General features: G+C 46.1%; 3 protein-coding genes, 2 long non-coding RNA genes and 1 pseudogene across 13 annotated transcripts; 3 read left to right on the top strand and 3 right to left on the bottom strand.

The window, feature by feature from the left end:
- The first annotated feature begins 4,835 nt into the window (after positions 1 to 4,835).
- On the top strand, positions 4,836 to 6,783 carry LOC120658082. Its single transcript, XR_005668507.1, has 2 exons — positions 4,836 to 6,252; positions 6,363 to 6,783. It is a non-coding gene; the product is annotated as an uncharacterized LOC120658082 (long non-coding RNA).
- A 968-nt stretch (positions 6,784 to 7,751) lies between these two features.
- LOC120658081 lies at positions 7,752 to 7,991 on the bottom strand (annotated as a pseudogene).
- A 16,477-nt stretch (positions 7,992 to 24,468) lies between these two features.
- LOC120658080 (formin-like protein 11) lies at positions 24,469 to 25,861 on the top strand. The gene is made up of 2 exons (XM_039936291.1): positions 24,469 to 25,190; positions 25,543 to 25,861. The coding sequence occupies exons 1-2, from the start codon at positions 24,469 to 24,471 to the stop codon at positions 25,859 to 25,861; spliced, it is 1,041 nt and encodes a 346-aa protein (XP_039792225.1).
- Positions 25,862 to 27,217: 1,356 nt separating this feature from the next.
- LOC120658079 lies at positions 27,218 to 30,280 on the bottom strand. Of its 4 annotated transcripts, none has more exons than XR_005668505.1 (5): positions 30,128 to 30,280; positions 29,776 to 30,018; positions 28,067 to 28,476; positions 27,766 to 27,844; positions 27,218 to 27,532 (listed from the first exon to the last, which is right to left on the bottom strand). It is a non-coding gene; the product is annotated as an uncharacterized LOC120658079 (long non-coding RNA). The 4 variants fall into 4 exon arrangements; XR_005668504.1 differs by having other exon boundaries at positions 30,088 to 30,271; XR_005668503.1 differs by having other exon boundaries at positions 28,067 to 28,147; positions 28,317 to 28,476; positions 29,776 to 30,267.
- A 1,367-nt stretch (positions 30,281 to 31,647) lies between these two features.
- Positions 31,648 to 58,268, top strand: LOC120658078 (endoplasmic reticulum metallopeptidase 1-like). Of its 2 annotated transcripts, none has more exons than XM_039936289.1 (21): positions 31,648 to 32,065; positions 32,145 to 32,230; positions 34,148 to 34,249; positions 35,096 to 35,202; positions 35,282 to 35,382; positions 35,881 to 35,968; positions 36,682 to 36,770; positions 37,494 to 37,633; positions 37,719 to 37,878; positions 38,051 to 38,186; positions 38,843 to 38,939; positions 39,573 to 39,651; positions 51,804 to 51,863; positions 52,694 to 52,812; positions 53,733 to 53,872; positions 54,582 to 54,803; positions 55,302 to 55,462; positions 55,624 to 55,781; positions 55,917 to 55,999; positions 56,084 to 56,169; positions 57,911 to 58,268. In XM_039936289.1, exons 1-21 carry the CDS (start codon positions 31,817 to 31,819, stop codon positions 58,052 to 58,054), a joined length of 2,607 nt encoding a protein of 868 aa, XP_039792223.1. In that variant the 5' UTR covers positions 31,648 to 31,816; the 3' UTR covers positions 58,055 to 58,268. The 2 variants fall into 2 exon arrangements, with proteins under 2 accessions (XP_039792223.1, XP_039792224.1); XM_039936290.1 differs by having other exon boundaries at positions 31,817 to 32,065; positions 53,748 to 53,872.
- Positions 58,269 to 60,523: 2,255 nt separating this feature from the next.
- LOC120658076 (probable S-adenosylmethionine carrier 2, chloroplastic) lies at positions 60,524 to 62,798 on the bottom strand. Of its 5 annotated transcripts, none has more exons than XM_039936288.1 (5): positions 62,390 to 62,794; positions 61,647 to 61,708; positions 61,197 to 61,237; positions 60,959 to 61,039; positions 60,524 to 60,785 (listed from the first exon to the last, which is right to left on the bottom strand). In XM_039936288.1, exons 1-5 carry the CDS (start codon positions 62,449 to 62,451, stop codon positions 60,663 to 60,665), a joined length of 369 nt encoding a protein of 122 aa, XP_039792222.1. In that variant the 5' UTR covers positions 62,452 to 62,794; the 3' UTR covers positions 60,524 to 60,662. The 5 variants fall into 5 exon arrangements, 4 of the variants coding, with proteins under 4 accessions (XP_039792222.1, XP_039792221.1, XP_039792220.1 ...); XM_039936287.1 differs by having other exon boundaries at positions 61,158 to 61,237; positions 62,390 to 62,731; XM_039936286.1 differs by lacking the exon at positions 62,390 to 62,794 and adding an exon at positions 61,862 to 62,383.
- Between the last annotated feature and the right edge of the window lie 7,524 nt (positions 62,799 to 70,322).

Raw genomic sequence — 70,322 nt, 5'->3', positions numbered from 1 at the left:
GCCTTCGACTACTACTCTAGAGTCGCGCAGGGTTATCCCGTATTTATCAGGGGCCCTCTTCTAGAGTGTCCGCTACGAGAACGGATGATGAACCCGCAAACGAATGAGAACAAAAGAATAACTTTACTAGAACTCACCAAATAGAATAACCCGGATATGTACTCCAAATGTACCATATTCGTAGAGGTACAAGGCCGAAGAGACGCCGACAAGTCTGGCTCTTCTCCGAACTCCTTCCTCACACACTCCCTAGGCTAAGGATAGAAAGAGGTGGAGCCTCTCTACTCTTCTCCTTCACATATGAAATGGTGTGTCTGAGAGGTGGAGGGAGCCCCCTTTTATAGTCTTTAGGGTCGGTTCCCGCCAAAAGCATATATGGAAGGTGATCAGGAGGAGTAGGGGGCACGCCACGTCAAAGTGTGCTTGGACTGGAGGCCAGCCAGGTTCAGCCGACCCAGGGGGTCGGCCGGTCCCATCTGGCCGCCCCTCGTCCTTATCCTCCTCGGGGAGTCTGATCTGTGGGCCCATGTTAAGATCTCGTGGTCCATTTGCCTTGGTTCCCCCGTTTTCTCTGACATGTGGGCCCTCCTTGTAAGTGACACGTCTTAGTGTTGATCTTTTTGTGCATTCTTCCTCGTGTTCACTCGCGTTTTCTCCCTTTTACAAATGTCGGTGCCTGCAGATAACAATTCATCAAAACTCGTGGAAATGATTAGTTATAAGCCATATATCTAAGTTTGGTGATTATTTTTGGTGAAAAGCTGCAAGATTTGATGGTCGAAAATGACAGTTAAGGACTGTCAACAGGGAGGAGGCGAGCGCCGAGGAGGAGGCGGACGCGGCGGCGAGGAGGAGGCGGGCGCGGCGGGGAGGATGAGGCGGTCAACGGGGAGGTGGCAGGGAGGAGGCAGGAGGCGGCGGGGGCGGCGTGGGCCGCGGAGGGGGCGGCGGGGGAGGGAGAACCGCGTGGGAGGGAGGAGGGGGCGACAGGAGGAGGAGGGTGGGCGCCGGCGGCCGCCCGGATCTAAGCTAGGGTGCGGCGGGGCCGGCGGGAGGACGAAGGCAGGCATCGGAGGGGGCGGTGGCAGGGGAGCATCCGGGAGCGGTGGCGGAGGAAGGACCGAGCCAGAGGAGGCGGGCGGGCGCTGGCGGGGGCCGAATCTGAGCTAGGGCGCGGAAGAGGATGCGACGGAGGGGGGCGGCGGCGCGCGGGAGGGGTGGTGGCGGTGGCGGAGCCGGGGGTGTGGCGCGGAGGGGGTGGCGGGGAGGAGGCGGAGGGGGCGGCGGTGGGGGGAGCACAAAAAATTCTGGCAGCATTCCGGCCAGGGGATTTTGAAAAATTTTCTAAGTCCTTAGATATTTATAGGAGCTCGATTTGTAGGGGCGGGTGGGGGCATCACCCACCCCTAAAAATCAATTTCTAGGGGCATGCTTGGCGCCGACCGCCCCTAGAAATGATTTGCCCGCCCCTACCCTACAAATCTATTTCAAGGGGCGGGTGAAGCCCCCACCCGCCCCTACAAATAGATTTCCATGTTTAATCCGAATATTCGTTTCAATAAGAAAATAGAGTAAACAATATAAAAAAATGCTAAAATTTTTGCCATACACGTATTTTGATGTATAAAACAAAGAAAAAATAGCAAAACTATATTGCAGTGTATGTAATACGAAAATATGTTCAAACTTTAACCACTACGATGTCACACTACTCTCTCATACAACTTACGACTAACTTTATATTTTGAACACACTTAAGCAATGAACATGTTGAATTGCATTTTTTTTAAAAAAAATTCACGTGTTTCATATGTCATTATATGGTTATGGTAAAAATTTCACAATTTTTTGACATCATTTACAAATTTTTATGAGTTTAGCACATTTTCAGAAAAGGTTGGAAAATTATTTATAGGGGCGGGTGGGGACCACACCCGCCCCTACAAAGTGATTTTTAGGGGCGGACGGGTTCCGGCCCGCCCCTACAAATCGATTTGTAGGGGCGGGTGAGGTCCCCACCCGCCCCTATAAATTGGTGCATATATTAGGACTTAGAGTTTTTTTGCGTTTCCAGAGACAACGAGGGGATAAGACCGCGCCCGACCCTCGACCCTGCGCCAGATCTACGCCGCCGCCGCCCGCCCTCGAGCCTCGGCTCCAGCCCTCCTCTCTGCGCGCCTCCACCCCCGAGCCCGACCCCCTACTCCGCTCGGCTCCTCACCGCTCCGGCCCTCCTCTCCGCGCGCCTCCTCCCCACCGGCTGACCCACGCCGCCGCCGCCTCCTCCGCCTCTCCCATCGACCAAGTAGGTATCTTGTTTTTTCTTTCATTCTTTGTTTTCCATTCCAATGCAAATATCATGAACAGTTAATGAGTTTGTATTTTGGGAGTGATTAGTTTAATTTTTGTTGCATTTTCACTTCGAAAATGTGAGTTACTAATACAAAAATTTGAGTTAGCAAATGTAGTGCATTTTTGTTGCTTTCTTAATAAATGAACACATACAATTTGAGAATTGGAAAATTTAGTGAATTTTGTCGCAATTTTCAATTTTCAATTTAGTGAACACATGTATATATTCATGTATATGTAATTTTGTACATATTGGAGACACTATAATGATGTAGTGAAACCCTATTTTCTTCTTTTTATGTATTTTTAACTCTAAGGATGTATATATTTATATATTTTCAGTAAATGAACACATGTTATTTTCTGTATGAAATATGCATAATGTTTCTATGAAGTCATATGGCAAGTGGTGGTTTTGGTGGTGGTGTGCCGCATCAGGATTACCCTTTGCCCTTGGCTCGCACTCCTAGCATCAATTTCAGCAGACTCAACAGGGCTAGACCGAGGCGATGTTCTTAACAAAACATTACAGCTCCAACCATAGTAAGACCCATCTTTTGTCTAGGATCCTTTCACTACTACAAAAATGATTTGTAGGAACACCTCAATTTTTTTTAGGGCGGACCAAAATTTCACTCGTTGCTACAAATGGAGCGGGGTTACTGTAACATCCGACCCGCCCCTAGAAAAGTATTTTTAGGGGCGGGTCACCCCCTCACCCGCCCCTAAAAATGGTGGCATTTGTAGGGGCGGGTCATAGCCTCACCCGTTCCTACAAATCTATTTTTAGAGGCGGGTGATGGCATGGCCCGCCCCTATAAATGGTTCCACACAAAAAAAATTCATAACTTTTTTGTATGATCTCGGATGAATTCAAACTTTATACCAAAATTGTAGAGAATGACGAGATCTAAAACTTTGTAGTTGACAACTTTTTCATTCAAGGTCATATATAAGTCCAAAAAAATATTATAATTTCTCTAATAGCTATAATTATATAGTATCTCATATAACTCAAATTATACTTTGAAGTTTCCACAATCATAACCTTTGTATATACTGAAATATACTTGACATATTTTTTTATGTTTTTATAGTTCACAATAACCATAGTGTAGAAGTTTCACATTTTTTAATTTGTTTTGCTACATGTAAACAATTAAAAGAATTTTCACATAAAATAGAAAAATAATTTTAGGGGCGGGTAATGGCATCACCCGCCCCTAAAAATGCATTTGTAGGGGCGGGTGATGCCATCACCCGCCCGTACAAATATTTTTCTAATTTATTCGAAAAATAATTTAATGCAAAATAAATAGCAAATAATCTTGAAAAATTATGATATTTGTACAATAAGATTATTCTGACCTACAAAACTGGGCAAAAATATGATAAGTTTGTTTCATTGTACCTAATAATTAGATGTTTGAAAAACATAAAGTTAGTCTTAATTTGTATGAGGTAAGTTAGTGTGGGAGCTATTCAATGTGCAACACCTTGAACAAATATGGACACTTAAATTAGATTTTAATTTTTTTTCTAAATTATAAAAGTCGCAATAAGCTTCTATAAAAATTTCATATTTTTTTGAAGTGTTTTGCTATTTTTAATGAATTAAATTATTTTTCAAATTAAATTAGAAAATTATTTATAGTGGCGGGTGGGAGCCTCACCCGCTCCTAAGACCAGTCTCAGTGTGAGTTTCATGGGCACAGTTACCTAGACTGAGAACTAGGTAACTGTGCCAGATGGATTTTATGGTGATGAAACTCTCCTCACATCACATGAAACTACATTCTTCTCTCTTTGCCATGTCAGCAAAAATAAAAATATTTAATATTATAAAACCCCTATGAAACTCTTATTGAAACTGTCCTAAAAATGTAAGCCCTAAAAATATAAGCGATCAGAGTGAGGTGGTGGCGATCCGTGTGCTTTGCAATGCTGTGTGGTAATTGGCTGAAAGCAAGATCGTGTGGCCCACCCCCGCCGCGTCATGAATGCCTTATCGTCTCCCGAGCTTCTCTCTCCCTCATCCCTCCCTCCTACAACCTTAGGCGTTCTCCAACGGGGCACCGTATAAGGCCCCCACCCTACGTGGGGGGGCTTTGGGGGGAGCGAGCCGTCCAACGGCTCCCCCCATAGCTCCCCCTGTATACGGGGGGAGTTGAAACTCCCTCCATATATAGAGTGAGTTTCAACTCCCCCTATATCTCTAATCACACTGTTTCTTCATGATATTAATCTCGTTTGAGCTCCGTAATATGATGATAATGCGTATTATGACAGTACAAATATTGTATGATTTTTTTAAAATTCAAAAACGATAAATAAATAGTTAGTTAATGAGTGATAGTATATAGAGGGAATGGTTGGAGAGAAGGAGTTATAGGGGGAGGAATCTTTTGGAGGGAGATAGTAAAATATAGTAAATAGTATGTTTGGGGGGAGTTGGATGGGGGAATGGTTGAAGAAAGCCTTATCCTCTCCCGTGCTTGTGTTTGTGCTTCCCTCTTCCTCGTCTCTCCCTCGCAGTGCACAAGTCGGCGCCGACAGGGACAGCGGCGGCGGCCAGCAGCACCACGACGACAACTCGAGCAGCCCGGAAGCCGGCTTCAACTCCTCCGCGGCGACCGCGGGCGTGGGGAGCGTCGGCAGCAGGCTTGACAGCAGCATCGTCGCGCCGCCGCCGGATTGGTGCATATTAAACTGATTGGTTGCTACGTCAATCGAGACCTTGCTTCGTTGTTCGAGTGTTCATCATCATCTGACCAAAGTTTGAATCCTCAGGGACCCCATCGAATACATCTTGCAGATGCATCAGCTACTCGAGTACATCCCACGCATGCAGCAGCTCGAGTGCCAGCTACTCACCGAGATAGCCGACCTGCGGCTTGGGGCGGCCTCGCAGGTGGCCGGTGGGGCGCGCGTGCCTGCGTGGGCGTGGTGGCCGGCGGGCCCGGCCTCCCGCGGCTTGCTGGGTCGACGGCGCAGGTGGCCTCCTTGTCGAGCTCGTCGAGGAGGAGTTCAAGCTCGTCATCCTCGACTTCGGGGAAGCACTCGAGCATTCGAGGAAGAGCCGAAGAGGTCGAGCGCGTCATCCTCGGCGGGCGCGGGCGGACGCGCAGGCGGCGGGCGCGCGCGGCCACCGGCGGCGGCGCGCGGCGGCATGCGGGCCGACTTTTCTTTTAGTTTTTTATTCGGTTTGTAGGGGCGGGTGGTCCCCCACCCTTACAAATCCATTTCTAGAAACGGACAGCAGTGTTACCCCCTCCTGAAAATAAATTTATAGAAGCCTCTCCTAAAAATAGATTTATAGAAGCGGGTGAGGGGGTGACCCGTCCCTATAAATATATTTTTAGGAGCAGATAGCGTACTCGTTCTTGCAAACAACTATTTTTAGCTGTGAAAAACAGAGGTGGATGAGACATCCGCCCCTAAAAATGCCTTTTTAACTGCTCCTACAAATTGTTTATGTAGTAGTGTTTTTTTGCCTGATTAATAAGAATGTATGATATTTATTAATGTTATGTTACCTCTAATATAATGTAGGTGATCGATTATTTTAAATGGCTTACTGAGGTACTACAATGCCTAGATGATATACATCTTCTGGTGGTAACCACAGAACGCCTACAATTCAAAAAATGACAATCTCTTTTGAGGTATCATTAAGATAAGATCCAGGTATCATGATGCCAATAGTGGCTAGTGGGAAAGAATAACTAAGTTCAGATGACTTATGAAAGAACTGTCATAAAAATATGTCTTTTGGAACTTGAGAGCTATGGTTATCTGATTTCAGATTTGTCATGATTTAAAATTCAAGCACTTCGACGGAATCAACATGATATTGTTAGTCTCTGTGAGAGCCTTTCATGAGAAAATCTACATGATATAGTATGTGAATTTTGTTAATTTAAAGAATTATGATAGTTTCTACATGATATAGTATGTGAATTTTGTTAATCAAAGCATTTTGTAATATTTATATTCCATCTCCGTTGCAGGATATATTTGGTAATACCTTTGCGGCGATGAGTTTAGAAGAAATTTTATGTCAAGTCGTGAAGTAGTTGGGTTATTATTCGACTGAGGAGAGACCAGTATATACAAATGAAGGTCTTTACCAGGGTTCTTTTCAATTTCGAACCACGCCAGATCCTACCGCAGAACCAATGTTCACCATCTACGGCAAAACACTTCCTCGTAGAAGTGAAGCAAAGGACAGCACATTTATCCTTGCATTGATTTTCATTGTCGATGCCCTCGGATACAAAATTGGCGATGTTAAGTATGTTGACTACCTCTTGTTTCGAAATAATATTTGTTAGATGATGTAACGTAGGCATGCAATTGAACATTTGTTAAATCTTCTATATCTAAGTGTAGTTTGTGAGTTGTGACTATATATTGCACACTATTCATGTAGCTGTGAACTTATGTTAAATCTTCAGATGATGAGCCGATGCGTCTCCCAAAACCAATGGTTGGTTTTAATTTGTCGAACGGGTTAAGGTCAGTGAACAACAAATTGCTACATGAATCGTCTATTGGGCCACCATACTTCTATTATGTGCCCCAAAAGGTGTTTGAGGTAAAATATCAAGATTCCTCTTTGATATTGATCCAAAATTTGTAGACTCAAAGTACTTCTGTGCCGCTGCCAGAAAGAGAGGCTACATACATAACCTGCCACTCGTGAATGGGTCACCTCTACTTGCCATACCTCCAAAGACAATATTTGATGTCTTCCCTCTTACCAAAAAGTGGTGGCCCTCGTGGGATCCAAGACGGCAATTTAACTGCCTTCAGACTTGTGTAGCTAGTGCTAAGTTGTTAGAGAGGATTCGCCTAACCCTAACAAATTGTGAAGATCCGCCTCCTGTAAGAGTTCAAAAGTATGTGCTCTCCACAGGCTTGGTATTCGCATGAACTATGGCTAATCCATACCATCAAAATCTAAATCAAACGAGGGGCAAAGAGAGCTCAATTTGAACAAAAAAACTTACATATATTTGTAGGGGCGGGTCGGGGTGTGAACCATCCCTGCAAATTATGTTTATAGGGGAGGCTCAATCCCCCGGCCGCCCCTACAAATAAAGTCATTTGTAGGGGTGGTAAGGGGGTGAGCCGCCTCTAAAAACACAATTTGTAGGGGTGAGCCATTTCTAGGGGCGGCTCAACCTCCCAGACCGCCCCTAAAAATGGATGCTATTTTTAGGGGCGGCCGGGGGGGAGCAGCCCCCTACAAATGGTGTTTCTAAGGGCGGGTGAGTTGCTACAGTACCGAGGTCCATTTGTAGCAACATGTTAAATTTAGGTCCGTCCCTAAAAAAAATTGAGCCGTTGCTACAAATCATTTTTGTAGTAGTACACAAAATAATCTTAAGTTTAATTTACTCTAGGGGGTTGGGTTTGGTGGAGTAAACATGGACGCCGATGTCTACGACGACGATGGTGAGGATGCAGAAGTAGAGGATGGTGTGGACGAGGATGGAGAGGGCGCTGGTGCTCATGTTGCCGAACTCCACCACCCAAAGTCTACTCCTCGCTGGCAGCTGGAACAAGAACCCCGGCTACAGCAGGATGAACAGCACCACCGCCACGATGATCGACCCTCAGTCCGTCGTCACCATCTCTCTCTCTAACAAAGGTTGCTGGGACCAAGGTACTCTGGGTGGGATTCTCACTTCTCGTCGTCGTTCCGGGGGAGGCCATCCTTGGGAAGGAAGCAACCGAAAGGCGGCAGCGGAAAGAGAGAAAGGCGAGTGATCAGAGCAGCTTTGCTCGTGAGGAGCGATGGCTAGCTCTGCTTTGACAGGTCGCCAGTTTGCCGGCCGCCTTAGCTTTCAAGGTTCTGAGGCCACCGGTAGCAAGCTAGGAAGAGATCTCGTAGCAGGGCATCCTGTACGTTTGCATAAGTTCCTTGCCAAGAGCAATGACAATCAGCAACACTACACGAATAAAAGAGCATCCATCTGTTGGCAGTTCAATTTGCGCAAACAAATTTAACATTCTATATATATTCAGAGTTATTTGCCATACGTTAGCGTTAGCATTTCGATACCCGTGCATCATCAAAGTTGGTAAAACATGCATGATCATGCTGGCAAAAGGAATGTAGCATTGTTGTTGTAACTCTAATATAGTAAATCCCTAACACGCGGTCGTGAATAGCCATTTTTTCCAATAGGAATTAAGATCCCAAAACCAAATGTGGGATCGAAATGGTGAATGAGAGTCTTTAAAATTCTTCGAAAACACGACTCCAATTCACTGTCCAAAATACCTCTCTTCTAATCGCCAAGATGACACGAGTTATCTGGTGACACGCTCACCCTAGAAACATTTAAGAATCTTTAATACAAAGCGGAAGCAACTCGGAAAGCACTGCAAAGAAAAACTTGCTCTGAAAAAAGAAGTTAAACTACCTCTAAAAACATCCTAACTAAACATGCAAGGAATCTATATACTATAAAGGATGAAAGAATTGATAACATTTTTCACCTACATTAACCCACCCATCCCTCTCACAAAACACCTCTTTAAGGCCCAGATGTAACGTCAGTTGGTTGACAGCCCCTTAGTGGACCGAAAAAATTGACAGAAGGAAAATCCACCCGAAGTGTAATTTTTTTGTTACCGCACCTTTGTTTACCCACCCACATATACCCACATGCGAAATTGGCTCCCTCTCGCGTCTGTTTTGGATGGAAATCATCGAGTTTCAATCTTTCCATGACTCTCGCTAATCAATCTTTCCATGTTTCTCGCCGATCAATCTTTCCATATTTCTCACTGATTTCATGTTCAATCCTCGACCATATGGTTTCCATCCTGGACGTATCCAATCTTTTCATATTTCTCACTGATCAATCTTTCCATGTTCTCGCTGATTAATCTTTCCATGTTTCAATCCTCGGACATATGGTTTCCATCTTGGGCGTATCCAATCTTTCCATACTTCTCACTGATTATTCTTTTCATGTTTTTCACTGATTTCCATGTTTCAATCCTCGGCCATATAATTAACCCTGGGCGTATCGGTTTCATGTAGGACTCGGCCGTCACCTCCCTACACAGCAAACCCTCCCATGCGGCCGTCGCGCGGCCCTATCCCGAGCGCCGCCCCAGCATCGTCATCTACACGTGCGGCAGCAGGAGCACGGCCAACACATCTCCCAAGCGCCGGGCAGCCGGCCATGTCTCACTCATCATCGTCATCACATCATCTCCTGCCCCTGGACGCTCGCAGGCTGAGCACCACCCAGTAGAATTTTTGTGTTTTCAAATACATTTTTCCATTCTGACTTCACACTATTTTGTTTGCATTGAAGGCTGCTGAACAACTTATGGGGTTTATGTGCTTGGTGGTTTCTTGGATCTCAGTATTTTGAATTGTTGGTTCTCCAATGCCTACATGTATCCTTTGGTATCTTGCATCATGAAGCTAATATTATGTTCATCATTTCTTTCAAATCCAAAAGGTAATCATTTAGTATCTTACTCACATTATTTACTTATTTTTAATTATTCAATCTTAGAAATGTATATGAAGCCATCTACATTTAGATTTTGATGTTTTATTTTTGATAAAATGGTTGGGTCAAAATGTTTCTTATGGAGCAGCACATTCACTTGATCAAATAGTGTGAGATTAGACATCAGATTAGATGAAGGTTGGAGAGATGAGATGACTACTGCATATGCATACAAACTGATCCAAGTTTGAATATGACCCAAGTTTCAGAAACCATTGTACTGACCCAAGTTTGAATATGAACATGATAAGGGGTACAGGGGTAGTGTGCAGCCTACTCCATTAGAGAGTTTGGGAACAAGTAATTTATTGGCGCATTGTGTTCAAAGGAATCTGAGATCCAATGAATTTGAAGATGCAAACAGTGTCATGTACAACACTATTGATCATATGTTTTTTTTTGGGATAAAGTCAGATTACTAACTAATGGCTGTTTTTAGGGAATAGTAAATCTTGCTTGTGGTTACTAATGAAATTATGTTAATGCTTAGAAAGCAGAGCACTTGGTTGACCGCTAAGATTGTTTCAGGCATAAGAAAGATGCTCTGAAGAGACATACATGCAGGTTTGTGACTAATAGATGGCCTGTTATGTTGCAGTAGGTGAGAATGTATTTTTGTTAGGCCCCATTCTCATTTCAATTTAATTACGAAGGTTGAAACCATGTTCAATTTTTTTAGCAGTTGGAGTATTGCTCCTTTCAACGAAAAATTGTGATTTTGATGTGTAAAGGAAATTAAGAATGAAAACAAAGGATTTTTTCTCCATTTCAGCATCATACATGAATAAATGGTTTCTTACTTCAAAAATCAAAACATGCATGTCAGCTTTGCTAGATATATTTTATTGATTATGGAATTTTTAGTTATCCTTTTCTGGGCAACATTCTTCGTTTCACGTTGCTTGACATAATTCTTGGTGTTCAGATTGTGATGCATGACCAGGGTGTGAAACGACCTGACTGCCTCCACACTTGCTTGTGTCCCCTTTGCTCTATTCTGGGAACTCGATTTTCTTACAGGAAAATGGACTAGATATGAAAGAAAATGCTACAGATTGTTTGCCCTTTTATTTTTGGATTAGTTTTACCAATACTAGCTTACATTTATATTATGAAAATATTTGTGCTGTTTGAGTGTATACATTAGCTATATTTTTTGTCTTACAAGAAATGCTAATGTTTTTAAATTGGTTGTCATACTAATTCATGCTTTTGATTTTCGGAGTTTTTCGTTTCTGCTGTGAGATTACTTCAAACCAAATAATTCTTTAGTGTAACTGTCAAAATCTCCCATGGTAGTTGAACAGAGCTCTTGCAAGGCTGCAATCTTACTGCACTGATGATGATAGGGATTTTTCTTTTTAATTTCTAGCTTGATGATGCATTGGTGCTTGAACCTTTTTTTTAGAGAGTTGTTTTTCAGCTACAAAATGAATGTGCATTTTGTGCTTCTTAGCAGCAAGATGCTTCAATGAACCTCCAGGACCTGAAGAAAAGGGGGCAGGAGCTGCAAGCAAGGGAAGTGGAATTGAACAAGATGGGGGAGGCATGTTTTACATGCATGCATAATAATATTAATCTCTGAGCATTTTTACCACTGACTTTTTTTTAGCTCGAAATATTGGTTTTGATATGTCAATGCACATATATCATAGTTGCTGCTGAATTATATCCTTCTTGCATTTGTGAGTTTTGCCGTACCAAGAGGTTCCTAGGTGAAGTTCCTGAAATCTGATGGGTACATACGAATGAGATCCACGTAGACAGAGTCATATAGTTTGAGCTATTGGCTGACAAATATTGTATGACCCATCTAGGATGTTTTTGCTATCACCTCTTTTTTGTTGCTAATTTATAGACAATATAACAATTGCATATATCTGAAAATCCAACTTAGACCTATTACCTATCCTCTACCGGTTTGATATGACATTTTTACATTTCTGTTGTTTTCTCGGATAATATTTCAGTAAAAGAATATTGTTTGGTGCACTAATGCTCTGTTTCCTACACATTTATTAGATTGATAAAAAAGCATTATCATTGCGACTGTAAGAAATTGTCTCCTTGTTTGCGTATCTCCAGGCTCAGACGTCTTGAACTTGGAAACTACCTTTCTATCCCATCCTGGTCCCCCACCATAGGAAGCAGAACTTTCTGATTGAAGGGAGATAGACAAGGCAAACCAGATTACCAGTGCTGGGAATTCAAAATCCCTAGCATCCTCTGAACAATCGTCCTCAATTAGGTACCTAACCTTGTGCTGTATGGATGGCTGCTAGCTTACTACAGATAAATTGTTTGTTTACCTTCTTTTCTTCTCATGACCAATCTGTGGGGTTTTAAAGGGTGCACTAATCCCCAATTAGGATGTGCTATTTTTTAAATTCACGGTGTGTGGCCTCACTCTGCAACCCAACGTGCCACTAATAGTATCTACCATTTTTTTGTTCCTAATGCGTGTGTGCATTCCAAAATTAAATTTTGTGCTGGAAACATAAAAATCAGACATGATGATAAACATGGACTAATAAAAAAATCAATTCACCTGAAGGACATGTTTGCTGGCCAAAACAAGATGAACAATCTACTGGTCAAAATCAATTTGGTTTGATATGCTTGTATCCTTGATTTGAATATTATAGTATCATCGATAAGTTGTGTTAGACTTTGGGGTCACGACGTAGCGTGGATCAGTACTAGATAGATTTTGAGTCTCATGTTACTTTTAACAAACATCTATTATTTTAAAATAATTATTTTTAAAACATGTGTTTGTGGCATGTGCACCTCCACTAGTAACTAAAAATAACAATAACAAAAACCAATTAAAAGCTAGTTAACTATGCGAGCATAGATTTTAAAACTATTAGTAAGAATAATTACTAATTAACCAATTAAAGAACTACAACGGAAATTAATTAAACATTAGAAGAATGGGAAAAGGAAAGTGCTCACACGGCTGGTCACGATTCAGCTTGCTGCTGTTGGCCGCTTTCCCTTGATTCCGCCCTGGGCTGGATGTCGCCCCCCCCACCCCCACACCCGGCCTGTCACGGGCCGCGTGTGGGGCGTCCTCCTGTAGCTGGGCCGCGTTGCCCCACCTGTGCGGCCTGGAACCATTAAAAATGCGTGCTTCCTGGGCCGCGAGCCCGTGAAGCGTTCGGGCCGTGAGCTCAGTCGCCTGGACCGCACAGTGCCGCTCGGCCTGCCTCGCACCGCATGCCGCCGTGAGCTAGCGCCTGGGCAGCAGCTCGGTGCAAGGTATAGTTGTCCATTCGGGCCGCCCGGCCCGGCCCGGCACGAACCCGGGCTGGCCCGGGCACATCCAAGTCGGGCCTGGCCTGGCACGGGGAGGCTATCGGGTCGTGCCGTGCCACCCGTCGTGTTGGGGTGACGGCCCAGGCACAAGCCCACAGGCTGTTTTCGTGCTGGGCCAGCCCATGAAGCACGCCCTCTGGAGCGTGCTCGTGCCGGCCCACGGCCTGTACACCAAGTCACTACTAAAACAACTCCAAATTCAAAGGTACATTCAGAATAGATAGAAAAAATGTCAAATTCTCAATCAAACAGACAAGCACAATCACAATCACAAATCACAAACAAAAAAGCAAGCAAATAATCAAACGTTCACCCCTTCATAATATTATAAGTTCAGAACTGGGATGATTGAGAATTATAAATCTGTTTTAACACTTGATCTGTTTGATCAAGTGTAGCTGCCTCATTAAAAACCTTCCTAGGTAAAACTCACCCTTGTGAGAAATCCTAGGAAGAAAAAAAGAGTACAGCCCATATTTATAATTCTAGGTTCATTGTTCATTACAGCCTTACAGTTACAGCAATAGAACATGCTTACAATACAAGAATAGAACTCCAAATCTCCAATGTCCAGACTTGCATTGCACTTGCACTCTTGATTCTTGATTGCCAAAAGACCAAAATGGCAATTGCCTTGTCTGTCTTCCACAGCCGTCACGCCACAGAAGGGGTAGACCCAGTGGTAGAGGCTGGACCACCACCAGTAGAGGCAGGCCTAGCAAAAAATCAGATGAGCATGAGATACTTGATGAACAAATCATGAAAGAACTTGTAAGAGACAAAGCATGAGATACTTACTGATTATCATTAGGTTGCCCTTGTCCTTCCTCCTCCTCCATGAGTCTACTGCAGGCATACTCCATCTCTTGCATCCCCTTCTCAACCTCATGCTGTGTTCTTGCATCTCCCAACTCCCAGTCTTTGACACATGTCAACATCTCCACTGTATGAGGCAGCAACCGTCGGCGCCGCTCCTCGATCACCCTACCAGTTAGACTAAAGCACGACTCCGAAGAAACAATAGAAACAGGAACAGACATGACATCTCTAGCAAGTATGGCTAGAATAGGATATGTAAGTTTATGCTCATGCCACCAGTGAAGAATATTAAAGTCATCATCATAACAGGTGATAGTGTCACTATCCAAATAAGCAGATAACTCAGAAACAGTTGCAATAGCAGGAGTAGATGCAGATGGAGATGGAGCAGATGTAGAATCAGAACCAACTAAAGTAGAACTAGGAGCCCCATGAGCTCCAAATATCTTACCCCATGCTGTTTTTTTCTTACCAGTAGATCCTGCTACTTGAGAGTGTTTTTCAACCTAACTGCACTAAACTTGGTTTCATACTTGTTAAACAGTTTGTATAATTCAGTTCTTACCTCACTGAAGTAAGTTGAATAATCAGTACAAATAGTGTGAGCAAGAAGCTGCAGAACATTATGAAAACCTCTAATCTTGGCTCTTGGATCCAAAATAAATGCAAAGGAATACAAAAGAGGTATATTCTGCCAGTACTTGAGAAACTTTAGTTTCATAGGAGTAAGAATGTTCATAATCAATGGATCAGTGTCTTTGGAATGTAAATGACCAGCAATGTCAAGTATATGATGCAGCATCAAAGGACTGGTAGGATAGTAAACACCAGATAAAACAACAGTAGATTCATAAAACATTTCAAGAAACTCTATTATCTTCTCAGCAACAACCCAGTGACCATCATTGAGAAGTGGTTGACCATTAACCAAACCATAATTAGCACCAATAAAGACAGAGAAAGTGGATCTGTATGGTAAAAGGTGCTTGAGCACGAGATAAGTAGAATTCCATCTCACATCCATATCCAAACCAAATTTCCTAGGGCTTACCCCCTTAACAAGGCAAAAGTTGTGAAATTCAGCAATGCGTTGGTTAGAAGAGTTCAAGAAAAAAAATTGCAGTCCTAAAAGCCTCAAGATAAGTCTTGATCCTTTTCAAGGCAGACTTGACAATCTGGTTTATAATGTGACATGCACATCTCTGGTGTAAAAGACCATGCAATGCTGTATCATGATTGTCAAGTAGTTCAGGGTCAGGACCACGGTAACCAACAAATTTTGGAATGAGTTTGGCCATGGCAGAAGCATTAGAAGAAGCATTATCAAGTGTGACAGAAAAAAACTTTATCTTTCAAACCAAACTCAGTGACAACAGACTCAACACGATTAGTAATGTTAACACCAGAGTGAGAGACATCAATTAGTCGGAGACCAATCACCCTTTTTTCTATCTCCCAATCAGCAGAAACAAAATGGATAACAACAATAAAATAGTCTTCTTTAGCATTGCCAGACCAAATATCAGATGTAAGACAAACAAAATTAACAGATTTCAAGCACTCAATTAGAGAATATCGACGGTCAAGGAAATACTTTTCAAGATCTCTAGTTGTTGTTTGCCTTGAAACACTAACAAAACGAGGATTATGAGCACGCTGAATGTATTCCTCAAATGCTTTTTCATAACCAAAACCTAGAGGCAAATCAAGTCTAGCAATTAAGCGACACAACTCTCTACGAGCAACATCAGGCTTATAGTCCCAGCTCTGGATAGAACCATCAGAATTGTATTGTAGACGAGACTGAATCAGAGAAGCATGTTTAGCTTTAGAAACACATACCTTCTGGTGCCGGAGAAGATGCCCAGTACCAGCTGCAGACCGAGCAGAAAGAACATGAGAGCAATGAAGGCACTTAGCAGCAACTCTCACCTTCCTACCGGTGGGAGAATCCTTGAAGATCTTGTCAAAGTCATTCCAGGCACCAGACCGGACACGCTTCAACCGAACGCTAGTGCCAGTAGAGGCAGATGGCATCGAGGAAGGCATCACAGGCAGTGAAGTCTTAGCACCTGCACCTCCAGCAGCACCGGCATCATCACCGCCATCAACATTGATCGGAGCCGCACAGCTACCGAACAATGCCTCGCCGCCGGATGCCAGGTCGTCTTCGTCATCGCCAGGGAGCCCACAGGCCCTAAGGTCGTCGTTCATGGTGTACTCTTCCATGTCCTCCATCAACACAACCTTCGCGGCTCCGTTCCTCAACGACGCGCGGCCCCGAGCACGAGACCTGCAAGCAAGAAACGAAGCATGAGGCAAGAAAACGGAAGGGGAAGGCCAGAATATATAGAACTCCCTAGATCTAGATCTAGGGTTAGGGTTAGCCTCTTATTACCTGCGCAGCCGGAGCCCAGAGCCGGACAGAGACGAGAGGACGATGGTGAAAGCATTTAGGCCCCTAATTCGAGTTTTGGTAATTAATGACAACGGTTTGTGGATTAACGATTTCATTTGAGATAATGAGTATAGGTTGATCCACGAATGAAAGAGATTTGGTTGTGAACGTATGGAGTTTTGGAGATGATGAGCAAAGCTCGAGCTCAAGGCAAAGGTATAAAATAAGGCTTTTGTATTTTACCGGTCACAAGACGTTTAGTGGATGAAAAGTGACCGGATTTATTGGATAGATAGCCGTACTATCAAGAGGGGTTGTGTACTCGTGCTTGATGTGTCTTTAGTGCCATTTTGCTCAAAATGTCTAGTTGCATGCATGAGGGCTAACGGCGTTTTGAAAAGATTTGAAAAAGACTAAGTTTGAGAGCTAACTGAGTAACGGCGGACAGTCCGCACCCGAGGGGCGGACAGTCCGCGCCCATTCCAGAGAGCTTGCAGAGGCTCTGGTGGGCTGGCGGACAGTCCGGCCCAGGTGGGCGGACGGTCCGCCACTATTTTTCAAAATTGTACCAGAGAGGGTGTCTCTCTGGTGGGCTTCAAAGTTGAACGGCGGACAGTCCACCCATGGGGCGCGGACGGTCCGCCGGCTAATCTCATATTTGTACCAGAGAGGTTGTTTCTCTGGTTTGGGCTGAAAAGTGAACTGCGGACGGTCCACCCTTGGGGCGCGGACGGTCCGCAGGCTAATTCGAATTTGTACCAGAGAGCATGTTTGTCTCTGGTGAGTCAGATCTCTTAACTACGGACGGTCCGCCCCTGGGGCGCGGACGGTCTGCCTGGGTTTAACGGCTAGTTCTGACACGCATTAAATGCACTCTGACTCACTGGTTTATAACGGCGGACGGTCCGGTTTTTGAAACGCGGACGGTCCGCGACTTCGCAGAAAAGAGTGCAACGGCTAGTTTTTGAAGGGATGTCTATATATACCCAATGCCCGGCCATTGGGTCTCTCTCTTGGCCATTTGGACTGCATACTTGACATCATAGAGCTAAGGCATCCCTCTCTCACACACACTTGTTTAGAGATTGCATTCTTGAGAGTGTGAGGGCATCCTAGTGCATTGCATCAAGAGTTTGAGCTTTGTGACACTAGGGAAACTTCAAGCAAGCGTCATCGACTTGTTACTCTTTGGAGTTGCCGCTCCCTAGACGGCTTGGAGAAGAGGATTTCGTGGAGCTCCTCCAAGGAGATTGTTGAGGAGCCCGATTTCGATTGTGAGAGGTCTTGTGCTCACCTCACCGGAGTGGTGAAGAGCAACTCTAGTGGAATCGAGGTGTGGAGCGGTTCCTTGATTCAAGCCGGCTCAAGATCAAGAGGTTCTTGATAGAGGAGCGGTTGATTCTTGGAATCCACCTCAACGTGGATTAGGGGTGACCGGCAAGTCATCGACACCACGGGATAAATTCTTGTGTCAAGCTTGGTTACTTCTCTTGCTCACTTTAATTCTTGTTTTTACTTTGAGCAATTTACTTTACTAGAGCTTGTTTTGTATCTTGTCACCCTAGGTTGCAAACCCATCTAGAGATAGCAAATAGCATGACATAGGGCTTTCCTTTGTTACTAATTAAATTTCTCTAGTGTTGTTGGCTTTAGATTTTAAACCGCCTATTCACCCCCCTCTAGTCGGTGTTCTTGATCCTACAAGTGGTACCAGAGCTAAGTACTCCATTAATTAAGGATTTAACCATCTTGGAGTAGAATAATGACTAGTGATAATGGGATTCATGTTGGGAAGCCACCGTTTTTTGATGGGAACAATTATGATTATTGGAAGACTAGGATGTCGGCTCATCTCAAAGCAATGAGTAGAAAGCTATGGAGAGTAGTAAGTGATGGATATGTCATTTTGGACTCAACAAAAATGTCACCCCTAGATGAGGAAAATGAGATACTAAATGATCAAGGGGTTAATGTACTCTTTAGTGCTCTTGATGTGACTGAATTTAATAGAGTCAAGAGCCTCACAAATGCAAATGACATATGGAAGAAGCTCATGGAAATTCATGAGGGCACATCAAGTGTAAAGGAGGCCAAGTTATATTTGCTTAAGGGCAATTTTAGTGAATTTACCATGAAGAAGGATGAGAGTATAGTCGAGATGTTCAACCGGCTAAATGACATTGTGAATGACCTCAAGGGACTTGGATTTGAGGTACCGGATGGGGATTTCAACCACAAGTTTCTTAGATGTCTTCCGGAAAGATATGACACAATTGTGACCTTACTTGTAAGGTCAAATGTGAAGACCGCAACTCCCACACAAATATTGGGAGAAATTCTCACCCATGACATGTTCAAGAAATCTCAAGATGAAGCTCATGGTGGAGAAATTGATGTGAAAAAGAAAAGTGTGGCATCAAAGCTCAAGATAGCAAAAATGAAGAAGAAAGTGGGTGCCAAGAAGAAGAATCGGATGAGGAGATGGCTCTATTTGTCAAGAGATTCAATAGAATGATGAGCAAGAAGAACTTTGGCAAGAGAGGTCAATCATCAAGAAAAAATCCTTTTTGTGGACAAGACTTGCTTCCAATGTGGTGAAGTAGGTCATATCATTGTCAATTGTCCAAACAAGAAAAAGGACAAGAAAAATGATGAAAAGAAGAAGAAGAAGTTCATCAAGAAGAAGAAGAATGGCCAAGCTTACTTTGTTGAATGGGATTCCGATGCAAGCTCCGATGATGATGATGATGATGATGACAAGCCATCCAAGGGAGTTGCCGGGATCGCCATCAAGGAGGCTCCATCACTCTTCTCTACACCACATTGTCTTATGGCAAAGGGTGGTGCAAAGGTACAATAAGATGGTGAACTTGATGAACTTTCATATGATGATCTTGTTGAAATACTTAATGATGCCGATGAATTCATGACAAAAGAAAAGGCTAAGTTAAAGTACTTGAAGTTGAAGTTTACTTCTCTTCAAGATTCCTATGAGGAGCTAAAGATTTTTCATAAGAATCTCAAAGAAACTCATGAGAAGCTTGAGGAAGCTCACAATACCTTGCTTAATCATGAAAGAAAAGTAATATTGACCATTGGTGTTAGTTGTGATTTAATTGATGATAAATCTTGTGGCTCTAGCTCTGCTAGTTCTTTTTGCACCAAAATTGATAACCCATCTTGCAATGAATCTCTCATTATGGAAAATGATTTGTTAAAGAAAGAGATTACTTACTTGACTAATGATTTGAGAAAGTGCTATGATAGTAGAGCCAAGTTTAATCATTGTTGGGCAAGCCAAAAGTTCACCTTGAACAAGCAAGGATTTGGATACATTCCTAAGAAAGGGAAGAAGGCTTTTGTGCAAACCAAAACTACTTTTGTGAAGAGTAGTGGTAAGCCATATTGTGAAAAATGCAAGAAGGTTGGTCATGTTGAGAAGAATTGCACCAACAAGAAAGTCATATCCTTTGATTCAAGTTACATTCTTATGAAAAATTCAAATGGCAATGTTAGTGCAAAATTTGTTGGGATACTTATAGATGGTGCTAAAAAAAATGTCATTTGGGTGCCAAAAGTCTTGGTCACTAACGTGGTCACTAACGTTCAAGGACCCAAGAAAGTTTGGGTATCTAAAAGAGTTACTTCCTCTTTGTAGGTGAATTACAAGTCCGGAGGAAAACATTGGGTGCTTAATAGTGGATGCACTCAACACATGACTGGAGATCCAATGATGTTTTCCTCTCTAGATGAGAATGTGGGTGGCTATAGTGACATTATCTTTGGTGACAATAGCCGGGGCAAAGTCAAAGGAGTTGGTACAATTCCTATCTCAAGTGATCATTCTCTTTCAAAAGTATTGTTGGTTGATTCTCTCAAGTTTAATCTCTTAGCGGTCACTCAACTTTGTGATTTTGGATATAAGTGTAGTTTCACTAAAGATGATGTTGTAGTGACTAGTTTGGATGGAAAAGATCACATCTTTACGGGATTTAGACATGAGGATGTATATCTTGTGGATTTTGCTACTAAAAAGGCAAACTTGTCCACTTGCTTATTCACTCAATCATCCTTGGGTTGGTTATGGCATAGAAGGCTTGGTCATGTTGGCATGAAGCAACTCAATCGACTTTTGAAGCATGACTTAGTAGTTGGGTTGAAGAATGTGAAGTTTGAAAAAGATAAGTTATGTAGTGCATGTCAAGCCGGAAAGCAAGTTGCAAATACTCATCCCACTAAGAGTGTCATGTCAACCGAGAGACCATTGGAATTATTGCATATGGATTTATTTGGTCCTACAACATATAGAAGTATTGGTGGAAATTGCTATTGTCTTTTGGTAGTGGATGATTACTCAAGATATACATGGGTTTTCTTTCTTCATGACAAGGCCGATACATATGCCACATTCAAGAAATTCTTTACAAGGGCCGAAAATGAATTTGAGCTCAAGGTGAAGAAAGTGAGGAGTGACAATGGAAGTGAGTTTAGAAACACAAGAGTTGAGGAATGGTGTAATGAGAAAGGAATCAAGCATGAATTATCAACCAAGTACACTCCGGAACAAAATGGTCTTGTTGAGAGGAAAAATAGAACCTTGATTGATATGGCAAGATCAATGCTCTCCGAATACAATGTTTCGGATAGTTTTTGGGCTGAAGCAATCAATACGGCTTGTCATGCCTCTAATAGATTGTATTGCCATAGATTTCATAACAAGACTCCATATGAGTTGCTCATTGGAAGAAAGCCAAATATCTCATATTTTAGAGTGTTTGGTTGCAAATGCTATATTCTCAAGAAGGGAACTCGGTTATCAAAGTTTCAAAGCAAATGTGATGAGGGTTTTTTTCTTGGATACTCATCTTGTAGCAAGGCTTGTTTTGTATCTTGTCACCCTAGGTTGCAAACCCATCTAGAGATAGCAAATAGCATGACATAGGGCTTTCCTTTGTTACTAATTAAATTTCTCTAGTGTTGTTGGCTTTAGATTTTAAATCGCCTATTCACCCCCCTCTAGTCGGTGTTCTTGATCCTACAGATGGCCAACGGCGAGATGCGGGCATACGGTGGAGGATGGAGCGGTGGAGCCGCGGAGCCACGAGGGAGGACGAGAGGAAGAGGACAGAGGAGGAGGGTGGGAGGCGAGGCGACGAGGAGGAGCCGTGGCAGCTTCAGGCCTACATGATCTACAAGTACTCACCGAGTCACTGGAGATGAGGGGGAGAGGGGGGAGGCGAGAAGCCGGCGGTTGGCCGCCGGAGGCGGGGGAGATCTCAGATCTGGAGAGCGAAGGCGAGGAGGTCGAGGGGCGGCCGGGGACGGGATTAGGGTTGGGGGTCGGGAATGGGAAGCACCGGGCGGGCCGGCGGGGGGTGCGACTATATATGCTCCCCTCCCCATTCCTGGGCTGGCCTGGCCTGGCCGCCTAGGCCGTCGGAGATGCCGGGCCTTACCCGGGCTGGCCTGTATCAGGTGTGCCGGGCCGTGCCGCACGGCGTGCTGGTGGGGCGGCCCAAGCACGGCCCATGCTCGCGGGCCGGGCTAGCCCTGTCACGGTACAGGCCGGGCCGGGCCGGGCCAAAAAATCGGGCTCATGGGCGGGCTGTCGGGCTCCGAGCTGCATAGACATTTATAGTGCAAGGCGCCACTTGCAGCAACGCCGCGCGCCACCGCCGCCGAACTTCCCTTACGCGAAAAAGGGGAAGAAAAAAAAATCCAAAACTTCAAATCCAAATTTCCCCCTCAATACTCCATAGGTTCGAACACGGTAGATCCGCAACTAATAATAGAGCTAATAGATCTAGAAAAAAGTTTGCAAAAAGATCGCAGAACTCGTGAATCAAAAATCACATGAAAAAATACCGCGAAAATGCACAAAAAAAACACTCAGGAACAAGGAAAGGGGTACACAAAAATCATAGAAGAACTTGAATCTTCAAGCCCAAAGGACATGGGAGGGTATGACTTCCATTCCAAAAAAATCTTCATACAAACTCTAATCCAAAAATAAGAAAAAAATATGGAGAAAATAAAACTAGGGATGGAGAGCCCTCAAACCAGCCATCCCCATCCATATATGAAGCTTGGCGAAAGATGAAAATACACCTACACTAATAACTACGATACACATCCACGTATGGGCAAAACTGTAGAACCGTCGGATGGACACGCTGTCTTCACGACTTTGTTTCGTCTCGACGCAAGCTTCGCGATGGCACCACGTGTCCTCCATCTCTGTAATCCAGTCGCACTGGACGCGCCCCCGGTTTTGAGGCCCAAACTAGAAACCTGTCTGCATGGTGGTTTTGAGGCTCAAACCTCCCAAACCGCCACTTGGTCTCTACTCTCTACGCGACCTCTTCGAAGTCGATGCGTGTCTAGTCTCCAACAAACCTCTGACGGCTCCGTCTCGTTTGACTCGACCGACACAATCTTCATCCGTCCATGTACTTTTGCTCTTCAGTGCACCACATGGATCGCCTGTGACTTTGCCTGGACTTCTCGAGTCCCTCGTTCCAAGCCTAATCGCGTTCATTCTTCACTGCCCTTAGTTCATCGACATGAACCTTTCACTCGACCTCCTCCACATCTATCGACCGTCAGGTCGCATCCTGCGCCTGCACATCACGAGCCAAAAATATCAAATTCACACAAAGTTGGCAATCACTCATCATCCAAAGGTGACCACCATTGATCCTCACTAAACTCATATGCCACCTAAACTGTTAGAAAAAACTATATACAGCATTTAATCTGTACAATGCAGATACTTTATATCAGCATTAATTTATGCAAATGCATGGAAATGGTAGACTAATAATAGTGTGTCCCAACCTACTCTCCAGCATTGCTTCTAACGCAACAAAAAGGAAAAAAAATGGCAACAGAATATTGTGCTATGCAAGATATGCGGATGGGAACGTGTGGGCGAAACTATCCCACACTTAAACCAACCATTCCATATTTGCATGCAACTTCTTCTCACTCGTTCCATTTTGTCGATCTTTTCTTTTTCTGTTTATTTCAATCTTCTTTTTTCTTGGTTGCATCTCCTGGTTCCCCAAAAATTCAGGCGTGAACGAAACTGAGCCGAGCATTGTAGGGGAGACTGAAGAGGTAAACATGGTTTGTGATCCTTAGTTTACGCGCTCTTGTTTCCTTTTTTTCTTTAATTTCTTAGTAAAATGTTGGTTTGATATCTCTTGTTTAAACTTGTATAGATCGATTGATCTAGGGAAGCTAAAAAGTAAACAGATACTTGGGATCAAGCTATCGTGGGCCATGTAATTGAATGCTTCTTGTGAATGTGGTAAGCCATCTATTTGTTGCTGCAATCAAATTAAAAAGTTCCAATTTTCTTTACAATATTCACAGGCATTCGGCATCTGTATCTTTTTGTTTTTGTTCTTTTGACTTTTCTTATGGAACCTAATTAATAACCTATTCACAAATCACAAGAGGTCATCAAACTGTACCATTTTTTCAGAATTTTTTTTGGAAAAACAACAAATCTGAAAGTATGAAAAATGTGCTTTCCTTCTCTGATTTTGCAAGACTTGCAAGTCAGAAACATGAAGTCTCAAAGAACATGGTGATTCTTTCTATATATCTACAACAATGCCAAGTGAAAATGTGAAATATATAGCTAGAGAGATTGTCTAAAAAAATCATTAAGAGGTTTCACAAGTTTTTTCATTGACAACAGAAAACAACATAATATACATGACAGGCTTAGTAAATTTAATTTTCAAAGAACCCAGCTATTGTTTGTGTTTTGTTGTAAAAACTACCGTCTTCTTTTAACAGAATTCTTTGGGCTGCTCATTCAACTGTGTAGGAGTAAATAACAAACACTCAGACATCATTCAAGGGAGATGCTGCAGTTACAGTTTGAAGCTCGCAGTGTGTTAAGACTACAATTAATTAATAATCATATCAGCAGGAGACTTGAGTTGATGTTTATTTCATTTCACAGGAATAGAGTAATAGACACCGAAGGCGGGTATCAAGAAGTTCTCTTGGCACCTCACAATGGTCCATCAGAAGGAAGACCAAAATAGTGGACAAGTGAGCACCAATCCTTCTGTCACTCCTGCCGAAACCGATAAGCAAGCACCCTCAGACAATCCCGGCAAGAATAAGGAGTCAAGCTCCTCATCTTCTGCTTCATCAGAAGACATAGAAGACGATGAATTCTTTCAGATAGAGGGTCCAATACTAGGCAGCACACTATCGTTTGGTCAAAACCCAGTGATCACAGATATCAGGCAACAGAGCAGTTCATCTTCAAAACATGGAAGCCATGCCCCCACTGACCCAAAGCAGTCACCGTCGGTGCAGGCCATGTCTAGGGCGCCAGATGAGCGTCCAGACCCTAAAAGAATCCCATCGTCCATCTTTGCAAGGTCAAAATCGACGTCGCCAGCGGACTGGAGCGTGACATCGAATGAATCTCTGTTCAGCATCAATGCTGGGAACGCGAGCTTTTCAAAGGACCATTTCTTCCTGTATGGCAAGTCAGGTGAGCTGAGCAACCCCAATGACCCATTGGCACCACTGCCGCCATTGCCAAGGCCGAGCACCAGCTCTAGCCCCATGAGAAGTGAGACGGCGAAGATGACCGTACAGGCCAGTGCTAAACTGAAGCCTGCTGCCAGGGAAGGGGACCAAGATGGTGGGGATGGCAACACTGATTATATCCATAGCCTGTCGCACCGTTCCGATGCTAGCGCAACAAGCTTCGCATTCCCAATGTATGATCTCTCAGCGTTCTATTCCCTTACAAGATTTACCATACAAGTTTTCAATGTTTAAGGTGTTTCGTCAAGCCATCATAGATATAGTGTTTTAAACTGAAGCAGTTAATAACTGAATACTAAACAAGTACTAAGTATCTTCTAGTACTTTTTATTTTCAGTGTTTGGTAGAGCATAGACAACCAATCTATCTAATACTAGAGGAAGTATCTGCAAAGTTCAGTAAACATTGCTAAAGAGCATATTGCATACAATATAATATGGTCTTTGGTGAAAGATGCAGCAAATGATTTCAAAACCAAAGGTGGTTAAGTGTTTATTCCTAATCAATTACTTGCAATTTCTTCAGATTGGCTAGTGACGGGAGAAATAGTGGATCCGTGAAAGATGACCCTCCTGAGCTTGCGCGCCAAAGCACATCACATTCGCAGTCGTTGTCCGTGTCCCAACAGGCAGAGCCTCTGGCTGAGCAGGAAGCTCCGAAAGTTCAAGCCGAGACACGGGAAGCAGATCAACAAGCCCCGGAACCAGCCCCGGAACCTGAACCAGCACCGGCACCGGCACCGGCACCGGCACCAGCACCGGCGTCGGCGGCAGAACCAGCACCGCAACCACCAGCCCCGGCAAAATGGTTTCCTTGCTGCTCTTGCTGTCCATTCTGTTGCTGAGGGATCCAGTTCCCCTCTCCATGAGCCTCTGTTGAGTTACTGAAGTAGAAGAAGGCCCGATGTCGGCAATAGGGTTAAAGTAGCAACTGGGTTGATCCTTGATCGGCGAATTTAGTGGAAGGAACAAACAATCAACCTATTATTATGATTTGCTCTGAGTTGTGTAGATTACACTAATAGATGTATGCTGTTATTTTTCTTTTGTTAAATTGTGACGGTAGCTACTACCAGAGTAGTGAGAGAATATGATAGATGGTGCTATGATGCTTTCCTTTGCCTCAATTTGCACTCAGCTTTAAGCCAAAGAGGTTTTGAGGGGCAGTCAGATGCTTGGCTTGTAGCAACAAGTAACCAGGTTTACCCCTTGAAAGGATGTGTAGAGACTTTTTTGCAGACTGAACCAGCACCAAGAGTTATTGAATAATTGGATTGACAAAGAAAAATTAAAAACAAGTCCAAGCAAATAGAACACCGCCAAGTTCAGAGGAAAAAAAACAAAGAGATAATCTACAACTACATAGTACAAAGCTTTTTTTAAGCAAATGGTAGGAGCTCTGCTTTTCAATTAGAAGTTTAATGTACATGAAAGATTAACCAAGCCACCTGAATGACTAATCCACCCAAGTGACGCGACACAACACAACAATGCAACGAGCCATCCAATGACTTTGTACATAGTACAAGTACAAAGCCATTGGAACATCAATGCATTCCCAAACAACGCCCTAACGGACACGCTTAGGGTCTGTTTGTTTAAGCGGTAGGTTTTGAAGTTTTTCTAAAAAGCTGCTGCTCCCTTTTTGTTTTTGAAGAGCTAGTAATAGCTTGTAGACGATACTTTTAACTTTCTGGACTAAAAAAGCTACAAAAACCTTAGAGAACTAAACTTTTCAGCTTTTCATATAAACTCAGCTTTTAGCTTCCGGAAGCTGCACGAGAAATTCGTTATTGTGTGAGATTTTGATTTTTCACACTAAAAAGTTGTCCAGAAGGTCAAACAAACAGGCTCTTTTAACAAAGGCATGCATTGAACTCAAAGTTATTAGATTAAATCAACTCACTATGTAAGAGCAGCTTATTAGAGACGCGTCTTAAACCTCATTATAGACGTGAAAATTGAGCGTCTCTAAATTTGCGTCTGTGATAACACATCACAAACGCGGAAATCCGATTTCCGCGTCTGTGATATAACCACATCAGAGACCCTTCCAGTTAAAACACGTCTCTGATATGACCACAACAGAGACGCGGCTAGTTAAAAATGCATCTCCGATGATGTTGATGATGATGTTGATCAGAGACGTGGATATAAGAAAATGCGTCTGTGATGATGAGTTAAAAAAACAAAAAAAAACAGGCCATAAATAGATTTTATATACATCATAAATACATAGTTTCTATCCATATATACATTGCAGATACACATACACAATCTGTTGAAGTCATACATATTAACTACTATCTCTAAAGTCAATTGCTGGAGGCGCAAATACACAGGTTATACATCACAGATCCATTGTAACTTATTTTTTAGTAACTTTGCAATTACAAATCCAAATAGTCTAGTAATACATTGTGCAAGATAATGTGAAACCATCATGTGGGAAGCTCTCTTCTATATAGCAGCATCGACATCATCTGATCCAAAGTAAACAACATTTGCTTCTTCCTCTGCTTATCAAATGGGGCCAATGTTACATAGGACAGACCGACAGAAATATCCAGACTTTGTGGGTGCATGGAGTTTTGATATAGATATACAAAAGTAGGTAAAACTATCAAACACAAGTACATTCAGATAATGTAACTAGATAGTGTCCAAGTGAGGATATGAGATGCACAACTCAGTCAGACAGAGGAACTTTGGCCATGGCTAAAATAAAGAATGCTAATTTACAACTAACCTCATCAGCTAACTGTGTGCATTTGCCTTGCTGATAGCTCCCTTCTTCCTGAGAAATCAGTTCTATACAGAGTTGTGACCTGCAAATTCAGAGCTTCAGAACAGCTAGGACTGCTACTATTAATCTTCATTATAAGCATGTACTGAAAACAGCCATTAGCTATATGAGCACAATATTTTGAGACCGTTATAGTGTTTTCAGCATTAGTCTAAAACAGGTGGTCTACCTCACACTCACAATGGATAATGGAAAGTTCAGTGTAAACATGTCAAGTAGCTGAAATAGCAAAAAAATTCCCTACCTGTGAAGCAGCAGTTAGATTCGAACTCCACTAGGCTCTCCAACGTCTCACCTCTGCAAGCACCCTATCAAGGGCTTTGTGCTGCAAACATCAGAATCATGAACAAAAATTTAGAACTTGCAAGAGAAAAAAGTAACCCAGCGAGTTAGTGCAGGTCCCAGTCAATATATCCCGCGTTATTCAAAAATCCAAATGCCTTCGGAAAAAAATAAACTTGAAGGGAAAGTGTTAAGGTTATGGTGTAGCATACCAGGAAGGCAGTAACTGCAATGTAGAATCTGATTTGAGTGACACACATAAATTATGTTTTGAGTGCATCTCACCCAGGTATTACATTCTTCAGCTTAGAAGTGCTGAAATTGTCATCTGGTTGAGGAGCACATCATTTCACATTCTTCAGCTTAGAAGTGCTGCTCAAGAACACAAGCAGATTCAGTTATTATCTTAATTAGAATCATATTAGGTGTCCTCATCTCATTACTTAAACATGCATTCAACCTACCAACTACTAAGCTAGCTATTAACTCATCACAAGGTTCTGTTAAGTTACCAGTAACTCATCAGTAAATATGAGATGACCACGGTCTATTAAGTTACCAGAACTAAAGGATTGGGAACAAGGTTCTGCTAATTATTATTTTATATTTCAATACGTACAACTATGGATGTACGGTATTAGATAAACATACATGATGCAGCACCATATTAACACAAATGAACAGTGTTTCTCATGCTAAGACGAGAATTGGCATCAACAATGATATGATGGCATCAATATAAAATAAATTCTGAGAGCAAGGCTATGCTAAACTAAAATGAACAGAACTGAAGCAGAGGAAACTCTGAACATTTTGGACAAAACTTAAGGACAGCAGGGTTATTAAAACGATAAAACGACGAAACGAATAGAGGGTAGATTTTAACGAAACGATGGACGTTTTATCGTTTAAACGGACGTTTTAACGTTTAAACGTCGATTTCACAAGAACGTTTTCTCGTGAAAACGTCGTTTTCACGACGTTTAAACGTCGTTTTAATAACCAGGAAGGACAGATATAGTTAACTGCAGCTAGTGGCAACAGAAATGCTAGCATTGATGATTACAGTTTTTTTTACATAGTGTGTAGTTTGTCTCACAGAATATTGTACATACAACAGCGATCGGCTGGCTTTCAGTTGAAGTGAACAGGCGCAGTTTTAGGAGATCCAAACATGGCTTAAGGACCACAAACTATTAGCTAAATCAAATTGGGCGCATAAGATACACATGATGATCCAAACATGGCTTTAGGACCACAAACTATAAGAGGTAGTTCCTATGAAATAAATGTCACTCAACTATTACTAGAGTTCTAAAATTAGGTGCCTCCCCAAAGCTAATAACAGATTGAATATACTGAAGACCACATGATTCCTGCTGCAGATTGAATATACTACGAGAGGAAAGGAATACAGCCAGCACACTACTATAATTATTTTGCTAAGGGGCACATGATTCCTGCTGCAGATTGAAGATACTACTAGAGGAAAGGAATACAACCAGCACACTACTATAATTATTTTGCTAAGGGGAATACGAACAGATAGCAGCAACAGGCTTAGCTTGCAGGGATGGGCAACACAACAGCGGCAAATATGAACGGGTTTGTACCAAATAGTATACGACCTAGCCTAGAGGAAAAGGAGGAGGAATATGCGGAAGTGCTTACCAACAGCAGATGAACGCGTCCTCGCCGACGACGGCGGAGGAGCCCGGGGGCGAGGCGTCCATGACGGGCACAGCGAGATCCGCGGCGGCAATAACCCTAGTCAGCCAAATCAGAGCAGGAGACGGCGCCATGGATCCCGCCGCCCTCGACCAATATGACGTAGATGTGGCCTTCCTCGATCAAGCTGCCGTAGATCTGGCCGCCCACGCCCGATATGGAGCACCTCGCATGGAGGAGCCCATCCTGGCGACGCGAATGGAGTTGCCCGTCAGAGCATGAGAGAGAGAGAGAGAGAGAGAGAGAGAGAGAGACGGCGGTAGGGGGGACGAGGCGGCGGCGATGGCGTCGTGACCGGAGGTGGAGATCGAGGCTCGGTGGTGACGATGGCCATGGTCCTCCGCGCTCGAGATGCGATCTGAGAGTGGAGAGGTGGAGAGAGATGAGAAAGGACGAGATGCGGTCTGGGGACGGGAGCGGTAGGGGTGGATGCCAGCGGTAGGTGGAGCCCGTTTAGTTACCTTGTCTCACCTCTAGACACATATATATATATAGTATTAAATATAGTTAAAAATAAAATTAATTGCGCAATTTAGATGTATACAGCGAGACAAATTTTTTTGAGCCTAATTAGTACATGATTAGCCATAAATGCTACAGTAATCTATATGTGCTAATGATGTGGTCAAAGACCTCAAAAGATTCGTCTCGCAGTTTCCAAGCGAGTTTTGAAATTAGTTTTTTAATTAATGCCCAAAAATCTCTTCCAACATGTGGTCAAACATTTGATGTGACCTTTGTACCAAAAATTTTCATCAACTAAACACCCCCTTAACAAAAATTTCGGGTCCGTGAGATTTTACCTGTAACGCGGGTTGGTTTCGCCCGTCTCTGACATGTGTTCTCATCTGAAACGCGGTGGACAAACCACGCCTATGATAACTTTCTAAGTAATCAGAGACGCGTTTTCTTTATATGCGTCTCTATTTTTTCATTATTATAGACGTGTCATATGTATAATTGAGGGTGACTAACATATCAGAGACGTGTGTTATTGAAGCATGTCTCTAATCTTTTTTGTTGCATTCTTACATAGTGACTTTTAGTTCACGTGGTTTGATTTAAATGTATGATTATCATAAGAATTTTGCTTCATTGTATGTACAACCAGGCTATACGATGTTTGGTGTTCGTTGTTATATCAAGCACAGCATAATCAGCAGTGAGTAACTTGGTCATAACATAATGCAGCAAGAACGAAACCTCACATGAACAAAAGCTACTCTTTACTCTGCCCATGACACATTGACACCATCAAATAATCATGAAATTCTTTCTTCATAAGGTGGAGCCGCTTAGGTTAGTTGCAACACATTCTGGGAAAAACTTGGTTGACTCTTTCTTCACCATGTCATCGGACACAAATCAATTAAATGGTTCCTTTTGGCTTTGGGGCGTATTTTGTTGACTCCTCCATTCATATCTTGTGGCTGCTGGCGAGTTTCTTAAATAATATTTTGTTCCGAAACGAAATCAAATCCACCTACGTAATTTCGTGTAATAATAAAAAACCAGGATATATACACCGTCCTCTCTCTAAAGTCTAAAGGAGACGCAGATACTTTTTTTTTTGCACCTGGACATTGTGTTTCGGACGGCCTGAACTGAAACCGCTGTACTTCCGAGGATTTTCCACCCAAACAGCGACTGCGCCTCCCTGGGTCCCCACGTCCAAACTGGCCGGCGCATCCGTCCGGCACGGTGCGCTTCTTCGGGTCAAGGATTTCCGGCCCGCTCAGACCTCCTGGCGCACGCCACCCGGCCACCCCGGCCGCCCCCGCCATCACACCAACTCTGGAACCACCACCCCCGTCCAGCTCCGCCTCCCCCAAACCAAGTCAAATCAAATCTTCCCATTCGCCGCGGTGGGTCACGAGGGTCCCCGCCTCCCACCGCACCCCAGCCGCCCTCCCGAATCCTCCCTCGCTCGCGAGTCGCGACGACAGCGGCGGCGGCGCCGCCGAGGCTGACCGGCCGGTCCCCGATGGCCCCCCGCGCGCCGCCGCGCCGGCGGCCCGCGCCCGCCGCCGCGGGCGGCGCGGGCTCGGGGGACTCCGCGCGCGTGCTGCTCGCGCTCGCCGTGCTCTACGGCGCCCTCTCGCTCCTCGCCTACCGCGCCATCCACATGCGCCACGTCGCGCCGCTGGGCGCCGACGCCCCGCCGGGGGACTTCGCCGAGGGCCGCGTGCTCCGCCACCTCCACCGCCTCGCCGTCGACATCCCCGGCCGCCAGGTCCGCCCGCCGCTCCCGCTCGCCCTCTCGCCCTCGCTCGTGTGCTGATTTGTTTCACCGCTGTTTGCTGCTGCTGCAGGAGGGGAGCCCGGGGCTGGAAGCCGCCGCGCAGTACATCATGGGGGAGCTGGAGGGCCTCGCCGCGCGCGCGGGCCCGGAGTACAGGTGAATCTCCCCCCTCGCCTCCTTTCCGCCTTTTTGTCGATTTGGATCCTCCAATGCTTGCTCTGCTCTGCGGTTCCAGCGACAGCGATGGTTCTGCTGTTCTCGGGTGCTGGGTTGTGGTCCTGCCCGATGGCTGCTCGCTGGATTGCTTCTCCTAGTATCGCATTAAATCGGGATCTATTAAAGTTGGAATGCGACAACATATCAGTTTGCATGCTCTGCCAGACGCTAACATTACTGTGGTATCTGCTATCTGGACTTCGTTTGATTCGTCTTTAGGACGAAAGGACAGAAAGTGTGGTCCAAGCAGAACTGATGGAGTAGGGCCAGCTACGTTACCCGTTACCCCGATACGTATCCGATACGGATACGCATCGGATACGCGGTGGACACGTATCCATGGAGTATCGGCAAAAAAATAAATAAAACAAAATTCCGATACGTGGAAGATACGTATCCAATCCAGCAAACGTCCAACCTGGGCTGCGGATACGCCCAGCCACGAACAGAGTGGAGGCCGTGCAACACGAAGGGGAGCAGAAGGAGAGTCCTGTGCGGGCAAGGTTGCTCGCCAGCTCGCGTGCTCGCGTTGGCCGCCGAACCGCCGTCGATTCAGGCTCCGCCGCCGCCGATTGAAGCACCGCGGACCTCCGCCTTCGCTGATTGGAGCTCCACCACCGCGGGATTCGACCTCCGCCGCTGCCGATTTGATGTCCGCAACCGCCGGATCGACCTCTGCTGCCGTCGATTCGAGCTCCGCGGCTGCCGAATCGACGCTCCGAGCGGAGGTGGTGTGCCATAGAGAAGAGGGCGGACGGGGATGCGGGCGGTGGAGCAGATGGGGATGGGTTGCGGGGAGCGGAAGCAGCTGTGCGCCTGCGCGAGAGCTGAACTGGACACGGATGGGCTGGCAGTCGATTGGGCAGGGCACTGGTACACATATGGTGCTTAGATGGGCCGTGGGCTTTCCTAAGACAATGGTAGTCAGACCAGCATTATTATTATTATTTTATTTTTTAAATAGTAAACGTATCCGCGTATCGGATTGTTTAGGAAATTGCCGTATCCGCGTATCCGTATCCTTCCGATACCGATACACGTATCCGTATCCGTGCAACATAGAGGGCCAGATCCATGGTAGCTTGAAATTAACATTTGAAGCCCCTCGATTGGCCCAATATTATTATCAAGGCCACATCCTTATATCTGCTTAGTACCATCAGTTCACTGGACTAGGTTTTTGCAGTGGTTTTGTAATTTGGTTGACATAGCTGAAACCCAAACTACTAGTGGTCCAAATGATGGTTGAAATGTTACTTTTGAGTTTGTTTTTTGTTTAGCACATCTTGCATTGAAGTGAATGCGTATATTGGCTGAATTTCGCAAAGAAAAAGACATGTCTACCAATGTATGGTAGACAAACACATAGGATGGTTAGCAGAATTTTGTCCCTAAACCCGTACCATAGGTTGTCCTGATCCACAGGAGTTTCCATGCAACTGTTACAAATGGTGAGGAGAAGAGAGGCTGAAGTGTATGCCTATGTTGAATAGTCCCAAATGGGGATACATATACATGAGAGCACCCAAACCCTAGACACCAGGATATTACAATACTACCCTTCACGGGGATACACGGGGATACATATACATCAGAGCACCCAAACCCTAGACAACAGGATATTACAATACTACCCTTGACTATTATACCCTTAACAGCAACCACAACAGATCTTCGAATCTTTTATGTTCATGCAGTAGTTTCTGATATACTTGTTTTGCTATTCTGTACTAAGAACCACTGAGAAATTAACGAAACTCTGGTGCAGTATTTATAAATCTAATAGGACAACTTTTATGCAGTTTGTTTTCTATTTATAATCTGTTATTTACTTCACCTTTTCGTTTCCCATTGCAGAATAGAGGTCGAGGAAACACTTGTTAGTGGCTCTTTCAGCATGATGTTTCTACGTCATAGAGTAACACTAGGCTACAGGAACCATAAGAATATTGTCATGAGGTACGTTCATGGTTTTGCTCTCCTATCTTTCCACCGATTCTTTTTGTCTAAATGTTTACTCTATGTAATTGGGTGGCTGTGAATTTTATTAAACACAAAAAACTATTGAAAGTTTAAAACTAACTTAGTTCAATGTTCTTCCCACAAAAACATTAACTCCCATGCATGTTCATTCATATCCCTATTACAATTTATCTAAAGTGTGCATTTGTAAGCATACCTCCTTAAAATTTTTATGATAAAACTTTAGTGTTAATTTTGGATGTAATGTTATGTCTTGCCTCTACAATCTTTTTCAAATATATTTACTAAAACTGGAAACTACATTTATTCTGGTTCACTAAGATCATTTCAAAAGAAGCAGTGGATACAGTTTTCAATTGCTTATAGCATACAGAAGGAGTGTAACCGGCTATCTAGATGCGTAATAAGTACTATCCATTCATCTGTTGAGCCACCCCGACAATTACTGACAATTGTCAATCAAACCTGGTTACTAAGCCAGTTACTAAGCTGGAACATTGACCAGCCTAATTTAAATCACATTTCCTCTGGGTTAAGGGTTTGAGCTATGAAGCACCCTGAATATGCCCAAAGTTCCCTCCTGTTCTAACAACCAAACTTTCACTCTCACTGCACCACAAAATGCTAACATGATTTGTTTCAGTGTTTTCCCATGCCTTATATGGCTGAACTCATATAATAATTTAATTTAGTTTAGAATTCATTACTAGGACAGGGCCACTTTAACTATATTGGGGTTCTAATATGGGTAATAGTTTCTCTAGCTTTTATATTCTTTTTGAAGAGTCAAATTATTTTCTAAGATATAACAATTAATTACAGGATTTCATCAAATGTTTCAGAAGATGACGATCCATCCTTGTTGGTGAATGGACATTTTGACAGTCCGCTCGGATCTCCTGGTGCGGCAGACTGTGGTTCTTGTGTTGGTAAGTACAGATGTCTTATCTTCTAAACATAGACGTTGTTCTCACTATGCAGACTTCTAATGGAATATTCCTTTTCCAGCATCTATGCTTGAGCTATCACGACTCATCATTGACTCTGGGTGGGTACCTCCTCGACCGGTGATTTTCCTTTTCAATGGTGCAGAAGAACTTTTTCTTTTGGTATGTTACTGTGAGTTTTCACCTAATTGCTCGACCACTTGGCCTCACATATATGTAGAATGCATAAATGAAAATAGTAATTGTTGTGGTGGGAGTAATTTCCAGTAATGGAAATGCTCTTTAATTGGCTGTGCTTCAGTTCAGTCTCAGCCATGTTCCAAGGGCTGGATAGCTTCAACCTTCTCATCTGAGAGGAGATTACCTTCATTTATCTTGGTGCAAAAGAATTGTATGCTTGTATCTTGTTGCAAAAGAATTGTAGGGTTGGCCAACCTAGTAATAGTCTAATCCTACAAATAGTCTATCTGTCACAGATAAAGAAACATGAAAGTCCTCCAAATGATTTTTCTTCTTATGAAAAAAATTGATAAAAATGGGGATTTAACAAAGCAGCATCTAAAAGAAATGGTAAAAATTGTGTTGGTTCAGTTGATTTGTTTGTGTATTAAACCCACTGAAGCAACTTACCTGCTCCCATATTCGATGATGTTTAACCAGGGCTCACATGGTTTTATTAAGACACATACATGGAACAGCTCAATCAGTGCTTTCATTAATATTGAAGCTTCTGGAAGTGGGGGTACAGGTATTATTTTCCTAGTTAGTAATGTATTTCATATTGGTTTCCAAGAAATTATCATGTTGAGTGTACGGTTCACTAGTATATTTGTAACTTCTAACATATCCTAGTTTCATACAATATTTTGATTTAGTAGATCTGAAGCTTTTGTGTGCAATTATGTCTTCCTGTAACTACTATTCGATATTTGCATCTGTTACTTGCTTATTGGTTGGTTAAGTTTTGCTCTGTGTCTAGATATTTTAGTTCTGCATCCAATGGAACTGCTGCTGCAAGCCTATAGAGTTTTTTCTCCCTATGCAAAAGGACCATCAGATGGATTTCCCAAACAGTTGAGTCTATTAATTTGAATTGACAGATTCATAATGTTAAAACTCTTGTATTGATGTTAAGACATCAAGTTAATGTGCATTGTCCTAGATACGAGAAACCTTTTATTATGTTAATTGTTAAGTTAGCAACTGAGTACTGTTTGTCTCCTTGAGGAAAGTACGAATTGACTCTGTTTTATGGATTCATTTTTATTTAGTGATTTATTTGTTAAACTGATTCTTGTGTTGTTGGATAAAACATAAAACTACGAATGGCTTTTGTTTTTGTTAACACTAACAACCATACCGCATAGACATGTTGGCATGTTAAAGTTAATTTTTTTGTTTGACTACTATGCTGATTTTAGACGTGAATCTTATCCAACCAATTTACCTTTTTGTTACCAGATTTAGTTTGCCAATCTGGACCTGGATCGTGGCCTTCTCGTGTTTATGCTCAGTCTGCAAAGTATCCTATGGCCAATAGCGTCGCTCAGGTTCTTGCTTCTTAACTAGTTACCTTGCATCATTTCTTATGTATAAGTTGTGCAAAAGGGTTCATATACTTTTTTGGGGGTTTGAAATTGCTTCGTTTCATGTGCTTTCATAAGGCTATTTACATGCTTGTTTTAGCTCCTGTCTTTTTGCCTAGTTAGTTTTAGCCTACAAGCTGTCAGCCAAGCCCAGACCAAAGTAGCAGCTTATTTTGAGGTTTACGAGTATATCGATTGCTCACAATAATTGGCTTTGTTTGAACATTGGTAGATGCTGCTTGGCGGTGAGCATATCAGTTGCCTGTGAAGGAGGGAGGGATGGAGGGAAACCCAAAATTCTCATTTCCATGTGCCTTTTTCAAAAACCCCTCATTCTGTAGGCCCCAAGCCTAAAATATTAAGAAATATTGGTAAAAGAACATCCAAATCAACGAGTAAAAGAGAAGTGGTAGCATGCAGAAAATTAATTTTCTCACTTAGGCGATTGTTTGCAACTCACTGGTTTATGTCTCTTATGGATCTAAATAAGCTATGCACTGTTGAACCTAATAGTGAGCTGTTAAGCACTTCATGAATACTCTGTTAAGATTGTTAGATGCTGGATTCATCCTTTAGGAGTTTAGGTTGTTCTTCGATACATGTTGCAACCACTCAATCTTTTACCCTCTACTGCTGTATAATCCAGCTGATATATATTGATTGAATTATTGTACTTCCTACATACAGGATATGTTTGGACTAATTCCAGGTGATACAGATTATAGGATATTTGCTGAAGACATCACCAACATTCCAGGACTCGATATTATCTTTGTTCTGGGTGGTTATTTCTATCATACCTCATATGATACATTGGAGAATCTATTGTATGTATTAAACTACTGTCCTAACTAGAATTTCTAATATTTCATGTGAAATAATATAATTGTAGAATTATCCTTTCTGTACCAGTCCTGGAAGTATTCAAGCACGTGGTGAAAATTTATTCCACCTAGTCAAGGCATTCACAAATTCTATGTCGCTAAAAGATAATGAGACTTCAAATAAAGCTGCTAAGGATGGAATTGAGGATTCGCGAGCTGTCTTTTTTGATTATTTGACTTGGTTCATGGTAAGTTAATCATGTGTTCTTCCAAATTTGAGGATAGCACCATTTGGATGTGAACATGTTTTCTTTTCCACTAAATATGTCATGTATTTCTGCCATTGCTTGTGAACTATGATTAAATTTATTATTTTTCATTCCTACTTACAGTTTTTTTATTTTTCATTCCTACTTACAGGTTTTTTATTCTCGTGATGTCTCTCTGATTCTTCACAGTCTACCAATAGCCATTTTTCTTCTTGTACCACTGTTCCTGACGTTCCCGAACATTACCTTGATGTCATGGTCTCTATCTCTTTTAGATTTAATAAGAGGTAAGTGACTGAAATGTACATTGAAGTAATATCCTGCTAGCTGTTTTACCTTTTGCATATGAGGGTGGAGGTTATTTAAGGAAAGGAGTATGGGCGGTATCTGGACATAACATATAAAATTGTTCAAGCCTACCTGTTTGCATGTGTACTGCCCCTATCTTATAAATTTTATATAAAGTTTGATTTAAACTCTAGGAAAATCAACTAAGAGAAATGTCAAACAATTAATTTACAATTTGACATAATTTTTTTGAAGTCTAATTTTATGAACTTCAATTTTATTTTTTTCTCCTCTATAATTTAAAATTTCCAAGTAATGCAGTTACATCTTCACAATTAGGGCCTTAGCGCACATATAATTGTGGATTTACACTTGGTATTTGCTAAGTCTAAATAGTTGAATGCTATTTCGATAAAAGCTGAACTTTCTCTTAGTTGTCTGAAGCTAATCTTTTCTGTATTTATGTGTACACATTTCTTTTAGCTTTATAGATAATATCATATTAATTTGGATTATAGATAACCTTTTTGCAGTTTTTGTGAAGTTTTATGAGAAGTGCTCAGTTGCAAACTGATTAGATACTAGCTTTATGTGTTTACTTAATTCTGTAGAATAACTGTGCTAGCCAGCTATAATGTCTCACATATGGTTGCAGGAATGTTACTCCATGCATTTGGTGTCATCCTTGCGATATTTATCCCTGCTGGGGCTGCGGCATTAAGATTGTTGTTCACAAAAAATGCAATGAATTGGTAATTATCTGTCTTTTTAGAAGTTTTGGTGTCCATTGGCGATTCATTGTGCTTCTAGAATGTGAAAGGTGTATCAAGGGTTTGATTTGCATCTACCCACTAAATTGTGACAGTGTTGCTTCTAGATTTGCGCATCCACCCACTCTTATTTGTCGTTCCTACCCATTGTGGATATTTTCGCTTCCTTCCATAACAGGTTTTCTGTTGGGTACTTTAGTATTGATTTTTTTTTAATGTACTGCAGTTATTGTCGCACTGTGGTCTTGTGCCTTTAAGGTGCTTTCTCACTTGCATACTAGAATGTGCAACGAACCTATGTATTAATGTGAAATTTCCTGCAGTAGCAGTACCCTGAGCTTTGCTGGCATTTACCACTAACTTTTTGCAATTTAGCTAGGTCATTATAAAATTGAGGTTTTTCGCCACAGGGGCATAGGTGTTACAGTGTTGATGAATGGACTATTTTGCCCTTCAGGTTTTGCAGTCATGGCATGCTCAGACATTTTATGCCAATTTTGAGTCCTGAAAGAGACAGCCATGCTGCCTGACTATTTTAATGATGTATTTTTCCATAAAAGTTGCAAATGCCATAGATAGCAATTTTGTTCTTATATGTTCATTGCATGGATGCAGGTTTGCTCACCCTTATTTGGCGTTCTTAATGTTTGTCCCTGCTTCACTGGTTGGTCTATTGCTGCCAAGGAATATATGGGTATTTCCTTAGTTATAACGTGTAGTTTGTGCTATCCTTTCCCAGTTTCCTTTTTTTTGTTTGCTTGTAGATCATTTCGTTTTTTATGAAAAAGAATACAAATAAAAGATATGACCATCCTTCTTTATTGTATTGTATTGGTTGTTGATTTATGAATACTTTGCATGATCATCTGTGCCTGCAGATTGAACCAAATAGTTGGATACTGCTTTCTAGACTAGAGTATCCTACTTTATATGCTCAACAATAAGAAAATACTGGTTAATTGCTTTCATATAAATGATCGTAGTGCCTTGTGGAGAACATGCTTGTAGCATGGTTGTAAAGCCCTCCAGTTGTAAGGCTATCCACCTGGGCTCGGGCTCTGGTTCTCACAGAAAAAAGGCCCCTTGTCATGTGTTTCCCAAAAAATATGGGTTAAGACCTGGCCTGTGGCAATGATGTTCCTGTACGGGTAGAAACAGGCTTTCTGGTGCCTTTTCTTGACCTTTCAAGCAATGCCTTCGTGATGTCTCTCCCCTTCCACATATTTTGAAATCGAGTACTAGTTACCTGGACTATTACTGTTGGTGTATATTGAGCCCATGTATAGAGGCCCATCTAGAGGCCCATGTATAGGAACTATATATCCCACCCATCTAGGGTTTGGAGAAATACATCTAATTATTCCCTCTAACATGGTATCATTTGGCTAGTGTTTCTCCTCTCCTCCCTCCCAACCCAGGGCCGCCGCCGCCGCCATGGCCGGCCACCGGCCGCCGGCGCCGCCTCCTCTCTCCTCCTTCCCTCTCCTCCCCTCCTCCTCTGCTGCCGCCGCTGGGCCGGCCGCCGGATCCCCTGCTGCCGCCGCTGCCTGGTCCTCTCTGAGTGCGTGGTCCTCTGCTACTGCCGCCGGGCCGGCCGCCGGCACCCCTGCCGCTGCCGCCTAGTCCTCTCCGGGCGGGCGCTCCCCAGCCGCCGCCCTGGTCCCCCTCGGACCAGCACCGGAGGGCGCAGCGGGCGCCGCCGATCCGCCGCAGGATCCCCTGCAGGGGGCGCCGCCCCTGCCCGTGCAGGGTCCCGTGCAGGGGCCACCACCTCCGCCCGTGCAGGGCCTCCTGCAGGGGCGCCGCCCGCGCAGGGGCCTCCTGCAGGGGCGCCGCCCGCGCAGGGGCCCGTGCAGGTGCAGCCCTCACTGGTGCCCGACACCGCCGCCGCCGCTACAGCCGCTCACCGCGCCGCCGTCGCTACCGGCAAGCAGCCTGCCGCTGACGCCGCCGTTCCTGAGATCCTCCCCATACCGACAGCGCCCGCTCCCGCGTGGTCTGGACTCGGGATGGCGCCCGCGGATGCGCCGCTCGCCGCCGCCGCTCTCCGAGGGCAGCAGGTCGACGCCGCTCTTGCTGCGGCCCTCCTCGCCGCCAAGTCGGAGGCTTCGGCGGCCTAGGAGCGGGTCCGCGTGGCTGCCCTTGCTTTGGAGCGCGAGCGCGCCACGGCCGATGCTCTCGCCCTCCGGGTCGCCGAGGCGGAGCACTACTTCCGTGTCTCCTCCGGACAGCATCCCGTCGTCCCCGAGCACGGCGCCTCCTCTTCCTACCAGTCCCCGGCCCCTGGATCTGGACCCCGGCACGACCCGACCGACCCCATGGTCGCCCAGCTCCACCTCCAGGCCGCCGGCATTCAGAACATCCGGTCCCTAGTCACCGTCCTCCTCGACCCCACGTCCTCCTACGGACGCTGGCGGGACCAGGTCCTCGTCCTTCGCCGCTACGTCCTCGATGACCACGTACTCGTCGACTCGCCGATCGCGGCGCGGGACGTGGTGTGGCTGCGTCTCGACAGCGTCGCCATGTCCTGGATCTTTGGGACCATCTCCCTAGATCTTCAGGACCTCGTCAGGACCCACGGCGGCACCGCGCGACAGGCCTGGTTGGCGCTCGAGGGGCAGTTCCTCGGCAACGCCGAGTTCCGTGCTCTCTAGCTTGACGCCACCTTTCGCACCTTCGAGCAGGGGGACCTCTACGTTGGTGAGTTCTGCCGGCGGATGAAGGGCATGGCTGATGTTCTTCACGACCTCGGGTGTCTTGTGTTCGATCGGGTCTTGGTGCTCAATGTCCTGCGAGGCCTGAGCAGCACCTATGACCACCTGAAGACATGGATCACCCGCCAGAGGCCCTTCCCCTTCTTCCTGCAGGTCCGGGACGACCTCGCCCTCGAGGAGATCACCAGGGGTCTCGCGCCCGGATCGTCCTCTGTTAGAAGCTCAATTCTAACTCTTATTGAGCTGAGAGGATGACAATGAACTTGGAGCAATTTTCTGGTTTTCTCATATTCACAAACTCAAAGCCATGCCAACCCAAGGGGCTGGGGATACATACTTATAGGCAGCCAAGGCAGGCAGCCAAAGCTTGCTGCAGCAAAAGATGCTAAGATGCTAGTCAAAAGAACTAAAGCTAGATGCTGTCCTAGCAAACTGACTGTCCTAGCAAGATGCTGTCCTAGCAAACTGAAATATGCTAAAGGAATATATGCCTTGGTCCTTGCAAGGACTCTATGCCTTATCCATCCAGCACAAAGACTTATCCATCATTCTCCCCCTAAGTCTTGTGCGTCGTCTTGTGGGAGGATTGGACCATCCCGGTCCTGGAGCAGAGCTCAAGGAACTTGATCCTCCCAAGGGGCTTGGTGAGCAGGTCTGCAAGCTGGTCCTTGGTGTTGATGTAGCTTGCCTTGATGCTCCCGTCCTCCAAGCAGCCTCGGATGAAGTGGTACCTCACCCGGATGTGCTTGCTCCGTTCATGGAAAACGGGGTTCGTCGCCAAGGCCAGGGCGGACTTGCTGTCCACCCTGAGCTCCACCGCTCCAATGTCTCTGCCGAGTAGATCACCCAGCAGCCGAGCGAGCCAGAGCGCCTGAGTCGACGCAGTGGAGGCCGCTATGTACTCGGCCTCGTAGCTGGACAAGGCCACCACCTGCTGCTTGACCGACTGCCAGCTAACGAGGCACTCGCCAAGGAAGAAGAGGATCCCGCTCGTACTCTTGCTGGTGTCGATGTCGCCGGCGTGGTCGCTGTCGCTGTACCCGACGAAGTGTGCCGCCCCAGGGCACCTCGGGTAGTGGAGACCGTGGTCGAGAGTCCCCGCAACATAGCGGATGATCCTCTTCACGGCCTGCTGGTGCTCCGTCGTCGGTCGCTGCATGAACCGACTGACGTAGCCGACGGAGAACGCCAAGTCCGGCCGTGTGTGGGCGAGGTAGCGGAGGCTCCCCACAAGACGCCGGTACTGAGTAGCGTCCACCTCCTCCGCCGTGCTGTCACGGCTCAGCTTCAGCCTCTCCTCCATCGGAGTGAGGGCTGGGTTGCAGTCGGTGAGCCCAACGAGCTCGACGACGCGCTTGGCGTAGGCGGTCTGTCGAAGTGTGATCCCGGAGTCGTCCTGGTGCACCTCGATCCCCAGGTAGAAGGAGAGAGGCCCCAAGTCGCTCATCTGGAAGGTGGCCTTCATCTCCTCCTTGAACACTGCCACCTCCGCATCCTTGGTGCCGGTGATCACCAAGTCGTCGACGTAGACACCCACCAGCAGGGCATTGCCTCCTTTGCCCCGCCGGTAGATGGCCGCCTCGTGCGGGCTTTGCTCGAAGCCCATCCCCTTGAGCGTGGAGTCCAGCTTGGCGTTCCACGCCCTCGGGGCCTGCCGCAAGCCATAGAGGGCCTTGCGCAGACGTAGCACCTTACCCTCCTTGCCGGGGATCGCAAACCCCGGCGGCTGGTGCACGTAGACCTCCTCCTTCAAGTCGCCGTTGAGAAACGCCGACTTGACGTCCATGTGATGGACACGCCAGCCCTCCTGTGCAGCTAGCGCAAGGAGGAGTCGCACGGACTCCATCCGTGCCACGGGGGCGAAGGCATCGTCGAAGTCGACTCCCTCCTGCTGCACGAAACCTCGTGCCACCAGGCGAGCCTTGTGCTTGACGACGGTGCCGGCCTCATCCCTCTTCAGCTTGAACACCCACTTAAGGGTGATCGCGCGGTGACCGCGAGGGAGATCAGCAAGCTCCCAAGTGCGGTTCTTCTCAACCGCGTCCATCTCCGACTGCATCGCGGCACGCCAGGCCGCGTGTCCCTCGGCCTCTGCGAGAGACCGAGGTTCGCCATCGTCGCACGCGAGGTGCAACTGCGCCTCCAGGTCGTGAGGCACCAGTCCCGGCACCGGCTGGTCACCGAGAAGGTCCTCCATCGTACGGTACCGCAACAGCTCGCCGTCATGGTACGCGTCGACGCGCTCCTCGTCGTGAGAGAGCGGAGTAGCGAACTCCACCGGACTGTGCTCAGCACGAGCAGGTGTCGAAGTAGACGGGCCCGGAGGAGTAGCTATCGGTACTGGAGTGCGCGGCGTCGCCGGCTGTGGTGGTGCAGCCGAGGAACTCGGCGCAGTCGGAGTCGTAGCGGAAGGGCGTGGTGCCGCCGGTGTGGCGGGCGCCGGAGTCGGTGGAGGCTCGGGGACCGGGGTAGGCACGCTCGGCGAAGAAGAGCTGCCTACTCCCCCAGCTCCCTCGAAGTGGACGTACTCGACGGTGAAGTCGTCGCATGTCGGAGCCGAGCCGTCGTCCACCGCCTTGTCCCACGCCCATCCTCGCCCTTCGTCGAACACAACGTCGCGCGCCGTGCGCACACGCTGTGTCTCCGGGTCGAGAATGCGGTAGGCCTTCGAACCCGCCGCGTAGCCGATGAACACTCCCGGAGTGCTCCTGTCGTCGAGCTTGCCGATATGGCCAAGCTCCTTGGCGAACGCGAGGCAGCCGAAGACCCGCAGGTGGGAGACCGCCGGCTTGCGCCCATGCCAGGCCTCATACGGCGTCATGCCGTCGAGTGCCTTGGTGGGCGAGCGGTTGAGGATGTAGACGGCCGTCACCACCACCTCTCCCCAGAAGACAGCCGGCATCCCCCTCTGCTTGAGGAGGGCCCGGGCCATCCCCACAACCGTCTGGTTGCGCCGCTCGACGACGCCGTTCTGCTGCGGGCTGTACGGCGCGGAGTAGTGGCGCTGGATGCCCTCATCCACGCAGTACGCCGCGAACTCGGCCGCCGTGAACTCGCCGCCGTTGTCGGTGCGCAGCACGCGCAACTTGCGGCCGCTCTCCGCCTCCGCAGCAGCCTGAGCACGCCTGATGGCATCCGCAGCCTCTCCCTTGCTGCCGAGGATCATCACCCACATGAAGCGGGAGAGGTCGTCGACGAGCAGCAGGAAGTAGCGCCGTCCTCCTGGTGTGACCGGTGTCACCGGGCCACACAAGTCCCCGTGTACGAGCTCGAGCCGCTCCTTGGCTCGAAAGCTCGCCTGCTGGGGGAAGGAGTGCCGCCTCTGCTTCGTCAGCACGCAGACGTCGCAGAGCTGCTCCACGTGGTCGAGGCACGGGAGGCCTCGCACCATCTCCTTGGCGCCGAGCCGCTTCAGGGCCTCAAAGTGGAGGTGACCAAAGCGCTCGTGCCACTGCCATGCCTCGTCGTCCCTGCGAGCTGCAAGACAAAGAGGCTGGGCCACCCCGACATGGAGGATGTAGAGGCGGTTCTTCCCTCGAACCACCCTGGCGAGAAGCTGGCGACGGTGGTCCCAGATGCGGAGGACCCCGCTGTCGATCACCACACGGGAGCCGCTCTCATCGAGCTGCCCAAGGCTGATGATGGAGTTCCGCAGCGCCGAGATGTAGTAGACTCCGGTGAGCATCCGGTGCTCTCCGGACTTGGCGGTGAAGATCACGGAGCCCACGCCCTTGATCTCCTCGGCGGAGGAGTCCCCGAACCTGACGGAGCCACCTACGTCGACGTCCAGGTCGGAGAAGAACTCCCGCCGCCCGGTCATGTGGTGCGTGGCGCCGGAGTCGAGGTACCAGCCATCGACCCTGTCGTCGTCGGAGCCGTTGCCGAGGAGAACTCGGGCACGCGGCTCGTCGAGGTGGAGTAGAGCGGTGACAGGCGGTGCCGTCGGGTGCGGCTCCATGTCCCCGTGGAGTAGGAACAGAGCCGGCTCGTCATCCGGCTGGGCCTCCGCGACGTGGGCTTGGCCCCCACGCCTCCGCTGCGGGCAGTCCCTGGCCCAGTGGCCGGGCCTGCCACCGTTGTGGCAGGCGTCGTCTCGTGCCGCCTTGGGCCTGTCAGCGGCGCCGCCCTGAGCATCTCTGCGGGCGCCACCCTCGGTGCGCCCTCGTGCCCCGGCTTGGGCACCTCCGCGCCCCTTTCGCGGCTTGCCGCTCTTGCGGCCACCTGTCGAGGAAGAGGGCTCCCCCCTCCTCCTGTCACCGCGCCGAGCCTCCCACTGCTCCTGAGTGAGGTGGAGCTTCCCACCGATGGAGATGCCTCCCGAGGGAGGCTGTGGCTTGTCGCTGTCGACGACCTTGAGGCGACCTATCGCCTCCTCGATCGTCATGGTGGAGAGGTCCAGCAGAGACTCGATCGAGCGAGCGGTCTGTCTGTACCTCTCGGGGACGCAGCGGAAGAGCTTCTCGACGGCTCTCTCCTCGTCGTAGGTGTCGTCGCCGAACTGCACCACCTTCTGCAGCAGAGTGTTGAGACGGAGGGCGAAGTCATCAACATCCTCACCTGGCTTGAAGGCCAGGTTCTCCCACTCCTTGCGAAGTGCCTGGAGAGTGGTCTTGCGGGCACGGTCGCTGCCGATACGTGCCGCAGCGATGGAGTCCCAGGCCTCCTTGGCAGTTCGCTTCTTGGAAAGCGTGAACTGCATCTCGGACGGGGCTGCTGCGATGAGAGCATCTAGCGCCCGTCGATCCTCATCGTAGCCGACGTCGCCGTACCGGACTGCCTCCCACATGTGCCGCACCTGGAGCTTCACCTCCATGACTGCGGCCCACTCGACGTAGTTGGTCTTGGTGAGGGTGGGCCACCCACCGCCGGGACCGACGTCCCTGACCACCGCCTGGAGGCCGTGGTAGCCGGGGGCGCCGCCGCGCACACCCCAACCAGGAGCGCCGCCACCGCCCTGCGCGCCGCCGCCGCCGCCAGGGGCGCCGCCTCCGCCCTGCGCGCCGCCGCCAGGGGCGCCGCCTCCTCCGCCGGGTGCGCGGCCCATTGGACCGTCGCCGGGCGCACCGCCAGGCGCGCCGCCGTCCAGGCAGCCGCCGGGCGCACGGGCCCCTGGACCGTCGCCGGGCGCGCCGCCGTCCAGGCCACCGCCGGGCGCGCGGGCCCCTGGACCGCCGCCGGGCGCGCCGCCGTCCAGGCCATCGCCGCCGGGGTGGGCTGCTGCCCACCGCGTGGTCCGCTCCCGCGCTCTCTCCCTCTCCAACTCCTCAAGGTCCTCGTCGGCGGTGGCGTCGCCGGCGATGGAGCCGCTGAGGCTGCCGCGCAAGGTCTCAACCTCGACCTCCGCCGCACGCGCCACATCCTCCGCCTCCTCTGCTTCCACCTCCGCCCTGGCCGCTGCCAGCTCCGCTGCAGCTAGCCTGGCCGCCCTCGCCGCTGCGGCAGCGGCTTGAGCCGTCGCTCGCCTGCGCTCCTCTGCCGCGGCGAGCTCGGCGTCTCGCTGGCGCCGTGCGCTCGAGGCGACCGAGCGCTGAGACGGTGCGTCGGACATGGCGCGCCTCCAAGGGGCTGTTTTGTGGAGAGGGGGAAGGGAACGGGGAAGAAGCGGCTGGTGCAGCAGCTGCTGCTGCTGCAGTTGCTGGAGCAGCTGCTGCTGCGGCTGGTGCAGCTGCTGCTGCTGCTGGTGCAGCTGCTACTGCTGCTGTGCTAGCTGCTGGTGGTGGTGGTTGGGCTGCTACAGAGGCTTGGGAAGGGGAGGAGCAAGAGATATCCAACCTACAGGAAAGTACGGCTCGGATACCAGATGTTAGAAGCTCAATTCTAACTCTCATTGAGCTGAGAGGATGACAATGAACTTGGGGCAATTTTCTGGTTTCTCATATTCACAAAGTCAAAGCCATGCCAACCCAAGGGGCTGGGGATACATACTTATAGGCAGCCAAGGCAGGCAGCCAAAGCTTGCTGCAGCAAAAGATGCTAAGATGCTAGTCAAAAGAACTAAAGCTAGATGCTGTCCTAGCAAACTGACTATCCTAGCAAGATGCTGTCCTAGCAAACTGAAATATGCTAAAGGAATATATGCCCTGGTCCTTGCAAGGACTCTATGCCTTATCCATCCAGCACAAAGACTTATCCATCATCCTCGTCCACCCCCACCGCGCTCGTTGCTGCTCCACCGGCTTCCTCCGCCGCTCCTGCCACCTCCCTCCTTGCTGCTGCTTCCGCCAGGTAGACCGGGGGGGGGGACGGGGTGGCCCTGCTTCTGGGGGTACCGGAACCGGTGGGGGCGTGCCGACTCCGGCCCCGGCTCCCGCTCCTGCCCCTGCCCCTGGAGGTACGCCCTGGCCATCCTTCAGCAACCCATGGTCAGAGCGCATCTCGATGCGACCCTTCCAGGGTCAGGGGTGGGGGGCGCTCGTCCTCAACTCCAGCCGGCGGCCATGTTCTCCGGTGCTGCTCCCCTCTTCGCGCCGTCCTGGACCCCGCCCGCTCAGCCCAGCCAGCAGCCGACCTGGCCTCGGGGGTGGGACCAGGCCGCTCTGGCGCAGTCCTTCAGCACCATGGGACTAACGCCGTCGGTCAGCACCGAGTTGATCGCCGACTCGGGTGCTTTCTTCCACACCACTCCAGATGCTGGTATCCTCTCTTCTGTCCGACCCCCACACCCCTCTTGTCATTTTTCCATCATGGTTGGTGATGGGTCTTGCCTTCCTATCACCACTGTGGGTTCTGCTCCTGGCTCTTTTCGTCTTCCTATTGTTCTTATTGCTCCTCAGATGGTTCACAACCTTTTTTCTATTCGCCAGTTTACTGCTGACAATTTCTGTTCTATCGAATTTGACTGTTCTGGTCTTACTGTGAAGGATTCGGCTTCCCGGCGTCTGCTCCTCCGATGTGACAGCTCGGGGCCCTTTACACCCTTCGTCTTCCTGCTTCCGCTACTCCGCCTTCGACTTCTTCGTCTGCTGCTTTTGCTGTGACGCCGTCTTCCACCACCTGGCACCGCCGGCTTGGTCACCCCGGCCGCGACGTTTTGGCTCAGCTCAGTCGTAGTACCGATGTTCCATGTGCTAGGACTCCTGCTGAGCACCTTTGTCATGCATGCCAGTTAGGTCGTCATGTCAGACTTTCTTTTTCTTTTTCTTTTTCGCATGCTGCGCATGCCTTTGATCTTGTTCACTGTGATCTGAGGACATCTCATGTACTCAGCATGTCTGGTTATAAATATTATCTGGTGGTGGTTGATGATTTTTCTCATTACTCTTGGACTGTTCCTTTGCGCGCCAAGTCTGAGACCTTCTCCACCCTCCACTTCTTTTCCTGGGTGTCCACTCGGTTCGGCCTCACCATTAAGGTCGTCGAGTATGACAACGGGCATGAGTTCGATAACTCCACCTCCCGTTCCTTCTTCCTCACCTCTCGCCGCGTCCTGGTCTTCCGACATATCGCGTTTGACGAGTCGGACTTCCCCTACTCCACCTCCTCCATACCTTCTCCTGACCTCGAGCTGGAGTCTCTATTTTCGACTGACCCGGTGGTTCAGCCACCTTTACCTGTCTGTCCTTTCCCTGCAGGTTTTCCCAGTACACCGGCACCGCTTCCGGTGATCCCTGCTGCGCCTAGCGCGGCCCCGGTGCCCACTGTCGTGCGTGCCACGCGCGGCCCCTGGACCTCCGATCGTGCCGCGCGCGGACACAGTGTCCCCTGCTGCTCCATGCGCGGCCCCGGTGCCTTCCCCTGCACCTGCGCGATACGCTCAGCCGGTGCAGGTGTACCAGCGTCGTTCGGCGCCGACACCGGTGCCGCCGCGGTACGCTTAGCCGGTCCAGGTGTACCGGCGTCGTTCGGCGCCGACACCGGCGCCACCTCCGGCTCCGGAGGCTCCTGCGGCGTCTACACCGGAGTCGTCGCCTCCGCCACCTACACCAGAGCCGCCGCCGCCGCCGTCCCTGACTCGCTCTCTTGTTGAGCTGGCGGTGTACCACCCGCCAGTCATCCATCGGGATCCTCGGCATATCCATCCCATGGTGACTCGGCGGATGGTGTCTCAGGCCGCGACTCTCTCCGCCACCGAGGGAGAGCCGTGGGTCTCTCCGGTATCCAACTCTGTCCGCGACGCCCTGGCGGATCTTCACTAGCGTCGCGCGTTGGAAGAGGAGTACACAGCTCTCCTTGCCAACCAGATGTGGGACCTCGTGCCGCGTCCGTCTGGTTGCAATGTGGTCAGTGGTAAGTGGATCTGGACGCATAAGCGTCGGGCTGATGGCACACTGGAGCGCTACAAGGCTCGCTGGGTTCTCCGGGGTTTCACCCAGCGGTCTGGTGTGGACTATGATGAGACCTTCAGTCCAGTGGTGAAGCCTGCTACTGTGCGCACGGTCCTCTTGCTCGCACTCTCTTGCTCCTGGCCTGTGCACCAGCTGGATATGAAGAATGCCTTTCTCCATGGCACTCTGTCAGCGACAGTCTACTGCAGTCAGCCAGCGGGATTTGTGGACTCGAGTCGTCCGGATATGGTCTGCCGGCTCAACAAGTCCCTCTATGGTCTGAAGCAGGCTCCTCAGGCTGTACTCTCGGTTCGCCACGTTCTTGCTGACTTTGAGATTCACCGAGGCCAAGGCTGACACTTCTCTGTTCATCTACCGCCGTGGGGATGAGACTGCCTACCTGCTGCTCTACGTTGATGATATTGTGCTCACCGCCTCCAGTCAGCAGCTGCTTGAGCGCATTATCTCCTCTCTGCAGTAGGAGTTTGCTATGAAGGATCTTGGTCAGCTCCACCACTTGTTGGGTGTTACTGTTGAGACTCGCCCGTCTGGCCTGTTCCTTCACCAGTGGCAATATGCACTCAACATTCTGGAGCGGGCTGGGATGACTGATTGCAAGCCATGCTCCACTCCTGTCGATACTCAGGCGAAGCTGTCTGTTGATCTGGGTGACCCGTGGCTGATCTTACTGCCTACCGGAGACTTGCCGGTGCCTTGTAGTACCTCACCTTCATCCGGCCGGATCTCACCTATGCCGTTCAGCAGGTTTGTCTTCACACACATGATCCTCGGGAGTCTCACCTTGCTGCACTGAAGCGTCTCCGCCGCTACGTCCGTGGCACTGTTAGTTTCGGCTTGGTTCTTCACTGCTCTCCCACCTCTGAGCTGGTGGTCTACACCGACGCTGACTTGGCTGACTACCTGGACACTCGCTGATCCACTTCCGGCTACGCCGTCTTCCTGGGCGGCAACCTTGTCTCTTGGTCGTCCAAGCGGCAGCCGGTTGTCTCCCGCTCCAGTGCTGAGGCGGAGTACCGGGTGGTCGCTAACAGCGTGGCGGAGGCATCCTGACTCCGACAGCTTTTGGCGGAGCTCTACAGCCCGCTCGTCTACTGCGACAACGTCAGCGCCGTGTATCTCTCCACTAACCCCGTCCAGCATCAGCGGACGAAGCATGTGGAGATCGACTTGCACTTCGTGCGCGACAGGGTCGCCGTCAGCGATGTTCGGGTTCTCCATGTTCCGACCACCTCCCAGTTTACTGACATCTTCACTAAGGGTCTTCCCTCCTCGACGTTCTCGGAGTTTCGCTCCAGCCTCAACGTAGCCAGTGGCTAGTTGTGGCTGCGCGCGGGGGGGGGGGGGGGGGTATTTGCCCTTTGTACTTTCTTGTTGCCCAGTCTTGAACACCGCTGCGCCGGTAGTTCAGACTGCGGGGGGGTGTTGGTGTATATTGAGCCAATGTATAGAGGCTCATCTAGAGGTCCATGTATAGAAACTATATATCCCACCCTTCTAGGGTTTGGAGAAATACATCTGATTATTCCCTCTAACAACTAGGAAAAAAGGCTATGTTGTTGTTGTATTCCCTCTAACAACTACATATGCACAACTTTTAGGGTGACCATAATTTGGAATGGTCAATTGGCCCTATATCCTTGTGTGACAGAATTTTTACGGTAATATCAAATCATTTGCAAATAGAAGGTTTTTGCCAGCATTCTGAAATCTGCATAATCTGTCTTATGAATAGAATATATAAGTTTTCTAGTTCCTTGCATGCAGCTAGCTTCTGCTGGTGGTGAAAGTGCACTGTAAGTGAATATAGTTTATGCCTTTTCTAATGGATTTCTGTTTTAAAACTCTAGGGGCTATCGGAGCAAACACACTTTTGGGGATCTTTTGGGTTGTATTCTGTAATAACTATGGTATGGTTCTGAACATCTCTAAAGACCCCTTTACCTTGACACATCGCAGCTGTGCTACTATTAATAATAACCTTACTGCATCTCGTTTGCAAAATACTTTAGCTTTTGTATACATAGCTTTTTTAAATTTTGGTTATTGATATCTCCACTAGTGTTGACATTGAGTATGTGAATTGTAGATTCATCTTGAAAAGTACTACCATAACATTTCAATCTTACTAGTTTTTATTTAGGGTTAGTTGGATCCATGCCACTGCAACTTCTTGAAGTTGGATTTCATGTTGAAATCCATGCCATTGAGTGGCATGATTTTCAACGTGAAACCCAAATTCACGGAGTTGTGGTGGCATGAATCGAATTTTCCCTTTATTTAAAGATATATTACAATAGATAGTAGTGATCTAAGCAGATCAAAGATTACTCGTTATTAGGATCTAGAATCAAAACATGATTTCAGTTACATAACATATGATGTGGACTTTTTGCCAGACTTTATTTTGGGAGATTTTATTTTCTGGTTCATTTTAACAGGGTGAGGAAAGGGGCAGTGGGAGTAATGACTGATAAGGCTCTTTGTAATAGTAGGGATTGTTGCTTCCTGTATATGGTGATTTTGTTCCATGTCTACGCATTACTGACTAGCCATCTTGAAAAAATAGGGCCACATAATACATGTACATAGATGTGAACATTCATGATGCGCATAATAAGATTACAGACAGTACTTTTTTTAAGAATAAATAGTTGGTGGTACAAAAGCTCTGAGGGAATTTACTCTAGTTTCAATGTTCCTAGATGTTTCATGCTTAGTCTAATTCATTTTTTTGCAGGCCTACATGCTAGCTGGGCTGAGCGGAGGTTTTCTAACATTTTTCATTTCCATGTCAATGCTTCTTGGGCGATTTATCTCTAGCATCATTAAGAGACAGTGGAACCAACAATCACCAAAGTATGCAAACTCTGTTGTACTTGTTGATCTTATTTGATTATTTTCCATGTTTACAATGTGATCAATCATATAAATTTTTTTATTTACTCAACACAAATTATTAATTTCGTTATGTCATCATGCCAGCGCCATGATATTCCAGAAACAGTCACTTAGTATGACTGGCATATGCACTGTTTGACATCAAGTGCCATCAACAAACATTTATCATGAATTACTAAACGGACAGTTCGATGCAAAAGGAGATTTTGCACAGAAGCACCTTTTGGATCTCTTTTGGTTATTAGTTACCAAAATCACAAAAGTGAATTCATGGCGCCTATGACAAGAAAAACAGAATATGAAATTTTCACCAGTGAAACCTAATCCAATTAGGAGTGCACAAGTGATGCCTATTTGAATTTTAAGCATGAATATATTTTTTAAATTTCAGATCAGCGCATACTACAATGTAACTGTAAGATGTATATGGGATGTTTTGTGTAAGAAAAAAGTATGTGAAATACTGATGTTACGATGTCATGGTTTAGAAAATGATGATGGTATTATTGGCCTCGTTGGTTCCCTATTTCTTTGACGTAACCTTTGCACCAACCAGAGGCCTCTTTAATTGACTTATTTTATTTGTGAAAAAATTGATCTAGTAGAGAATTTCCATTGAGTGAATGATAGCATTCACTACACATTTTTTTGTCCTTTTGTTTGTTCTTGATCAAATTAAAAGTATTTCACACTTTTATATTTTTTTCCTTGCGAATTTGAACCCTGTTATGTGGGTCTAAGAGTTTACTTGAAAATTTCAATCTTCGTGATATTGTCCTACACACGTAGTTTCTCTAACAAAACTTCTCCATGCTAAGCCCACATCGAACCGCCATAATATGTTTGCTTCGAGATCTGTTTTGATTTTTTTTATTCAGACAAATAATGTGCAGGTTGTTGGTTGCATATGTGGTGCCTATGATCCCATGTCTCCTTTATTGTACTTACTATGGTGGATTCCTTATTCAGTTTCTGATTGAAAAAATGGGCATGATGGGATCTCTTCCAAAACCATATGGTCAGTATACTGCCTCCAATTTCAGTTCAGAGTTTGTTGAACTATTTGGCATTAAAACATTTGGTGTGAATAGTTGAATATCATATTTGCATTAAGGCAATTTTGGTCCTCGACACCCTGATTTTGTGTTGTTTGGTTAACACACCTGAAATGTGGTTTGCCTGCATTGCCTCCTAGTTTTGTGGGATGCGGGTTCTTTATTGGAAGGCACTCTGCATATTAAAATATGATTTCTTCGTCATCTTCCATTTTTCTCCATGATGAGTTGCATTTGGAAGATAAATTCACGTGGAATGTACTACAAAATAACTTGAGAATAATAAAGATAGGAGCATACTATTCAACAGGCTCCACCTACTGACTTGGGTGAGATAGACCTTTCACAGACATGCTATATAATAGCATGGAATATTTAATAATGGTCTAACAAATAGCAAGGTCTGTTATCTAGCAAACTCATGAGGGAACAGTGCTTTACTACAAACACCATAATTGAAGTTGTTATGTAGTGAAATTTTCCTTGCATTCATTAGCTAGATAGTGAGCTTACCTACTGATTTAGTTGAGTACCGGAGTATAAGCATATGAATAGAATGTTCTCCATTTGCTTTGCTCCATGGAGTACTCTTATGTTCAGGACAATTTGTAATCTGAACTCCATTTGGCATCAATAGCTATGAATTAACTTAACCATTTGGCCTTCTTGCAGGGTTTTTTGTGCCTGATATTATTGTTGGAGCCGCAGTTGGACTGGTGGTTGGTTGGTGTTTTGGTCCTCTAGCACCTATTGCTACTCGTTGGTTATCCAAGACCTCAATTCTCCAGGGCCTGTTACAAATTACAGTGGTTGCTTTGGCTATCTCATCCCAACTATTTCCTTACAGCACTGGAGCACCAAAAAGAGTTGTTCTTCAACACACTTATGTTACAGGTTCGCTCTTCCTTGAGTCATGGAAAAAATGATGCATTCCCAATTGGTATGGTACAAGTCTTAAGAACTTAGTTTTATTGTTTACAAAACTGCAATGGATTTTAAGTATTCATTTGATCCTCTGTACTCACTTTTTATTGAGCTGCTCTGGCTCCACCTCCAACTAAAACCAAGTTATTGTTTACAGTGGAGGAAAGTCTAATTTTCTTGCCCATTGGAAAATAGTGCATGGTTTCTGTATTACGGAATTTCTGTAATAATTTTTTGTGCATCAGTTAGTAATTAAAAGTTAAAACCACCCTTTTCTGCAAAACATGTGTCCTTTTCTGGACCTGTCCAGATATTGATATTTGTAGATTATTGCTTTTTAGCACTGTCATTTTGTCCAAAGTTATTACAAATGTTCCGAGCAACAAAATTTATACTTATCTACATTGTGAGAAATAAAATTTATCTAATGCTTATCCCTGGCCTTTCCAAAACATTATTCTTTTCCAGATGCTAATGATGTTGTGGATTCAAACTATGGTTTCTCGGTGGTTGATGCTAACTCGTTGGAGTTCCTTTTCAACAATGCACCTGAGGCAGCCAAATGGTTGAAGGATAACTCAGAGTTGTCCTTTGAAGAAAAGTATCGTTCTGATAGAAGCTCCTGGGTGGTGAGTAATCATGACTGTACAGTTGGCTAGCCTTAACATTGAGTCATCGGAATTGTCACAAGAGCCTCTAGTTTTTTCGACACATATTGTGCCATTAGTGAATGCATCTTGAAGGAAATACACCAAGCAATATTCAGCAATATGGTTGTTTCATTTTGCAGGCTCTGTATCCTGTCCCTTTCTTGTTCTCTGGAAGTTTAGAGTTTCAGGCACAAACTGATGAAATTAGAAAGCACTACCACAATTTTCCCCAGCTACATATTCAGAAGACCTGGAGTAACAATGGGCAGCGAAGGGTGCATCTCAATCTCTCACTGGGGTACGAATTTTATTGATTTTACTACAATCAACTGAAAAGATAAAAGATAAAAGACAAAAGAGTACAGTTTGCTAAATCTGTTAACCATTTTTTTTTCATATGCATATTCATTTTACATTGTTTTATCTATTTCAGTTCATTATCAGAGATTTGGACTGCTGTGCTCAATGTTACTGGGCCATTATCAAATTGGTCCTTCGCTGATAACATGCTCCCAGGTGGTTGCAATATTTTCTGCCATTTACTTGTGTTTGCTTCCATTAGACTTGCAGGATAATAACTAATTCTGTTGTCCTCACTAGCTCCTCAAACTGTAAGTGGCGGACCACCATCATATATTTGTCGACTCAGTGGAAAGAGCGATGTGGATTGGTCGTTCTGGTTGGAGGTAATTATATATACCCCATAATCAAAGGCATGAGAATCACTACTAGGGTTTTAGATTGGTCCTAAAATGGCATTAGTTCTTATTTTTAAATTATAGCAAACTAAGACAATAAGGCCATGGGACTAATATAGTGTGCCAAAGAACACATCTGAATATTATTTATTACATTCATTTCACTATACCTGCCTACTGCCTTAAAGCACTTTCTGAGGTATAAATTCAAACTCATGATATTCTTCCTTGTGGCATAACCATAGGTATAGTTATAATATTTGACAAATGTGCTCTTAAATTCTCACGCCACTCTTAATATTTGATATTCTTCATGCGGACATGGTCTCACTACCAATACCACATTGTTTTGTCGCACCTCCACCTTTACCTGCTGTGGACACTTACGCATGCCAGCTTGGGTGTGGACTGTGGTTTTGAATGAGATGTTTTGTCACACCTCCACCTTTACCTGCTGCTGTGGACACTTACGCATGCCAGCTTCGGTGTGGATTGTGTGGTTTTTGAATGTGATGTTTTCTGAAACACTAAACCATGAAGTTGGGGTTATGTTATACCTTCTGTTCCGCACACTAAGTAGGGGTTTCCTTTAATTTTCTCCGTTGAGTGAACTTTTCTTATTAACTACTATGTCATTAAACATACTCCCTCTGTCCTGTATTATCTGTCGTTGGGGAGGCATGCACGAAAAACAAGGAGAGAGTTAAAGACCAGCGTACCCCTATGAAACCGGTAGCGGCCGCTCTCCTCTGCAGAGTGAGAACAGGGGAAGAGATGAGGTGACCGAGTGACAGAATAGGCTGCAGGGCTGAACAGTAGCCTAGAACGAGTGACAGAATAGGCTGCAGGCTGGACAGTACTCCAGAACGTTAAAACGGGACATGCTACTGGTGCTTGAACGACAGATAATACGGGACGGAGGGAGTATGTCCTTAAACATATGATGTTTAGGACAAGTTATCTAGTTCAAAACCAAATGCGAACGGGTGTCTAGATGGATTGGTTAGGTTGCCTCAGTAGCACTCCTAAGTTCTTGGGTTCAACTCCTGATGGGAGCGAATTTCATGCTGGGGTTAAAAAAAATTCCCCCGTCTGCCGCCACACCAAAGCATGAAAGGAAGTAGATTGATCAATTGGAGGGCAATGCCCGTGTACATATATAGGCAAGGATGACCTAGGGTTTATAGACAATACCCAATCAATGGTGATCCTTGGCTATTAGAGAATCATCTACCATAAACCGTACAAGCAACACAGGTAGCAGGCTGGTGCGCCATGGCCCAAAGGCTGGCCAAATAACCCTTGCTAACAGGAAGGTCACGGTCCGCACTCACACGGGTAACGACACCCCGTGTAAGGGTGGAGCAGGGGTTTAGGGGTTTTCTCGGCCTGCGTGAGAGGTCTTCTCTTATTCAATGCTCGGGGGTTTCTTCCCCCGCAGGCTGAATTTTTTTAGTTCAATAATGAACTACTTTTCTTGTCTTAAATGTCATATATTTAAGATCAGATGGAGTAGATTGTTTGGGTTTCCTTTGTTAATTTCTGTGATATGTTGATGTTCAAGTAGAGGTTACTTTCTCCATCTCTCAGTTCACTCTTTGTTGGAGCTCCTTTTCTTGTTAGTCATTATAATATTTGTTTCGCTGGAAATTTAAAACATATTTCTCTGAATAATGAATAATATTTGTTTCGCTGGAAATTTGAAACATCTTTCTCTGAATGATCACAGGCCAACTCTTCAGAAAGTCTGAGAATCGATGTAGCAGTACTTGATCAGTATCTTGTTGATAGCACAAAAAAGCTAAAGAGCCTCTTCCCAAGTTGGGCAGATTTGACAGCCTTCACCACATTTCTCTCAACATATTATCTATGATGTCCTGTATTTGATTGAGCAAATGTAAATCTTTTAGGAGGAAAAAAAATGGAAGTATAGTACTATGTTTTGGGGGTATGTAGTTTTCTTACCGCTAGCTGGTCTCATGCTTGAGTGTGGCGTGTTTGTAACATCTTTGTAATCTTAGCGTGCTATAGTGATTGCTCCCAAGGTCGTGGAAATTCATCGATTGGATAAACGAAATTGTGTGCAAGTCGTATACACTAACACGCCGAAGGGTTTCAGTGAGAAGAATATGCGCACACACAGGATGCCTGCACCGGAGCAATGTCTAAATACGGTGCGAAGTTGAAGTACATGAGTTTTTACACAATGGATGTTCCGCGCTCGTTAGAAGATTGTGAGCGTCGGAGCTGGAGCTTTGGCCATGTCGATCATGTGAAGTGCGTCATCCGGTGATAAGCAAAAGTGGTAAAGCTTGTAGTTACCGGATGGCCCGATGTGCATCGGGGTGATGAGCATTGCAAGAATAATGGCTAATTTGCTGAGGTGGCGGGTACAAAAGTGTGCACGTCCCAGCAATGGCAAGAGATGAAACCTGGTGCACACTTTATGTCCCGTCGTGGGGCAGCGCGGCTCGAGGCTGTTGCGCTCCATCGCCTCGTGGTGAGTCCGCGGCGAGTCCTCCAGCGACAGTCCGTCCGGGATAACTACGACGTTGAGGCCGCCCTCATCCGCCGGGGTGTGATGCCGCCGCCTCTCCTTGCGCGCAAGATGGCGGCCGGCGGTGGTGCACTTCAGTGTGGACGAGTGTGATTAGGGGTGGTAAATCATCTTAATTTCCCCATACATAATCTAAGTGTAAAAAATCGGACTTTAATCTTACATAATTTTGAGCTAAAAAATAAAAGCTAAGTAGAATTATGAAGAAACAATTAGAGTATCTTCAACAGTCTTTCAATCCCTAATGCAATTACCATATCGTGAGAGTAGATAAGAAATTAGTGCTCCAGCAGTCTCCTAAAATCTTTCTTTTTTCTCAATAATTATTGGAACATCCCAACAAATGACCCGGGAGAAAGTTATTAGGAGACTGAAAAAGTAACTCCTTCAATTCCAATTATTAAGAAAAATTATTGAAGGAATGGTGGAGATGCTTAGAGCCATGGTCTATTAGCACCCTAAGCGTGAGTCATGAGACTCGTGACGTGGGCGCGGAGGATGCGCCCTGCGCCCGAGCTGCACGTGCGGCGCGACGTGGCCGTGCGCCGGGAACGGCACCAGCACGACGTGCGGCTTGGCGGCCGGCACCGTCGTCGACGACCGGCCGAGGATGCGGTGCGGCTGCTTCTTCCTGCACTTCTCTGCAGCAGCAGAAGCTTAACTGATCAATATATAACAAAATGCGGACCATCCATGATAAAAAAAGAAAGTTAAACTGATCAATATAAAATAACAAAATAATTTATCCGTATGCTGCCACGGTCGAAGATCCTGTACGGATCGTGGCTAATTTTGTTTTCTACAATCAGTTTTTTTATGAACGGATTTTGTTATATTTTTACGTTTTATTATTTTCGAGTTCGTTACAATACAGCATTATATACGGTTCAGTCTATATCTATCCATCGATGATGTTGCTGGGACTTTACTGCAAGGTGCTGTACTACTGCCGCATTCTCTGGAGCCCCTACGACTTGTTTGGATCCTTAGGCCAGACTTTACACTGTCACATCAAAGAGAATCTTGATATTTATTAGTGTTAAGTAAAATTTAATTATAAAATTAACTGCAGAACTCCAGGCTAAATTGTGAGATGAATCGAATGAGGTATATTAATCTATAATTAGTGAATGATTACTATAGCATCATTATAGCAAATTATAGATTAATTTGGCTCATCAGATTCATCTCATGAATTAGCACCCATCTGTCTTAAACAAATTTTATTTGATATTTCTAAATGAAAAGATTTTTTTGATGTGACATAGGCTAAAAATACTGCAGAAAACAAATAGGGAAGTGGCAATCTTTCAGCCACACAGACTAGCTGCCCCAAGGCTTTCCTATCGCTACGGTATTTTAAGTATTGTGGTGAAGTAGGATGGAAAAAGAGGACATCATAGATGTGTTTTGCTTTTTTTTTTTCAATACTCCCTCCATTTTCAATACAGTTTGACCTTTGCCTGCTATCAACGTGCCTGATTGGTGTCCGGATCCTGAAGCAACCACAACGAAAGCACATCTCACCTAGCAGGCCACAAGAAGAGGGAGAGCTTGCAGAGGCCGCTCCAAGGGGCGAGGAGGTCTCCGTCGCCTTCAGTGGCCGACCGGTGGGTTCCCTCCCCTGTGGCAGTTGCCGATGGGCCTAGACGTACGGCGAAATCCAACTCCGTACGCGGGTCTCGTTCTCTGTGACACCACAGAATCCACCTTCCACAATTGTGTCTTCTCACCCGAATGATCTCAAAGCAGTGACCACCCTAGAAGAGGACTTTGAACCCAAAGGAAAACCAAGAACTCTCGCTCAAGCAAGACGAATCAACATTGCTCGAATGGGACATGATGGAATGTGAACCGGGGCACCAAAGTTCCCCAGGGAAATTTTTATGATTCCATAATCTATCATCCACCGGTCCACCCTCTTCTAAAGTTTGAGCTTAGCATCCCTACGGCTGCTCCTCTGAGCTAGAACCGATTTTGTTTTCTCCAGAACCCCGAAGAAGATTGATCCGCCGATGCCTACCCACAATACCCTTGGCTCGATACCCTGCCACCAGGATGATATCAAGATAGGAGACATGTAACAAGCGAAAATTTTCAAACATGGACCACAATGTATTTGAAATGCAACGGAATGTAAAATTTGTGTCATTTCTCATTGTCATTGTGGACTCGTGTAAATTCTTGTTACTGAATCTACTTCAGTTGCAAAAGTTGTACCTTCAAGAAGGCACCAGTGCCTTCCTCCCGCAGAATAGTTTGAGCACAGTCTATGAATCCTCTATATTGGTTTGCCTGTCCCTGCAAAGCACAGAGGATTATAAAGTACTAGAGAACAAAGCAAGGCAAATCACTGGAAAGAAGCTAGGAGATCCAAGAACTTAGCACAGAAGAACGAAGGAAAAGGACCAGAGCTTACCGAAGAAGGAAATGAGGAGACGCGTGCTCGGCAACACACCTGAGGAGCTCCGGTTGGCGACGGAAGCAGGGCATGCACAACTGTAGGATGGGGGTGCCAACAGGTCAACAGCAGGGCAGCGCACAAGAGAAATATATCGTACGAAGTACGCTCCCCGGGCAGCCCACCGTCCAACAACGAAAAGAGGCCAAAATAATCAGCACACACGGGGAACACATTGAGCAGCCAATGAGACACCAACGGCCCAAACAGAGGCAGCAAACATGTCCATGCCAAGAAGCAAATAAACCTCCCGTGGGCCCCAAGCAGACTTTGCACACGGAACACAATTAGCAAAAGAAAATTAAGGAGGCAAAAAACACCCGGAATGACGGGATTGGCGGAAACAACGCCGAGGCCTTCAGAGGCTCTCTTTTGGTTCAGCGATATAGAGTTAGATATCGCAGTGATTCACAAAAAAACCAGATGTCCTGTAGGTGCAAGATCTACCTGAATCATCAATCTTGTCTTCATGACATCGAGGGGTGTTGTTAGAGCGCCAGTAATGGCACCTGACAATATGAAGTGGAGATTAAACCTACCATCATGCATAGGACAATAGAAGGGTACGGCAACAAGAGTGCAATTCGCTCTTGAGATGCAATATTTAAAAAGGAAACACTTATATATATATATTCTGGTTTGGTAGGGGAGTCAGCACCCACATGTAAAAACCACCAGTACATTGGTACCATGTGTCCATGTCAGCAAAGCTAATCTGGATTTTGGATTCTGGTGCAGTCAGTAGCCACAGTTGAAGAGTGCAAATTGTTTGGTAATTCAAGGTTAAAATTAGAAGGCTTAAAAAGTTTGAAGGTCGTAATGTGTGTTTTCTCCATTGATTTATGATTTGCCTGGAATTTCTGGTGCTTAAATTTTTAGACATGGGTTAAGCTCATCGAAAGCCAATCTAGAATTTTTCTTGCCTTCTATAGTTCTATCATGTCGCTTTGGTGTCTCAACAGAATGATTGCATGATTGCAACACAAAGGATGATTGCACTTGATAAAGCCAATGTTACTTTAGCAAGAAAGAGATACGAAAAATTGCATGGAACCCTAAGAAAACTTGAAAAGAAATATTCATATAAATGCTTGTAGGATACCAAAGGTGCACAAGCTTGATAAAATATAGTAAGGAATAGCAAATTGGAATATACAGGAAACCAGCCTAGCAGGGAAATTCAGTTGTACCAGCAAAAGCACCAATAATTGCATTTTCTGCGTCTTTCAAATCCCTCTTTGCCTGGATCCATAAGAAAGGTAATATACAGTCAATAAGTGCTAGAGATCCTAGGATATATCTGCTAGAGGGAAATTACTCAATGTATTCCTCCAAACCCTAGAAGGGTGAGCTATATAGTAGTCTGTACATGGGCCTAGATGAACCTAAATCTATACACCAACACCCCCCTGAAGTCTGAACTACCGATGCAACGGAGTTCAAGACTGGAGAACAAAGAAAGCACACACATGAACAACACCCCTCCCCCCAGAGCCACAACTAGCCACCTGCTACGTTGAGGCTAGAGCGAAACTCCGAGAAAGTCGAGGAGGGGAGAACCTTGGTGAAGATGTCGGCAAACTGGGAGGTGGTCGGGACATGGAGGACCCGAACATCGCCGATAGCGACCCAGTCACGAACGAAGTGCATGTTGATCTCCACATGCTTCGTCCGCTGATGCTGAACGGGGTTGGTGGAGAGGTACACGGTGCTGACGTTGTCGCAGTAGATGCGCGTGCTCTTGGCGAGCGGGCTATGGAACTCCGCCAAGAGCTGTCGAAGCCATGACGCCTCCGCCACGCCATTAGCGACAGCACGGTACTCCGCCTCTACACTGGAGCGGGAGACAACCAGCTACCGCTTGGACGACCAGGAGACAAGGTTGCCGCCCAGAAAGACGGCATAGCTGGAAGTGGAGCGGCGAGTGTCCGGACAGCCAGCCCAGTCAGCGTCGGTGTAGACAACCAGCTCAGCAGAGGGAGATCAGTGAAGAACCAGGCCGAGGTCAACAGTGCCACAGACGTAGCAGACTAGATGCTTCAGCGCAGCAAGATGTGACTCCCGGGGATCATGCATATGAAGGCAGACCTGCTGAACGGCATATGTGAGATCCGGCCTGGTGAAAGTGAGGTACTGCAAGGTTCCAGCAAGACTCCGGTAGGCAGTAGGATCAACCACGGGATCACCCAGAGCAGTTGACAGCTTCGCCTGAGTGTCGACAGGAGTGGAGCATGGCTTGCAATCAATCATCCCAGCCCGCTCCAGAATATCAAGTGCATACTGCCGCTGATGAGGGAGAAGGCCAGATGGGCGAGGCTCAACAGTAACACCCAAGAAGTGATGGAGCTGACCAAGATCCTTCATAGCAAACTCCTGCTGCAGAGAGGAGGATGCGCTGAAGCAACTGCTGATTGGAGGCTGGAGCACAATGTCATCGATATAGAGCAGCAAGTAGGCAGTCTCATCCCCACGGCGGTAGATGAACAGAGAAGTGTGACTTGGCCTCGGTGAACCCCAATGTCAGCAAGAACATGGCGAACCGAGAATACCAAGCCCGAGGAGCCTGCTTCAGATCATAGAGAGCTTTGTTGAGCCGGCAGACCATGTCCGGACGACTAGAGTCCACAAATCCCGCTGGCTGAGAACAGTAGACTGTCTCTGATAGAGTGCCATGAAGAAACACATTCTTCACATCCAGCTGGTGCACAGGCCAAGAGTGAGAGAGAGCGAGCGAGAGAACCGTGCGCACTGTAGCAGGCTTCACCACTGAACTGAAGCTCTCATTATAGTCCACACCAGGCCGCTGGGTAAAAACCCCGGAGAACCCAGCGAGCCTTGTAGCGATCCAGTGTGCCATCAGCCCGACGCTTATGCGTCCAGATCCACTTGCCAGTGACCACATTGCAACCAGACGGATGTGGCACGAGGTCCCACGTCTGGTTGGCAAGAAGAGCCGCGTACTCCTCTTCCATCGCGCGACACCAGTGAGGATCCGTCAGGGCGTCGCGGACAGAGGAGGGTACCAGAGAGATCCGTGGCTCTCCCTCGGTGGCGGAGAGAGTCGCGGGCTGAGAAGCCATCTGCCGAGTCACCATGGGATAAATATGACTAGGGTCCCGATGGATGACGGGCGGGTAGTACACCCTCCGGCTCGACACAAGAGCGAGATGGTGGAGGTGGCGGCGGCGGCGGCGACAGCTCCGGTGGAGGTGGCGGCGGTGACTCTGGAGCCTCCGGAGCCGAAGTCGGCGCCGGTGCCGGCACCGAACGACGTCGGTACACCTGCACCAGCTGAGCGTAGCGTGCAGGTGTAGGAGGATGTGACAGAACCACCTGAATTATCACAGCTCAAGTGCGCAGGGCATCACCATAAAGGCAACACTAGCTCAAACGCACTTCAAACGGAACAATTCTTGGTCTGTCGGGTAACGTCCCGATACAACCACCGGTTCTCGGATCGAACAAGCATACCCCGCACGAAGGCGAGTCCAGAGATGTTACAACCACAAATTTTACAACACAGGCATAATGATGATTACAAACTAGTTCAAACCATTATTACAACACTCTCCCCGACTACAGGGCTCCAAGGCCGAACCTTGTCCCTTGAAGTCGTAGTGTTGCGCAACATAAAATAAAACTTATCCCTAAGAGAGAGTGTCAGGTATATCCACTCCCCGGTCCAATCGGTTACTAGGCTTACCGCGTACCATATTTACGGCATGTGGCTAGTACTTTCAAAAACATAACCAGCACTACCACACACCGCGACCTTAGCAAGTTCATCAACACAAACGGGGTCTCACCAAAGGTCATGATATCGAACACGACCCCGTCCGTCGTCCTTATATTGATAACAGAAAGTAAACATGCAATTCCTATAAAGCTCGCGAGTGACAGGCAATCACTCGACTTTTACCGGTCCTATAAGCTTAGCAAGTAGTCGAACTCAAGTCTAGTGTTCAGTACATAGGTTCCTAGGATCATGCATCTAGGGTTTCAATTCAAATCCTAAGAACTGTAAATGCACAAGTAAATAATAACAGTAAATGATAATAATTTGAAATATAGCTTATGTCCGGGGCTTGCCTTCTCGGTAGTCGCTAACTATTTCAGCTCTAGGCTCTTCCGAACTTTGGTTCGGGGCTTCAGTTAGTTCAGCGGCGTTCACCTGGACTTCTGGATCACCTCCGTCAGACTCCGGGATCAGCTCGTACGTCCCGTCCGACAAAGTAGTCGTATCTATATGTAATGCAAGAACAACATTATAAACACACATGGGCAATCATTTATAGAGTAGTTAAATAACAAATCTAACTACACAAGGCATCATGATCAATAGCACAATAAATCTATACTAACTTCATAAAGTAAGTGGTGGTTGATTCCTATAGCAATCAAACCAAGGTTTGCTAATAAATTAACAACTCAGAGTAAAAATAGTAATAAATTTAGAAAAAATTACTCTAAACAGAACATGAACAGATTAAGCTACCCTGTAAAAATCATGCCAAAACATGTATCCATTTATTCACAACAAATCATTCATTCAGACAACACCTAGAACAAGTTTGAATTATACAGGTCAAACTATAGCAAATAAGAAGTTCAAAATTTAACATGAGATCGAAACAGGGATGATTTAGCTACTGTGAGTTTTTCATGATTTTACATACATAGAAATAATTATGAGAAGAAAAACAAAACAGAACAACAGATTAGCAAGATTCATTTTTAGCTCTTGTTATAATCATGAACTAGGGCTGAAACTTCATGTACAAGCTACACTATCCAAAATCATCACTCAGAAATATTTTAATGATTTATCATCAGCACAAACTATTTATCATAATTAAAGTCTACTAAAAAAGGATTAAATCACATAAATAGCTACACATTAGAACTGACCACAAAATATTTATGGCAACACTAGTGTTACAAGAACAAACTACCCTAAAAATTTCAGAGCAAGACAAGCTTTTAATCATCAGATAAGAAAAAGATTAAATAACTAGTCTTTATTTACCTAGTGACACAAAACCATTTACACAGCAAAAACTTGCAACAAACACCTACCATATTATGGTTCTACTACAAATAGCTACTCTCAAGGATTCCAAAATATCAAGATTTGCTATTTTACGAATTTTCTACGAATTTCTATGGAATTTCAAAGTTCACTGCAAAAATTACAAAGGAGTCCTTGGTGGCACTATTCAACTGAGTCTAGGCCTATTCAAATAACCCCCTGGGTTTTCTTTCCTTTCAACCCGAGGTCCCTGGGCCGGGTCAGAGAGGGGCGCGGCGTTTGACCGGCCAAATCCCGGCGAGGGGCTCACCGGCGGCGAGGGTGGAGGGGTGTGGGAGCTTCACGAGTTCAAGGCGCACCTCTGGGTGGTCTAGGGGTGCGGGGAGGGGCTCGGAAGCGGCGGCTCGATGGAGCAGGCGGGTCAGCGGCGGAGACAACCGACGGCGAGGGTGCTCCGGTGAGGGTTGGGCGAGGGGAGGTGGTCGAGGAGCTGCGCGGGCTCATGGCGGAGCTCGCTAGGGTGTCAGCGCGGGCGGAGGATGGCTGCAGTGGCGGGTCGACGGCGGCGTGGAGCTCGCCGGCGTTGCGGGTGGAGCGGCGGCGTGTTCTGGGGCGTGGAACTGTGGAGCAAGCGAAAGGGCGAGTGAAATAGAGTTCTGGGGGTTCTTATAGTGCCCGTGCGCGCGCTAGGGGAGGGCGGCGGCCTCTGCAGCGGGCTCGCCACCGCGACGGCGAGGTGGCGGCCGCGAGATGGTTCTGGGCGGTGTGGCGAAGGGAGGGAGCTCCAGCGCGAGGCCAAGGGCGGTGGAGGAAGAGCAACGCGACGCGTGGGCGATAGCGCGAAGCAAAGGGGTGGCCGGGAAGGCTCTCCACGGCGCCGGCGTCGGTGCTCTGCACGGCGGGGGCGAGAAACAGAGCAGGGAGCTGGGGGAAGGCGAAAAGGACCCGAACGCAATTTCCAAAAATTCCAGGGACTAGTCTGTAAACCAGCGATAACTTTTAAAATAGGGCTCAAATGAAAAAGTGCCCAACCTGAAAGTTGTTCAACTTTTCAAGATCTACAACTTTTATGTTGTGCAAAAATTTATTTGACCAAAGGATAGATTTTGAAAACATAGAAGGGAATTTGAATTCTAGGAATTTTGTCTTTTTCAAAGCAATTTCACTTCAAAAATAGACTTACAAGCAAAATTTGCTGCTATGCAATAAATGCATTGAATTTTGCAAAAACACCCTCCACAAAAGCTATAAGTGCACACCCAAAACAAACATAACTGCAGAAAAGACCTTGCATAAAATCATAATTACACATATAACCTTTTATAATTACAAAAAGGTCTATTTTCAAGCAATTCAAGCACATGATGCATATAAAATATACACAACTACTGTGCAGACACCCAGGGTGTTACAGCCTTCCCCCCTAAAAGGAATCTCGTCCCGAGATTACAGGAAGAAAAGGATGCAAAACATTGGTACCTGGATTTGTTCTAAGAAAGTCGGGAAAGTTTCTTTGGAGAAAATTTTCAGTCTCCCAAGTGGCTTCTTCTTCGGTATGATGCTTCCACTGGATCTTATACATTTTAACTTTCTCCCTTCTCGTACTTCTTTCTTTGGTGTCAAGAACTTTAATTGGATACTCCGTATAAGATAGATCGGATTCAAACTCGATATCTTGTGGTTCAAGGATCTCAGTAGGTACCCTGGTGCACTTCTGGAGTTGTGATACATGGAAGACGTCATGAATGGCGGCCAACTGAGATGGAAGACGAAGTCGGTAGGCAACTGGTCCACAAGTTTCGATAATTTCAAATGGTCCGATGTATCGGGGTGCTAATTTCCCTTTGATACCGAAGCGTTGAACACCTCTAGTAGGAGATACTCGCAAATATACGAAATCCCCTACCTTGAACTGTAAAGGATCTCTTCTTTTGTCTGCATAACTTTTCTGTCTTGATTGAGCTGCTTTAAGATTAGTCTGGATAACTTTGACTTTCTCCTCTGCCTCAGAGACTAAATCTGGCCCAAAAATTTTGCGTTCTCCAGCTTGTGACCAACTCAAAGGAGTTCGACACCTCCGACCGTATAATGCTTCAAATGGTGCCATTTGCAAGCTGGATTGATAACTGTTATTATATGAAAACTCTGCCAGTGCTAGGCACTTAACCCAGTTCTTGCCATATTGAATAGTACATGCCCTCAACATGTCTTCAAGGATTTGATTGATTCATTCAGTTTGCCCATCTGTTTGTGGATGATAAGCTAAACTACGAATCAATTTTGTTCCAAGGGATTCTTGCACTTGCTCCCAGAAACGTGCAATAAACTGAGGCCCACGATCAGAAATAATCGTCTTTGGAACTCCATGCAAACGAACAATCTGATCGAGATAAATCTCTGCATATCTCTTGGCAGAATAAGTTGTGTGTACTGGAATAAAATGAGCGGTCTTGGTGAGTCTATCAACGATTACCCAAACAGAATCATGCTTATGAGAAGTAGTGGGTAGGCCAATGATAAAATCCATACTGATGTCCTCCCATTTCCAGGATGGAATGGGTAAAGGTTGGAGAGTACGAGCTACTTTCAAGTGACTAGCCTTAACTCTTTGACAAACATCACATTCAGAAACATATCTGGCGATCTCTCTTTTCATTCGAGTCCACCAGAAATTTTGTTTAAGATCTTGGTACATCTTGGTGCCACCGGGATGAATCGAAAACTTCGATAGATGTGCTTCATCAAGGATTTGCTTTCTAAGCTGATGATTCTTGGATACAACCAGTCGAGATTCAAACCATAGAACTCCTCTATGATCCACTCAGAAGCATTTGTACTTTGCTTCTCCTTGTGATAACTTTTCCTTGATGATTTTGATACCCTCATCATGTAATTGCCCCATGATGATGCTATCATGAAGTGTAGGCTCAAGGGATATATGGTTCAAACTTCCTTGAGGTACCATTTCTAGGTTTAACTTCATCATTTCTTGGCATAGAGTTTCATTGAATGGTTCTACAGATAGACAATGGCATTGTGACTTGCGGCTGAGTGCATCCGCAACCACATTAGCCTTTCCTGGATGATAGTGCACTTCTAGATCATAATCCTTTATCAACTCTAGCCAGCGTCTCTGTCTTATGTTGAGATCAGCTTGAGTGAAGATATATTTAAGGCTCTTATGGTCAGTGTAAATATTACAGTGAGTTCCCATAAGATGATGTCTCCAAATCTTAAGAGCGTGAATGACAGCTGCTAACTCCAGATCATGTGTTGGATAATTCTTCTCATGATTCCGGAGAGCTCTTGATGCATAAGCAATAACCCGGTTGTCTTGCATAAGCACACAACCAAGTCCCGTACCAGAAGCATCACAATAGACATCAAAAGGTTTGGTACTATCTGGTGTAGCCAATACTGGAGCAGTAGTTAATCGTGCTTTGAGAGTTTGGAAAGCTTCTTCACAATTATCATTCCAAACAAATTTCACTCTCTTCTTCAATAACTCTATCAAAGGCTTGGCTATTCTGGAGAAATTAGTAATGAATCGACGATAATATCCAGCTAAACCAAGGAAACTGCGAATTTGATGAACTGAAATAGGAGATTCCCAATCCATCACTTCTTGTACTTTAGTTGGATCAACAGATATACCATCACTGGAGATAGTGTGGCCTAAGAATTTCACACTGTCCAACCAAAATTCACACTTGGAGAATTTGGCATAAAGATGATGATCTCGTAATCGTTGAAGAACGATACGCAAATGCTCAGCATGATCTTCTTCATTCTTGGAGTAGATCAAAATATCGTCAATGAATACTACGACGAATTTATCCAGCTCCGGCATGAAGACGGAATTCATCAGGTACATAAAATATGCCGGGGCATTGGTAAGACCAAAAGACATAACCAGATATTTATATAGTCCATATCTGATAGAGAAAGCAGTCTTTGGAATATCACAAGGCTTGATCTTTATTTGATGGTAGCCGGAACGAAGATCAATCTTAGACAAAACCTTAGCTCCAGCTAACTGATCAAACAGAATATCAATGCGGGGAAGAGGATACTTGTTTTTAATAGTGACCGCA

Source organism: Panicum virgatum, chromosome 2N (assembly GCF_016808335.1).
Source record: "Panicum virgatum strain AP13 chromosome 2N, P.virgatum_v5, whole genome shotgun sequence".
In the NCBI taxonomy this organism is placed as follows: domain Eukaryota; kingdom Viridiplantae; phylum Streptophyta; class Magnoliopsida; order Poales; family Poaceae; genus Panicum; species Panicum virgatum.
Note: the sequence above shows the minus strand (reverse complement) of the source record. Positions and strands in the feature narration are given on the sequence as shown.

What these genes read in the sequence shown, in the direction of transcription:
- LOC120658080 (XM_039936291.1), top strand. Translation starts at nt 24,469, where the DNA reads ATGGTCCATCAGAAGGAAGACCAAAATAGTGGACAAGTGAGCACCAAT. An exon ending in ACAAGCTTCGCATTCCCAAT is followed by an intron (nt 25,191 to 25,542) that starts GTATGATCTCTC and finishes CAATTTCTTCAG; the next exon opens with ATTGGCTAGTGACGGGAGAA.
- LOC120658078 (XM_039936289.1), top strand. Translation starts at nt 31,817, where the DNA reads ATGGCCCCCCGCGCGCCGCCGCGCCGGCGGCCCGCGCCCGCCGCCGCG. An exon ending in CAGAAGAACTTTTTCTTTTG is followed by an intron (nt 35,383 to 35,880) that starts GTATGTTACTGT and finishes ATGTTTAACCAG; the next exon opens with GGCTCACATGGTTTTATTAA. An exon ending in TCAACACACTTATGTTACAG is followed by an intron (nt 54,804 to 55,301) that starts GTTCGCTCTTCC and finishes ATTCTTTTCCAG; the next exon opens with ATGCTAATGATGTTGTGGAT.
- LOC120658076 (XM_039936285.1), bottom strand. Translation starts at nt 62,082, where the DNA reads ATGTCTAAAAATTTAAGCACCAGAAATTCCAGGCAAATCATAAATCAA. An exon ending in TGTACTGGTGGTTTTTACAT is followed by an intron (nt 61,709 to 61,861) that starts GTGGGTGCTGAC and finishes TCATATTGTCAG; the next exon opens with GTGCCATTACTGGCGCTCTA. An exon ending in AGACAAGATTGATGATTCAG is followed by an intron (nt 61,238 to 61,646) that starts GTAGATCTTGCA and finishes CCCATCCTACAG; the next exon opens with TTGTGCATGCCCTGCTTCCG.